This window comes from Elaeis guineensis, chromosome 4 (assembly GCF_000442705.2).
Source record: "Elaeis guineensis isolate ETL-2024a chromosome 4, EG11, whole genome shotgun sequence".
Classification (NCBI taxonomy): Eukaryota; Viridiplantae; Streptophyta; class Magnoliopsida; order Arecales; family Arecaceae; genus Elaeis; species Elaeis guineensis.
In genome coordinates, this window is record NC_025996.2 from 14,555,991 (window position 1) to 14,628,079 (window position 72,089).

General features: G+C 38.8%; 4 protein-coding genes across 5 annotated transcripts; 2 read left to right on the forward strand and 2 right to left on the reverse strand.

Moving 5' to 3' along the window:
• Positions 1–983: 983 nt before the first annotated feature.
• On the reverse strand, positions 984–20,797 carry LOC105043760 (protein mago nashi homolog). Of its 2 annotated transcripts, XR_012140651.1 has the most exons (7): positions 20,440–20,797; positions 19,758–19,934; positions 7,528–7,672; positions 3,636–3,917; positions 3,462–3,560; positions 3,246–3,372; positions 984–1,624 (listed from the first exon to the last, which is right to left on the reverse strand). XR_012140651.1 is itself a non-coding variant. In XM_010921449.4 (3 exons), the coding sequence occupies exons 1-3, from the start codon at positions 20,659–20,661 to the stop codon at positions 7,607–7,609; spliced, it is 465 nt and encodes a 154-aa protein (XP_010919751.1). In that variant the 5' UTR covers positions 20,662–20,797; the 3' UTR covers positions 7,331–7,606. The 2 variants fall into 2 exon arrangements, 1 of the variants encoding a protein (XP_010919751.1); XM_010921449.4 differs by lacking the exons at positions 984–1,624; positions 3,246–3,372; positions 3,462–3,560; positions 3,636–3,917 and having other exon boundaries at positions 7,331–7,672.
• Positions 20,798–22,713: 1,916 nt separating this feature from the next.
• LOC114914114 (putative glycerol-3-phosphate transporter 4) lies at positions 22,714–23,466 on the forward strand. The gene has a single exon (XM_073256021.1). The coding sequence runs from the start codon at positions 22,714–22,716 to the stop codon at positions 23,464–23,466; it is 753 nt and encodes a 250-aa protein (XP_073112122.1).
• A 24,143-nt stretch (positions 23,467–47,609) lies between these two features.
• On the forward strand, positions 47,610–48,674 carry LOC140856884 (uncharacterized). Its single transcript, XM_073255093.1, has one exon. It carries the CDS (start codon positions 47,710–47,712, stop codon positions 48,385–48,387), a length of 678 nt encoding a protein of 225 aa, XP_073111194.1. The 5' UTR covers positions 47,610–47,709; the 3' UTR covers positions 48,388–48,674.
• Positions 48,675–57,545: 8,871 nt separating this feature from the next.
• LOC105043759 (stellacyanin) lies at positions 57,546–59,317 on the reverse strand. Its single transcript, XM_010921447.4, has 2 exons — positions 59,095–59,317; positions 57,546–58,114 (listed from the first exon to the last, which is right to left on the reverse strand). The coding sequence occupies exons 1-2, from the start codon at positions 59,246–59,248 to the stop codon at positions 57,708–57,710; spliced, it is 561 nt and encodes a 186-aa protein (XP_010919749.1). The 5' UTR covers positions 59,249–59,317; the 3' UTR covers positions 57,546–57,707.
• Positions 59,318–72,089: the final 12,772 nt, after the last annotated feature.

The following is a 72,089-nucleotide window of genomic DNA, read 5'->3' on the forward strand; positions in this document are numbered from 1 at the left end:
CAAATCATACCCTGTATACTGTATTGGTGACCCCCGCATTCGTCACCGTCCACACAGCAGTCTTTGTTCTGGATCTAGAACTAAGATATACTGCCATTATTCACCCAAAAAAAAAAAAAAAGAAAATACTACGATGAAAGGACATTTCAGATCTTTTACAGTAAATTCATCAAATCAAGAGCATAAATAATTATTCTTATTATTATTTTTTTTGATAGAAAGCCATGAACAATAGTTGAGGCTTGCTTTCAGTGCACCAATTGCCATGGAGAGAACACACGTAATTGTGGTCTAGATGCTGTTGATGATGTCGGAAACAAATATCAATAAAATCAAAAAAAAAAAAAAAAAATGACCAAATAATCACGAATATAATTAGAAAAGAAACAATTTGTAAGTTAAAAAATTAGAAAATAGGAAAATATGTATACAAGGCATGTTAGGCACTATTCTAAGAGTGTTATTGTTTCTCTTATATGGGGTAGACAACTCCAATACTTTTCAAGGATAGTTGATCTTAGCTCAACTCAACTCTTTTCTGACACAGCACAAGCATGTGAAAGCTCGACCAGATCACCTCTTTCAATTATATACCTGAAATCAATATTAAGAAGCATGTAAAATATCGAAAAAAAAAAAGTAGCAATAAGTGCTGGAGAAAGCAGGAAAGTTAAAAAAAAAACAAAAGGAAAATGAGCCTTTTGATTTGTAGCACAAGAGATTGGTCCATGGCCGTTATTTAGACATGAGACATTGGTCCATGGCCGTTAGTTAGAGATGAGACAGATAGCAACTCTAGAGGCTAGTTATTAGCCCATAAAGGCCGCAAGATAGACCTCCAAAGAAGCATGGTCAAGTCTGCCCCTTCTACGCTTGCTGTCACAACTCGCTCATGCACAACAGATCGGTCGAGCCAAGTGCATGATTAGCAATCCAAAGGCTCACATATCCAGCTAAACGAGTTTTCACCAATTGGAGAAATATTAAATGCAACTCTTCATGGAACTAGTAAATGATTTACTGATAAAACTTATCCAAGAGAAATTTTAAAAGAATAAATAATTAAATATTATTTAACAAGTGCAACCCAGATATAGATCAACATGTCTCGAGTCATGGTATAGCGCTGGCAGTGCTACTGCATCGATCTGCGATGGGACTCCCCTAGAGATCCTGTGCGTATGCAACCACCATGATTGCTGACTTAATTGCTGCAACCAACCAATTTGGGTGCGGTCGGGGACGTGCCACCGAAATTCTGAATATCTTATAATTTTTTCGTCTGATTTCGCCCGATCTTGAATGGCCAAGCTTCGAACATGTTGACGCCGGGCGACATAATATCAGGCTCTATGATTTTATCCAGAAGACATGCGCCTCTCGAGGAAAAGGAGGCAACTGCAGGCCCCCCGTTGCAACTCAACTGGTTTGATTGAATTTTGACTCTTTAATGTCATTTGGATACACCAAAGTTGCTGTTTGAGTGCTTTTAAATCTTTGTCGACGTAATGATGAGAACGGTATCGATCAGAGTTACTTGCGTCAGACATTTGGAGAACTCCTACATCGAACCTCCTCCACTCCAAATGGAGTGCATTCGCTGGGCTATGACCAGTTATATGTTCTTTCTCAAAAAGAATAGGTAATTAGTATCTCAGCAGCTTAAGAAACTATAGTACTCGTGTACCTCACCTTAATGGAGAATAAAAATCGACCTTAACATTTTTTTTTTTAAGAAAGAACTGTTATTCATAAATATCCTGAAGTACAGTTTTAATATCCAGCATCAGATATTACAAGACATAAGATTTTATAAATCAAAGAACTCAACGATGGAGAAAAAATAACAAAAAAAAAAAAAAAAGGATCTCTGGTGTTACGACACTGAACAGACCTTAGTTGCTTGCACAAGGGAAAGAGCTTAATGTAATACGGGACAACTAATAGCTCGAACCTAGTTGAAGGTGGAAAGATGCGGAACCTTGCCCACCGCACCTTCCTGTGACTAACAACTTTGATCTCCTTAGTATTAGATGTGTATCTGAAATGGAACCAATATGCCCCTATTAGTTTCCCGCTTGCAACTGTCAAATGCCTCGTACGAAAGCGAATAAAAGCATAACGCATGAACCTAAGCAAAGCTGGTTGCGCAAAATTTCTTATGCATGTTTTTCCTTTTTTTTTTTTTTTTTTTTTTTCTGGAGTTCAGTCGATTGCACTATAAAAATCAAGATTGCAGGGCAGCATTTTGGATGGTTTTAAGATGTTTTCTGAAGCAGTAGTGATCCATGCTTAGATGTTTGATGTGTTACAGAGGGCTGTGTTTGGATGAACAGCTAGCAGACTAGGTCAGAAAAAAGGATGCCATAAAATTCTATGAGCAAAGTGAGTGCTATGCTTTATGAAAAAGTTGCTTCTATCGCATATTTACCCACGACTCTGATGGGACATGCCAATATCCAGGAGTAATTTACATAGATCAGTTCTGCTATCCAATGTAAATTTGTAAGTGGGTACCGCTCTCAAATGCGTTGTAGGCACTTAGCCTGCATCCTAAACGCTCAGCATTGGTGACATATTTTTTTTAACCACCCTTTCTCATTTTTCAATCATATTTGGAGTTAAAATCGGACCAGCATATTTATAACATATTCATTCTATATTTATTTTATCTGATAAATATAAATATAGATACAGATATTATTTAGACGTAAAAATTCATATCTATATTTATTTTTATCAGATACGTACATAATTTAGATATAAAAATATGATATAATTATAATATAATTTAAATAATTAAATTTTATGATTATAAAATAAAAATATTATTAATAAATGATAAATTTAATTAATAATATATTTATATGATTATATATTTTTTAAAAAAATTAATAAATATATATAAAATTATACTAAATTTAGATATTCGGATATAGATCGGATAGTTATTATGTATATTTATATTTATTTTTTATAAATAAATATAAATATAAATATAATATTAATAATTTTTAAATTTTTATTTATATTTAATTAATTTAGATAGAAATTAAATTTGGACAGATAATATTCATATCACTCTCCCCCACTCTGTTAGTCCTGCACTAAATTTAGGTGAAAAAGCCATTTTCATCCTCCATTCCCTTTCTTTTTTTTTGCTGGGCGGGGGATTAAATTGCCAGTGATAATGTTAGGGGAAAAGGAAGAAATTCTAGAGATTTGCTTTGGTGGGAAGAACTTACAGGGAAGACAATCTCGACACCGATACCCACGATAATTCTCCAAATAGGAGTCGCTGCAGTTTGCTTTCACATAAATGTACTCTAATGAATGGACACCCGGTGGCCGGCGCCCATTCTCTGGCACCATCTGTATGCCGTTGCATAAAAATTCAATATTTCCATCAACAAAAGAAACCGTACGAGAAGAAAAGATGCATTAGAAAAGCACCGCTCTACCAGTTTAATCTCCGCAATATCCCTAGTTTAAATGTCTGGCACCGGCCTTTCCTTCTCAGCTGCCTCCATTGCGATCTGGTTCAAAATCTACCCGCCAATCTACACTTTCATAGCAAAATTTTCTAACAGCGTAATTAATGAATGCGGAGCGAGAAAACTTCGGAAAGAATTTACCCCCATGATATCTCCAAGCTTGATTTTGGGCTGCCTCGGATGTTTCGTCTTTGTTTCGCCGTCGGCGAACTTGGACTCTTCCTCCGCTTCCTCCTCCACCTCCGTCTGTTTTTCTACGCTCTCTCCTTCCTCCACGGCCGCCCTCTTCCTCGGAGCTCGATTTCGCGAGCACCACCGCAGATTCCCTGCGCCAGTGAATCACAGGGAAGAGTGCTGGAGCCCTAGAGATGGAGAGACGGCTCGCAAGGGGAAGAGAGGAGAAGAGGGCGAGCGAGAGAGAATCTGCGGGTAGAAAGTGTTAAGAGGGACGAGAGGGTAGCAAGCAATCACATCAATAAAAATATATTTATTAATTATAAAAATATATTATAATAAAATATTAAATATATTTATTAATATATTAATAATTAATATATTCTATAAAAACATATTTATTCATCTTACAAATTATATTATACATATATTATTATTATAAAATTAATATTTTTATTTATACTTATGTTATTTTTTAATATGAATATTTATTTTAATTACAAAAATATGAAAATAAAAATAATGCATTAGGTATTTTTATTATATAAATATAAAGTATAATAAGATATTTATATTTTGATTTAAAATTATCATTGAATCATAATAATATAATCAATAATATATTACAATATAATATACATATCATAAATATAATATATAATATTAGATATATAATATTAATATAATATATTAATAATATATTGATATATTAATTTTTTTCGACTAAGAGATATTTTTTTCTTAAATTTAGTCTAATATCACTGTTTTAGGATGATCTTGGATTTCTAACCTTAAAAATATCTACCATATTACTGGATTGAATGGTGATTTGAAATGATTGAGGAGTGAAAGTGATTTGAGATCACTGTTATGCAGGATTATTATGATACAATCAAATACGTTGATATCATTATCTCTATCTATATCATCTTTGATTTGGGTGGACCATCTCATATCAAATGCCCCCTAAGAGGACGAGAATACAAGGGATAAAAGGAGGCCTGGTAGTCTACTATTTCTGAGAGTGAGACATTGAGATCCGTCAGATGGGTGATAGAGGGCGCACCTCGCCTCCATGGTGTCTTTTTTTTTTTGATACAAACGGACAATCACACTACTTTAGTACAAGTACAATCCAGAAAGTTAAATTCAAAATATTCATAAAGTATCGTGGGCACACATCTCCGTGGCACCATGACCAATTTTCGATGTGATCGGCAACAAACGGCGCTATCCAATTCACGGTGCTGTTCGTCTTCTGATAGACATGTCGAACAGCCATTGCAGAAAAGTAGCCAAGGAATTCCAGACATCATAGAGCAGCGGATGAGCTCCCACCCGCTTCTTCTCATCTCAATCCAGCCAATAACTATAGCAGAGTCATCCTCCATGAAAATGCTCTCCACATGCAGCTCCTGTCATCTACAGGAGATGCCCGTCCATGCTGCTTGGAGCTCCGCTCTTAGGATCGATGGATTAAATAGGTGTGAGCCCCCAACAACCAAAAATCTACTGTCTGAGCCCTGGATGATATAGTTCGCACCTCTTTGCCATCCCTAATACTGTCATTAAAATTGATCTTGACAAATCCTGAGGAAAAAGCTCTCAAGCGATGAAAAAAACTCTTCAGATCACTGCATACGCAACAAGAAATTTCAAAGGCTCAGGATGGCAAAGAACTGTCCAATACTATCAAACTGATAGTACTTTTCAACAAAGTAACAAACTTTCTCCAGCATCCGATGCGCAAACACAACCTTGACATCGAAGACTAAGGGTTTTTGGATAACTAGATCTAATAAGCAATATACGTCACCCTATCACCGACGGTCTAATCCTCTACCATGCATTAGCAGACCATGTTTAAAAAAGAGAAAAGCTAGGAGTCAGTCATAGCTCTCTGAGATTGTCCGTCTGCCATCTCCCAGATCAAGTATGACTGCTGAAAGATTTTTTTTTTTTCCTAACCACACGAGCCATCTTGATCTTGCAACCCCTCGCCACTCCACGTCTTCACCTGGTCGAAACTGAAGTTTCCAACTCCACATACTGCTTTGTCATTCTAACCCTCCTACCTGTGCCGAAACCCAGATTCTTAGACAGACCAAATCTAATGTTCAAAAAACCAGACTACTATAAAAAAGAAATGAAAGGAAAGGTCGACACCCTTCCGTATCAACCCCCTGCCTCTTGCTTTAGATGACTCGATGAGAAGTTTATAAGCAGCTGTATTGTTTCATTTTCTTTGCCAACGTAACCATGTAGCAAATAGGTGAAAATATAGCAACCAAAGTAGAGTTTTCATGGTTAGACTTAGATTGCTGAATATTCTTCCCCCACCCTCTTTTTTCTCCTCCAGTTAATGACCATGGGCGTGCATGTGATGAATCATTGGTGCAGGACGGACATCAAAACATCAGCGGGAATGGTTGTCATGCCACGAGCTTGATGCAGCTTTAATTGACTCAATAACGTGATATCTCAGCTTTAATCCAACTCAAAATCTTAGATTTGGATATGCTAAACATGCTCCATAAATTAACTATTAGCTCCGGCTTGGGTTTCCCGATCCGAACCAGAAACTTATCGGATAAGATGTCTCCACGACCTCTCAGCTAAAACAAGTCTCAAGCCAGTCCCCCATAAAACCAATCATAACTCAAAACTTGACTAAAATCCACCCATTTCTGCCTTCAAAATCATTAGATTGCACAAAAGACTTTGTTTTTGAGATTGGCCTTATCAACATAATATGGATTTTAGACTTTCAGCATGAAGATAGTCAGTCCTACCCCCTTACCACCATAAACTAAAAATTAAGCCTTACACTATATATTTTTCTAAACATTCCCATCCTTGCTCTCTTAAAAGTTCTCTTTGCCCATCCATTAGCAAGTTTCCAACCATTTGCTTAGCTGGTACAGTATCCAAAAGGATGAACCACTTCCCTATTAACTACATATAAACCACCTTGATAAACATTTGACGCTCCGCCTACAAATGAGTGTGCAAAGGTAGGTCCAAGAAACTGGATCAAATACTCGTTCATTACTCGTACAGAAAAAAATCTCGTTCTTGAATGAGAGGAGATTTTGGTTACTATAATCGTTACACCAAGTATTGCATCTTCTTTTTATTTTTTATGGAAACCCAACTTGCACGCAGTTTCAAAATTTGAACATACATCAAAGAAGCCAAAACCCAAGATAGCGTGGTTTACCATCATATCACCAACTTGCAGACTCTCCCAGCAGGAATTCTAACACCTTCGGAGTAGCAGCATACCATTATCTTTGCCTCCCACCATAATCACGCAAATGATACGGTAATCCATTTCCGGGCAGGGTAAGTTGCAGAATCTCGGATGGTATGCATTCGCAGGAGCAACTACCATACATCTCCTTTTCCACTTGTTCTCCCATGCTAAATAGATAGCTTCAAGCAACATCATCCGTCCACGGACGGGGCACCATATAGCTGAGACAATTGAACGTCCAAATAACCCATATACTAAGCTTCCACCACGACACAAACTAACTAGCACAATAAAGAGATAAATGAGTAATCAGCAAATCATTTATGACTGACTTTCACTCTCTTCACTGGCAAAAGAGAGGAGCTCCAAAACCACACTATCTACCGGCAAAGTCATCACATAAAAATGACCCAAAAGAACACTAGACAATGGATTGTTCATCACTCTGCAACAATCAGGCTTTACGGATATTACAGGACAAAGAAAGCATGCAGAGAAAAGGTTACAATAAGCCTTGCTGATTACATTTGAGCTAAATGAAACATATCATAAAATCAATCAACCAGAAAAACCCAATTCCAAAGGATGTCTGTGATTTGTTACCTCAGTAGACCAATCGTACACATCCTCGCACATGAAGCAGAGTTGACTACTAAAGATGCAAAAAATAACCCTCCAGAAATTAGGATTGGATGGGCTTAATCTTGAAGTGCAGTGAAATTAGAGAGAACACGAAGCATTTAAGATCCTGCAACCAAAATGGTACCAAATGAGCATGTCAGCAATCCACCAGAGAAAATTAACATCTAGGATGTTTGCACAACATAAAAGTTATCCATTGCATAGGACCATCAGACCTGCATGAACTAAAAGCCTCTTACTAAATAACAGTATGCTGTTTGATTCATGAATAAACCCTGAAAAAGTGCTGAATATGCAGACTTCTTCAGCTAACAACAAAAAGTTATTCTGACTTAACCCTCATAATTTTACGCTGATGAACAGGTATATAACAACTTCAGACCAAATAATACTCATCCTGTGAAGGAATTCAGAAAACTTGGGTCATTGGAAAAGGTTTATTACTCTCAGTTACTGAAAAATTTAGCCTTTAACCAATTATCACTGCCCACGCAACTAAACAGCATTCGCAACTACTCTACCATATTCCAGATTTTGCCACTAAACAGAAATTCAGACTTTAATCCTGAGAAAATGGGATGAAGAAGATATAGAAGAATACAGAGCAATAGAAGAAGTTTTTCTTATTCACAAACCAAATAGGGCCCCAACGAGTGACTAATTGGTTTCCAGTGTCCTTGAATATCAGACCATTATATCCTATTCATGCTGAGTAATTACAAAAGTAAACTTAATTCGAAACAACTAGGAACAGGAAAATAGATTGAATAGAGTAACTCAACCTTACAAAAGCAACGTTTTTAATGGATTTACTTCCTCATCAGGTTATTCTATGCAACAATAAGACAAACTAGCAGTTTTGGAACTTTAGCAACATTATGCATGGTAATAGGACCAATAGCATGTCAGCGACAAGCAACAAACAGAGAAAGCAACCCCGGCCCCCCAAAAAAAGGTAACTAAACAGGAATCATAATAACTTTGTACAGCACAAATGCATGATTCATCCATCTTTTATCCTGTATATTTTAAAGAAAAAAATCAGAAGCAAAATTAAAACAAGTAACGGCTTCCCTGTTTGTTTGATACTCTCAGGCTACCTGTTTGTTTGATACCCTCAGGCTATATAAGCTAACCACGGTTATTAACAAGCCCAGCAACCCAGCAGTGTACCTAACCAACTACTGAAACTGATAGTCCGAGAGATCTTAGTTGCACATATCTCGATCATTCTTGGACTGATCAGCTGAATGTATATCAATGGTACTTGTATTCCTGTTAACAAATTAACATTTTTAACATGCCCCCAAGATGTATGAGGTAAGCAGTTTCCATGACTACTCATTAAAAAATATAAGATACAGCTGGGTTGATTTTAATCTTGACACATAAAAACATGTATATATGCTGCATGCATGTAAATATGTATATAGACACGTACTGTTGTCATATTTCAAATGGTCAAGACTTATGAGCATCTTGGTTGTACATATTCAGAATGAGGTTCCAGACCCAAGGTCCCTAATTAATACTGATGATTACATATGTACCTAGTTTGATACTTCAATGAAAGAAGATGGACAGAAAAAGAAAAGATATATATATTCCTGAAAACAGCAGGCTAATTGTTGAGCAGAAATGGTCATGTTAGCTATTCTCCCCATCTTACCAATAAGATCTCAGGAACTAAGAGTTCAGTAATAGATTAAAATATATGCAATAAAATCACATAAAAGGTTTGGACAAAATGTGCATGCACGATGTTGTATATTAGGTTATACATGAGCTGATATTATAAAGAACAAATAGAGCTATACTGCATACTTTTCATTTAATATTTAATATAAAAGCGAATGAATGCAAATTCAAAGATGGGTCTGAAAAGATGCACAATGTTAATAGTAATCTACAATACCATAAATATTTCAAAACAAGAAAAGAAGCTTTGAGGCAGGGTTCGCCGTACCGGGCGTTCGTAATCACAATACCATAAATATTTCAAAACAAGAAAAGAAGCCTTTGAGGCAGGGTTCGCCGTACTGGGCCGAACCGCCTGGTACGAGACGTACCGAGCCGGACCGGTACTTTACCGGTCCGGTTCAGACCTTTTTTTCGAAATACTCTCCGAACCGCTCAGTTCGGTCTGGTTCGTATCCATACCGCCCAAAACCGGACGGTATGGATCGGTTTGGTCCGGTTCGGCGTGAACCGAACCATACCGACATGCCCACATGCATAAATGGGGAGGGGGGAGGGGGGTGGGGTCGGAGACCTTTTAAACTATTGAGCCTGTTAAGAGTTCTCTGAGAAGTCTCAGAGAACTCCCGAGGACCCGAAGCTTATGAAGGTCTCAACGAAACCGTTGAGACCTCCGAAAAATTAGAAAAAAAAAAAACTCCGTCAAATTGTAGGAGTGGTTCGAGGAGAGGCTGATCTTTGGCCGGAGGTAAGATAATATGTTATTTTCTTAGTAAATATTTTTTTTATTTTTGTTGTTAAAAATAGGATAAAATGAGAAAGAATGAAAATAAGAGAAAATAATGCCAAAATCTTGTGATTTTGGTATGATTTAATTATATGTGATAGATCTTTGGAAGATCTACACGATGACACCAAAATTATTAATTTTCGTTAATTATATATTTTTTAATATTTTTAAATATTTATTTATTTAAAAATAAAAAAATTAAATTTTAGGAAAAAAAATTAGAGTTTGAAATCATGTTTAGAATGATTCAAGCTACTTAAATCTAATTTCAAATTTTTTTAAATATTTGAAATAAAAAAATTATTTTTTTAATTATTTAAATTAAAAAATTAATTATAAAATAAAAAATATATAAAAATAGTGTTATATTTTAGTTAATTTAAAAATATTATTTGAAGCATATAACATATTTATTTTGAATTTATAAGTTTTAAAATAATTATTAAAATTATTTTAAAATTATATATAATTATTTTAATTATCGTTAAACTATTGTGTTTTGTTGTACTTGCATATATTTATAAGAAAAAAATTTAGAGCATGATGTTCGTTCACTTTAATTAATCAGCTATTTTATAGTATATATTTATTTATATAAAAATTATTAAAAAATTAAAAAATAAAAATCAGTGTTAGTTTTGAAATTGAGAATAATTTTAGAATGATTCAAAACAATTGAAATATTTGAATCTAACTTGAGATTTTTTGAAATTTTTTTTAAATATTTAAATATAAAAAATATTATCAAATAAAAAATATATGTAATTAGTGTTATATTACAGGTAATTCAAATAATTATATTTTGTTATATCTGCAGAAATGAGTAAGAAGAAAGATCCAGAGCGTGACATCGATTGAGATCATGACGAGATGCTCTCGGCTCGGCATCATTGGAGATACAAATGGTGCAACATAGAGTTCAAGGGAGGAGGGGTGACTAGGTTGAAGCAACATCTGGCTGGTGGTTATCTGATGTGTTCATGTATCAGAAATGTCCGCAAGAGGTCCGACAATTGATGAAAAAGCACTTTGCTGATTCGAAAGCAGCGAAGGAAAGGACAAAGCAAAAAAAGACCGAAGTAGACCGTCGAGCTGCAGAGCCACCTTCTTATCACTCTAGAGAGTCAGAGGAAGCTTTTGCTCCAGATGATGAGGCACAGATTGAGGCTGCCATTCAGGCGAGCTTGGTGGATCAGTACCAGCAGGAGGAGATGGCCGGATACAGAGAGCGATTCGGACCATCATACTACGAATCAGGATCTGGATCAGCGACTGGTAGGGAGAATTCGAGTTAAGGAGGACTACCTCAGTCAGAGAGCCTGGTGGTAGAGGGAGCAGAGCAGCATGTCTTCTTTGTTGGGAGCTTTTGACAATAGGAGAGATCCTCCAAGATATTCCAGCAGAGCCAGCATTCAGGATTTGGATCCACATACTTTGCCCAGCAAGGATTCAAAGCAGCAGAGAATTAATAGTATGCTGAAAAAAGATAAGAAGAAGAATATGTGTGAGCTATTGGATCATGATTTCATTTCAGCCATATTCCAGCAAATGCAGCAACCAATCCTTACTACCGATCTGCTATTTCAGCCATAGAGGCTGCCGCCAGGGTGTAGATCCTCCAGGACCTAAGGACATCTATGGTCAGTTTTTGACAGCAATAAGGAGGATCTGCAGAGATGGATTGCTTCTTACAAAAATAAATGGCCTACATACGTCTGACAGTGATGTGTGATGTTGGACAGGTCCTACTAGGCGGAGCATCATTAATTTTTTGACATACTGTGATGGAAAAATATTTTTTCACAAATCAATCGATGCTTAGATAAGATGCACGATGCCACATATATCCTTGATCTGATGGAGGAGTGATTGATTCAGTGGGTGAGCAGCATGTCGTGCAGGTATCACAGATAACGAACCACAATATAAGCCGCCGGAAAGTTGCTGATGGAGCAGCGACCGCAGATATACTGGACCCCATATGCTGCACATTGTATTGATCTTATATTGATGGATATCGGAAAGATTCGCAGGGTGCAGCAGGTAGTGAGATTGCCCAGACCATTACTAGATTCATCTACAACCACACATGGGTTCTTTCATTGATGCGGACGTATACTGAGGGGAGATCTTGCGACCGGATATCACACGGTTTGCTACCAACTACATAGCACTTGATAGTCTTCTTCAGAAGAAAACAGCCCTACGTCAGATGTTTGTCAGTGTCGAGTGGCAGAAAGCAGATATGCGAGGGCCGCACTGATGGAAGTCATGTGGAGAACTTGATGACGATCAGTCATTTTGGCAGCGGACTGAAAGATAGTGAAGGCTATCAAGCCTTTATATGAGGTGCTTCGCGCCGTGGACAGCGAGAGATACCCCCAGATGGGCTTCCTATATTATACGATGGAGAGGACAAAGAAACAGATCAGTGAGAATGATCCCAAGCATGCTCAAGAATTCATTAACATTATTAGCGCCGTTGGGACTATCAGATGGGCAGAGATTTGCATCTAGCTGATAAGTTTGGATTCAAGAATATTTTAAAATATTTTTTCGAAGCATGAAAATAAAATTGTGCTTAATCAGTCTTGAAATTTATTTCAGCTTATTACTTGAATCCGAGATTTCAGTATACTATTCCGGGATAGATATGGATAGCGAGCTTCTTGCTGCTCTTCGCAATGTCATATATAAGATGGTGTCCGATTCAAAAATGCATCGTTGTGTCTGCAAGAGTATGCTAGTTTAAAACAGATGTAATTATTCAACTGAATTCGATTGATATATTTATAAATAATAAATATATTTTGTTTCAGACGAAACAGTTTAGAGAGGGATCAGACAGTTTTGGAGTCCCATCAGCTGTGTAAGAAAAAGCAGATGAATCAGATAAATTGCATATCAATAATGAGCAATGTAGATTGATATGTAATTTTGCTTAATAATATCATCAAATTTGATATGTAATTTTGTTTTGTAGCTGAATGGTGGATTCATTTTGGAACGTCAGCAGAAAATTTGAGACATATGGCTGTCCGTATTCTTTCTCAGACGGTCTCTGCTAGTGGCTGTGAGCGTAAGTGATCCACTTTCGTCCTTATCCACAGCAAACAGAGAAATCGTCTGACACAAAAATACCTCGACAATCTTGTATATGTTCACTACAATCTGAGATTGAGGTAAAATGTATTCAGGAGAAATTCAGTTGAAGTACACTGATCCGATGCTGGATGATTATGCCGACGAGGATGACGATCCGATCATCGGATGGCTTGCAGGTCAGCAGCAGAACCAGAGCTTGATGAGCCAGGATCCCCTCCATGACCAGCCAGTGTGGTGGCGAGGGAGATCAGGGTGGATCCAGGACAATGGGTAGAAAAAAATATTTCACATAGGGTTCCAGCTGATCAATCACAGTTTAGGGACACAAGGGACTCATTCATCACATGACTCACTATCCGATACATCTTCCCAGAGATTCGAGCGACAGATGTATAGACGATCCTTCCGGCAGCCAGCAAGAAGGCATCCATCCTCCCAATCACAGGAAACTCAGTCACAGAGGGCACAAGGAGAAAAAGAAAAAACAGTTGTACGTGCACCACTCTCGAGAGTACAGGAGCTATCTGGTTCAGATACGGACACCAGGAGAGTGATGATGATACTGATAGTAGTAGCCATAGATCTGATGATCAGGGAAGAACTGGAGGACAAGAGACCACCGTTTATGAGACACAGCCACAGGGTGATATTCGATTCACCGGTGAGTCTCAGTTTATGCATGTCACACAGGATAGAGATCATGGTGGACGAGTCGGTAGAGATCGTGGGGAGCCGATTTCATATAAACGACGGGCTCCTAGAGGTCGTCCAGCACATGATGCAGCTGCAGACGATCTTGCACGTGGAGTAGGATCCATGGATGTATCTGGATCATCCTCGCATTATGGATCCTATTATCACAGCCACCTTATGATCCATATGCATATGGTGCATCCGAGGCATCATCTTTAGTGGTTACTACCTATGCAGCTGGAGCATCTTACGGATCAGATTTTACTACTGGTATATTTGGATGGACTCCTCCACAACCGTACCATCATCTCGAGGATACTTCTCAGAGTCAGAATTTTAGCAGAGATCTGAGATGTCTTACAATCCAGAGAGGATGCCTTATGAGATGATGAATATTCGAGAGTACGGTGCAGCTTGGCTAGAGGGTTGGACTGATGTCCCTTCAGACTATGTTGATGATCCAGACATCTACGAGCGTCACAGACACTCGACAAGAAATTAAATGCAGAGTACATCTTAAGTTCGTATATCAGTTATTGCGCTTTGTACTTAATATTTAGATACATTTTAATGCGTATTTTATATATTTTTTCTTTAGTTTTAAGATGACATAGTTGAAATATAATGTAAATAAATATATGTTTGAAATTTTGGATCAAGAGTCTTTGTACCGAATCTAACTCCAAATTGAACCCAAATATGTCAATAATATGCAATATAATGCATATTGAGATTGTATTTATCAATTATTAACTTTAAAAATCAAAAAAAAATTAAAATCGAAAAAAATAGTGTACTGGTACCGGACTGGTACGTCTAGGCGTACCGTATATCGGTACGGTATGGTACCGATACCGTACCGGTCCGGCACCGGCACGCCGTCCGGTACCGGTATAGCAAACCTTGCTTTGAGGTTTCCAATCTATTTATTATTAACATAAATTAACAGTTTTAACGGCAGAAAACAATGCTTGTGCTAAATTCTATAGTCGAAAGCATACAACCAGTGAAATGGATATTCAATTACATGCCCAATTGTAAATTTCAGCAGACTAGCATATTATTGGTGCTGACAACTTTTTACTTCAACGAATAGGCAAGAAACTGTAAAATATATATATATATTTATTTTTAAGCATTTTAGTGTCATAAATCAAGAGCAACAACAATAGATCTTCAATTTGTGTGGCTATCATTGATTTTGTATCCATTGACACTAATTACAATGACTTAGATGAAAGTGTGTAGTTCAACTCTTTAAGCATTTAGTGGAGTACAAGAAGTGTAAGTCCACAAACCTAAAAACAATGTCATCAAGATCAGCATCATGACATAAATCATAAAGAGGGTCAGAGGGGACCCTCTTCATGAATCATGTGGAAATAGCATTTAAACTCTCAAATCAAATAGATGGTACTCTAAGCGGGAATGGAGTAATGGGGAACCAACTAGGTGGAACATGCATAGACAACTCAAAATTAAGAAAACTCTATACAGATGGGACTAACATAACCATCAAGGATTAAGAGGGGGAACATTTACTTTAAGAAAGCAAGACCATAAAGTGGCCTTTGAAAGGACTAAATGGAAATTTCATAAAGTAGACCTTGAATATTTTGGCTAAGGCTCGATGATTATCATGATGGTTTAAGTCTTAAACTTCGATAATGTGACAAGTCACTTTCGTACTTTAAGCTCAGGCCTGTTACAGGCAATATGATGCTACTAAAAGATGCATGGCAATAACATTTGAAAACAAGAGAATGTTAAACAGCCAAAACATATGGACAGCTCCCATACTTGGATCAAATACACAGCAACTGATGAATTTTCTAAATATACAAGGATTTAACAGCATTTCCCAAGCCACAAAACAGATTGCATCACTACTAAGATCAATATGCCTGCATTTCATGCTTTAACTTCATTTTAAAAAAATTTCATGATGGCAGGTTTCATGAAAATCCAGATCACCCTATATATCACAAAATAAATCTAGAAAAAGATATTGAAGATGATCATATCTTTCTAAGTTTACAGCTTCAGATAGTTGCCAGAAAAGCTATGCAATGGTTAGACAGTATATCGAATCAATATTTAATATATATAACGGAAATTAAAACTAAGTAGCAAATGATATACCATGATTGGTTAATAAAGAAAAGGTTGAATGCCAGATCCTTCTTTTTTTTTTTTTAAGTGAGGAATGCTAGATCAGAACTATAGAGGAAAAGCTTTGGGCTCTGTTTAGTTAAAAAGAATGAAAGAAATGCACGATAAAAAACTAAGGAAGAAAAGAAAAGAAATGAAAACTAAATATAAGAAAAATAGATATTTCTCATCTTTTGATTAAAGTCGAAAAAAATCCAGAGAATGTTGCTGATTAAATGGTTAAAACATGATTGAGTCATCTTGAATCACTTGCTTTCTTGTCATTTCCTCTTGAAATCATTGGGATTCAGATAAGAAGAATCTTAGACTCATTAGAGAAAACTTTTGGCCTTAGATTTTTCTCCCTGATGCTCTGTTGAATTTTCTTTTTCCTACCAAGTGACAGCAAAAAAGATTTCTTTCAAACAAGCTTCCTTCTCTTTAATTTTCTTCTCAACCAAACAGAGCTTTAGAGATATGGATCTAATAATCAGTAGCCCATAAAACGGCATGCATAATGTGACTTAAGGAAATAGAAACAAAATAAGGTCCTGAGCATAAGTGGTGAGAAAGAGATGTACCATGTAGTAAGTTTCAAGGGTTCTCAAGATTAGTAGGCATATGGAATCAAAATCCAACCGATGAATTAAATCAGTACTTCTAGCAAGGTTGACCAAACATGCCTTGATGGCTAGAAATTCCATATTACGTTAATAAGTCTTTGCACTGATGGGTCAGCATGCAAGGGAATACAAAAGGTCCAAGCAAAGAAAATAAATGTCAGAAATGTAAATAATGGTGGATGTGCATTTGATAAAGCTATGAAGAACGAAAAATGGGTAAACTCAGCAAAGATATTAAAGTCATACTAAAGGACAAAGTGATTACCAATCAAGATAGCACAGGCATCGAAAGATCACGAAGGTTCCAATAAAAAGAGGTTGAAATTTTGTGTTAACATAGATACAAAGTCCACAGAATGATACCAGCTAAGGTGGACACTACAGTTTTGGTTGCACCAGGGAAGATGAAATATAGAAGCGAACCATCCATATATGCAGCAATATCCAAGGAGTAAGGATAATGCATCTATGCCAGCTAGTGCTATCATAACAGCTGCTTGAAATTACTTATCCAACTGCAGAGAATGTATGTAGAGAATATATGATTTGGACATAGACAGAGATTGATGACCATTATTCTTTTTTTCCTCCTAGGCAAAAAAGACAACTGAACTCAGGTGACATAATAGATCTTACATGACTTTCATTTATAATTACTTAAAGAAAAAAAAGTGAGAAAAAGAAGAAGAAGAAGAAAGATAATCTTAACCAAGCACTATCCTAATCAACCCTTTTACCACTGAAATATGCTATCATTCACATTCCGGTGCAATCTTTGTTGAACCATCACCCAGCACATATGCTTTTAACCTCCTAATGTTCGTAGACATATGACAATACTCTAAAGAAAACTGATTACCATTGTGAGGTCTGGCCCAACCACCCACCTAGCTGACCTGCCTGTTAAGGCAGTCACCAGATAAGATCGGAATAGAGGATTTATCCTCTGTTTTGTGCGATAGAACCCCCCCCCCCCTTCATGCTCTCTTCCTTTCCTCCCATCCCCCTTCCCTCCTTCCCTCATTTTCACTTCCATGTCTTTCTCTCTCCCCCACCCCCACGCTATCTCTCTTGCCCCATGTTTCCTCCTTCTTCTTCTTCCCTTTCTTCCTCTTTTTTTCTGATTTTTCTTCTTCTCCTCTTCCTGTGCTCATCGTCGTCACCATCTCCTCTTCCTCCTTAACTCAGCTAAGCCCTAAATCTATTTTTTCCTAATTCTTGCTGTAAATTTCCGTTTAAAAGAGGGATGATACCCTCCTTGTTGATGTGCTGCCAAATAGAGGATGGCATGACCGTCCTTTTCTTCACCAAGAGAAGAACAACTCTCTTCCCTTCTCCCTTTTGATAGTAGGCTTAGCCCTCTACGCACCCTCTTTCTCTTCTTCTCAAAAATGGATTGAAGCCTCTGTTATTCCCCTCTTACTCTCTACATCCTTCCATTGGATTGAGCCAAACTCATCTTAGACCGATGATTATCTTAATCAAAGATTAATCTTGAATTTATTCACTTCCCTAATTTGCTAACTTAGGTTTGATTTAACTATAGATAGGCAGCAACTTGAGGTCAGAGAGGATCGGTGTGGAGTCTCTCCCGAACTTAATAATTTAGGTAAAATCTAGTCCATTAATTTTTAAGGTAATTATGGATTATTATGATAGGGGTAGAGTGATAGGTTGGATCTTAGGAACTTAGAAAATTAGATGATAATCATGCAGATTAGAAAAGAAAGTGATTTCTAAATTTCATAGCACCATATGTTGATTTCGGGTCAACCGGATGTTCTAAGTGTGCGGCGAGTCAAGTTAGCATATTGGATTAATTTTGCTAGCTATTAGATGTAAGGATTTCTAACCACAACTACTTGCATAATCATGAATATTTTATGTCATATGTTGGGAATTATGTATATTTTATCTTTACATGTAAATGTTGATTACATCCAAATTTGATTTTCTAAGATGCTGAATTATGCTTAATTATGGCAAATGTATCAAATACATAATCTATATAATAATAATAACAATAGAATAAAAAGAAAAATAATTGAAAGATGTAATATCGGGGCATCCGAACTGGTCACATTTCAGTATGATCTCATCATGGGCACAAACGTAGTATCTTGGTATGACCTCACCATGAGCAGGAACGTGTACACTTATCAATATGGCCTCATCACAAGCAGGAACGTGGTACATTTGTAGTATAACCTCGCCATGGACAAGAACGTGGTACACTTATCAGTATGACCTTGCCATAGACAAGAACATGGTACTGAGTATGGCCAGTCATGGGCAGAAGCATGATCGTGAATAGTCCAAATGTCGGAAGATCAGATCCGATCCATATTAAACATAATACGATAAAATAATGAATGATGATAATAGCTTAATAACTATGCTAAAAGTGTAGTATCTTTTGAAATACAATTCTAATTGAATGGAATTGATGATTTGGTTATGTAAGATACGTTTATCATAGCTGCAGTTTGATAGAACATCATATATATTTGAATTACTTACTGTTGCAACTTGATGAAGATACTGATATCTTTGTTAGGATGGTTATATGAATGCTCGATCATTGATTGCTAAGAATTGAGCTATTGTTTTCTCAACAGATATATTTATCAATAACTTGATATCAGTTTTATGCTCGTGTGCATGCTTAGAAAATCCTTACTTAACTATTAATTCATATTGTCCTTTTCATTTCCTTTTCAGAGATACAAAACACCTAACTAAATGGGACTGAGTTGGAACAATTTGGTGAGGTGTAGTTATAGTTAAAGTTTTTATATCTAATATCGGATGTATCTGAATCATGTGTTTTGGATAACTTTAATTTCTAGTAAAGGTTACGGTGTGTTGTTTACATCTCGATATTAAATGTTCTGGTTTAGATTTATCAGGCCTTGTATATACTCTAGAATTACACTCCAGAGTAATATACGGCCGTATCACATGGCCAACCCAAGTTTGGGGTTTGAGGCATGACAACTATATGTTCGGAACATGTAGCATATAACATTAGTCTATGTTAAGAATATTACATACAACATGTGGCATAATGCGCGTGAAAAAAAGTAAAAAAGCCATATAACACAAGATTTTCTCTTCGTATGAACACAAACCTGGACAAGGTAATAGAAGATGCGAAGCCCTTCTGGATCTTTGCTGGACTGCACATCTACAAGAGATCCAATCTTAGACGTGGTGAAGGAGATATGCTCGTTTCCCATCACAATCTCCAGCTCCTGCCTCCCAACCCGGTCTGGCTCAGGCCAGTTGTTGTCATCTTCCTTCATTATCTGCATCCGAGCGCAAACCAAAGAGACTCTAAACCTCTAATTCCTCGATAAACAAATAAGCAAATGAAACCAATTTTCACAAAACCCAGCCAGGGGGAAAAGAAATTGAAATGCTAGCAGTCCAAGATTTCAAATCCAAAAGATCCTGCTAAAACCCTTGAATTGCGATACGTTATCGATAAGAGGAATCGAACAGTACCATTAAAAATGAAAATCCAGATTCCCAAATTGCATGAAACGGAGTATGCAAAAGTCTCGCGAAATCCCAGCACGAGAAAATCTAATCAATCAAGAAACCGATTCAGAACCAGGCAAAACCCTAAAATCCCGACCAAGAGTCCCCAAAACCTCGAACAGTACAAAATCTTTATCCTATAAGCAAAAGAAAAGCCGGAGTTTTTAAAAGAAACCGATCAAACCTAGGTCTGGCGAAACCCTGGAAGAAGGAAGGCGAAAGGAAGGGGAGGATAGGAGGAGAAAAAAGAGAGAGAGAGAGAAGATATACCTCGCTGTCTGCGATGATACGGCGGCACTCGCGGAGGACCGCGGGGGTGACGAAGACCTCTTTGCGGATCATGGTGTCGTTCTTGTAGTTGGAGTTGTTGGCATAACGGAGCTTGCCGTCGGGGCGGAACTCGAACTCCAGGAACTCGTGCCCGAACTTCCCCTTGTGCCCGACGTAGTATCGCAGGTAGAACTCGTCCTGCTCACCGCTGCTCCCCGCCATTTCCGACCTCCTTTCTCTCTCTTTCTCCCACCCTTGTCTCCTTCCTTCTCTCTCTTCTTTCGCGCTCCTACCGCTTGTCGTCTCTCCGGTACCGCGGCTTCCCTCCGGCAGGGCCACGGGCTCTTATTAGGGTGAGATAGGAAATTGGCTTTTAGCCGACCAAAAGTAAATATCAAGCTTACATAACACACGTGCCTAGCACGTGTTAATTAGGGAGGCTTGGGTTGGGTTAGGTCAAAGCACCGGTCTCACTTCTTATCAGAAGCATTTGGTAAATACCCGTAAGGGTATCCAATATGAGAGAACATAAATGTAAATGCATTAATGTGTAGGGTTTGCGGACCATGAGTCGTAAATGATATGATGTTCGGACAAAAGAAATATTTTTTTTTCAGATAATAGATAGATTAAATTAAACTAAATATGAATAAATATACCCAAAAAATTAAAAAATAAAATATTAGGAAAACCAAAACAAAGATCCATTTAAATTCTATAACATCGATTTGATATAATTAACCACATAAGATATCATTCAGTCATAGCTCAATATGATGCAAAACTCAGCCTTCTATTGCATGCTACAATCTGAAATAGAGATTATTATGGTGATGGCTTGTTAGATAAACACATTTGATCTTTCATATGTTGATTATATTTCAAAAAAAATAATTTCATGACAAAATATTTAAAGTTCTGCAAACATACTTAACTTTAAGGCTTTTTTGATTGTTTATGAAAATTGAGAAAAAACTTTATATATATTAGATACAAGAGATATATGAAAAGGTTTAGGCAATTCTTGTTGTTTGAGTATTTTTTTGCATCTAAAAAGTATACCAATGTAGTTATATAGATGATAGGTCCAGACTAAGTATTTCGGGTTACAATCCACTCATTTTAGATTTATTTTTGTCTTCTATTTGATCCATGGAAGATAGATATGATTTCTGAAAATACACCAAATGGTTGTTTTTTTTTTTTTTGGTGAATTAGTTGGTTTAGCGAGAAAGATTTTCTCTTACTCCATGGTGCTTCGATTAGTGAGTCTTGCGAATTTATAGTAGTATCCAACCTATTTCATGCATGTGAGGAAATATAGACATCGCATTTTCGATTAAAAACAAATGGGATTCTATTTTACCAGCACTCGTAAGCAGTAATGACAATACAAAGAATGATTGGCATATTGTTCATCCAAAATAGCGAACATGATGTTGAAAAAGGGAAAAAAAATTATTCTCACAATGGGCATAGCTCACTGGATAGAATTAACTTTTTTAGGATTCTTGTGACATGAGTACGTGACAAGAAAAAAATATTTGCACGGACTGCATTTTGGATGGTTGAGACTGAGTTTGTTCATGGTTTTGTTATTGTTTCACAAGTGCAGGCAAGTTTAGCTGCAAGCTTTCACCTTTTCTTCCGTTCCCAAAAAAAAAAAAAAAAAAAGAGAATAACTACAAATAACTATTGATTTCATCCACTTTAATTATCATCACTACCTCCATGTAGTTTCCTGATTGGATATTAGATTAGGCAACTCGGTTGATCATGACATCACTTGCAATCATATTAAGAATCCATTACAATAAACATAATTTTTTGATTCTGTATTAATAGGTGCTACTTAATCTAATCCATCTACCATCATATAGAAAAACACAATGCCAAACTAACACCGGTACTAACAAAATATCCTAAAACGATCAAGTACTATAAAAATCAGGTTTAGCGCCTGATTAAATTGTGTCAAAGGCCATGTAACCTGAAAGGCAGTGTCAATTTATAATTGTTTTAGAGAAAACGATCACTAATCTGCGAGACCTTACTTCATGACTCACTTAGACAAACAAGCAATTAATCTATTTTAGATAAGCCCAATCCATCCTACCATGTCCGACCCAGTGAACCACCGTGCAAAGCTTTGGTTTACAAAATCAAATCAATATATCTACCAATGGAGCAGATCTTTGATCCAGATTCGAACCAGTTTCGAGTCACCAGCTTTGGCACTGACGGTTCCGCGAGATCGACGTCGCCTTCCTCGGGATGTACGCCGCCGGCCACCTCGGCGACCGCCTCGACCTCCGTCTCTTCCTCCCCGCCGGCATGATCGGCAGCGGCGCGTCGGTCGGCCTATTCGGCATGGGCTACTTCTGGCACCTCCACGTCTTCGGCTTCTACGTCGCCATGCAGATGCTCGCCTGCCTCCTCCAGGCCACCGGCTGGCCTCCTGTCGTCGCCGTCGTTGGTAACTGGTTCGGCGAGCGGAAGAGAGGGATTATAATGGGAATTTGGAACGCCTACACCTCGGTCGGGAACATGGGCAGCTCGCTACTCGCCGCCAGTGTGCTCCAGTACGGGTGGGGTTGGTCCTTCATTCTTCCGGGGGCTTTGATTGCTCTCGCTGGGGTTCTGGTATTCCTGTTCCTGGCGGCATACCCGGAGGATCTCGGGTTTTCTAGCCCTCGGAAGAAGGCCCAAGTGGCGCGAGATGAGGAGGAGGGTCGAGTGCATGATGGAGGAAGTGAAGGGAGAAGGAGTGCTGTGGGGTTTGTGAAGGCTTGCTTGATCCCTGGAGTGATACCATTCGCACTCTGCCTCTTCTTCGCGAAACTCGTGGCCTATACGTTCTTGTACTGGCTGCCATTTTCCTTAGCCAGTCTGGTAATTGTTCCTATACCTCCCCTGTTTAGATTTCAGCACTGCTACAAAGTTAGTCTTTCTATCAAAGCTGCGATCTTGATTGAGATTCCGTATGCAATGATATGTTCAGTGCATGGGATTGACCAGAGCAGATAAAGTAATGCGGGTACTCAAGCAGCAAAAAAATAGGGGTATGGGCAGCTATTCTTCTCTATATAAGGGTGTTTAGTAAATGACAGGCATGTTCTAGGATTTGATCTGAATTGACTCCATGATCCAAAGTAAGAGGATAATAATTGGACTTGTGTAAGAAACTTTTTTTTTTTTTTTTGAGAAAGGATTTTCATGGTTCATGTCATGGAAGTTCATGTCAGGAGGATACCGGAGGGAGTGTGTTCAAAAGTAGCTTGGAGGTTGGAAGGCGAGGGGAGGTTCTGTGCTTCAATTTATAATTTTCTGCCATATATATAGCATACAAGATGTAAATTCGAGGAAGAGAGGTTATCAACTTGGTGAATTTCAAGTGTGGATCTGTTGTTCTTGTTGCGGCCAATCTCCCCATCGCCCGATCGTCGGGGTTGCGCACCTGCAAAAAAAGTCCTCACTGACCGAAGATGCCTCCGACGGAGATCCTCCGACGGTTAAGTCAAAGAAGAGACTAGGCAACAGTGGAACTCAGCGAGAGAGAGAGAAAGAGCTCAAGAGCTTAGAGATGTTTACCCACGCTTGAGAAAGCTTACCAAGACTGTTACTTTACTCTGTTTTATAGTAGAATGCGGTATGATCCCGCCATAAATGGTGCAGACAACTGGGGAGTTGTCAAATTGTCGGAAACTGTCAAATCGGCGTGGGTTGTCAGGTCATTAACCCATATCTTTAGCAGGACAACATCCCACGGCGGTCGTACGGCATATCTTTGGCAGGAGAACAGCCCATAGCGGTTGTACGATATTTGGACGGGCTGGCCGATTGTATATTGGTATTCGGCCGTCGGGTCGTCAGGTGGTGACTCGGAGACATCGTCGGCTGATCTGGTGCCTTGTAGAAGTCGGACGTCGACTGCCACCCCCGACAGTGAGTCGATGATGTGGGTTCGACCGCTCGACCGGTCGGGAACAGTATGGGTCTGTTCGGCCGGCAGACCTTCGGCCGGATATTGTCGGCAGCCATTGTTGGCAGTCATTGTCGGAGTCGTCCGTCGGTCCGGTGGGTAGAGTCGGGCGTCGGTCGGACCAGTTCGAGGATAAGTCGGCGTACGGGGGTCAGTCGGTATATCCCAACAGTTGTCCCCCCACTCCTGAGTCCGATGTCGTGTTGGCCTGCGTGAACACGTGGGCGACGGCTTCGGACGAAAGGAGTGGTTTTCCGTCATGTCTTGCCCCGACTCTAGCGATCGTACCAACGAACGATCCGATGTCAGTCGTCTCATTGGGAATGCAAACCGCCGTCTCTTTGGGAATGCGAACCGCCATCGGTTAATGAATTTCGAGATGCGATTTTTCCGCCACGTGTCACAGGGCTATTGGGCCAGAATCGTTCATGCGGATGGAGGTGACGTGGCTCGATCTAGAGCAAGTGCGTCGAACCGTTGGATCGAGGAAGGGTCCAGACGATGCCACGTGTCGACATCCGAAAAACCCTCGTTCGGCGTGCTTTCATCTCGACCATCGAAGGGCCTTATATATATGCGGCCACTTACATCCAAAACTTCACTTTTTGCTGTCCTGTTTCTGGCGTTGAGGCTCTGTCGAGTTGTCTCCCAGTTCCAGGTAGTCATTTTCATCCTCCTTCGAAAGCTCTTCTCGAAGTTTTTTCATTCTTGTCTCCTTACATCCTTTCTCCTTTGGCATTTTTTTTTTGTTCTCCTTTTTGGGGCTAGCGTTATGGCTAGAACCTCTCCTCGAGGAAGTTAGTCGGAGAATCCGACTGATGATTCCTGATTGACCCCGGAGGTGGAGACTTCTTCGCTTTCAGGGCCGAACGTCGAACGACTTAGGGAGCAGTACGGCATCCTAGAGCAGTTCGGGCTTTTCGCCCCGAGGCTGAGGGTCAAGTTAACAACCCGCCTCCGGACCAAGTGGCCTTTTATGTCGAGGACCTTTGGGCAGATCTTCGCTTTCCGATTCTGGAGTTCGTCCGGAACGTCTTGGATTATTACGGGCTTTGCCCGATGCAACGGCGCCGAACTCAGTCCGGTTGATAATCAGTTTTACTTTGTTGTGTCGGCTTTTGCCGACCTTTTCCCGCATCTCTCTCTTTCGGACGTTCTTCGTCCTTCGACCCCACCCAAAAGCCCGAGAGTGATGGTTCTTCAATCCTCAGAAGGGTCTTTCGTTCATTATCGGTCTTCCATCGTCGATCCACGGATGAAATAATCAATTTTTCTTTGCTTCTTCTTCGCTACCTTGGGGGTTCCCTTCTCGCTGGGACGACCCTCGGACTCAGCCGAATGAAAACAGTCGGGTGGAGGCTGGAGATCGAGAGGACTTTCACCGACTGAAGGATGTGTCGATGCTGAAGTAGAGGGAGCTCGTCACCGAGCAAGCTCTGTACGACGCCGGTCTGAGTTCGGTTCCCCGTTTAGGTACTGTTCGGTCTGTCAGTCATCTTTTGATTTTTTCATCCATCTTCGGACTTGTGCTAATTCTTTGTTGAAATTGCAGGCATGCCGCCGAGAGTGAGACTGACAGATGTCGATATTCGGCAACATACGACGATGAAGAGACCGATGTCCGGGGTCGGACCTTCGCGGCCCCCCAAGAGGCCTCAGATATCATCCCCGACCGGCATTGTGACGGCGACAGTGCAGCCCGACACCGAACGAACATCGAACTTCAAGCCGGTTATCGCCCTGTCGGTGTCGGTGGTGCCACCCGAGGCACCATCCGAGGAAGGGGCAGCAGAGGGGGTAGCCGAAGGAGTGTCGGCTCCCCCGCCTATGAAAGAGGTTCGGGTCGAAGCACGTGAGCCCGAACGACCTGCGGCGGCTCCCATCACACCCTCGGGAGGAACTCAGTCGAGTTTAAGTTTTTCGTCCCTCTCCGATCTTTGGGCCTGGGTGATCGATCGAGGGAAGGCTCCGATGGCGCTGGCGGACGACACAAGCTCGGCGGACCGCATCGCGTCGTCCGACGTTCGGGTTCTCGAAGGAGCGTCGGCCCTGGCCAGCCACAATTTGGCTAGGAGGTTGTGTCAGGAAACCATTCTCCCGACCGACTGGGAGCTTTTGAAGGGTCGGTCGGTGTCTGACATGCTTTCTTCCTTTTACCCGACCATGATCCAGGTGAGCTCTTCTTCTTTTTCTTTCCTCTTCATTGTTATTTTTATCATTTTATTTTTCTGACGACCGGCATTCTACTTGTAGCTGATCTACAGCATGTTCGAGCTGGAGGCCAGGTACCAGAGGTTCGGTGACATCCGAGCGGCCTGGAAGAATAGGGCCGAAACTGTCGAAGTTGAGAAGGCGACGCTGGTAGACCAGCTGAAGTTGTTGGTCGACCGTGAGGCTCGGCTCGAGGAGGAGATCTCCTGACTCACCAATGGCCTAGCCACCTCAGAGGCCGAACTTCAGTTGGCTCACGAGCAGGTCCAGCGCAAGACCCACTCCGTTCACCGGCTGTGGCGTGAGCGAGATGGTTGCGTCAGGGAGCTCAAGGCCGAGCGCGAATAGCTTCGGGTTAGCCTGGAGAACCTGACTAAGGCCGAGGAGAACTTGTCCTCTGCCCAAGCCGACGCCGACATAACGAAGGCGGAGTCGGCCAAGGAGGCACTGAGCCGGGCGGTGGAGGACTTCCATGGCCTGGACGAGTACCGGGAGGAGCTTCTCGAGAGTGGCTTCGCCTCCTATCGGATGGGGTACGAGGATGCCCGAGATGCGATTCAGAGTCTGCACCCGGAGCTCGACCTGAGCAGCGTCGTCCCTCCAGGGTCGGAAGACCAAGCCGCAGAGGAGGAGGCCGACCCACTGCCGACGGGACGAGTTGCCGAAGGTGAGGCGGCTCTAACCTCCGGTCCCTCCCCGACCCGAGCGGGCACGCCGGTTGCTCCCGAACTCTCCCCGGTGCAAGAAGTCGACTCCGACGAATAGTCGGAGTGTCTGCTCCGTCATCTTTGTATTCTTTCATTTTTGTTTTGTCTTTGATATTTGTAATCGGGCTTCGACCTCATTTTGTAATCAGACTTTGGTCCAATTTTGTAAGTCACTTCAACTAAATAAAATCAAAGACTTTTCAAACTTTTTCCCGCATGCGGTTCAAAGTGTTTGATTTATCGAGCCATCCCCGAGAGTATAGGTCGTAGCTCTGACATACCTCGTTAGGACGTTCGGTAGGATCCAGCGTAGCCGATCAAAGTAGTCAGTGGCGTGCGCCGTACTAAGGGCAGTGCAAGCTCCGATCGTAGGTCGGCATCCTGACTGTCGTACAGATTGCATAGGATCCGATGGTCGAGAGTCGTCCCGACTGTAGGTCAAGCGTGCATGTCGAGTCAGATGTCGGCCAACCTCCGAACGTAGCATGTCGACACGATCATTTCGTAGAGTTCGATAGTCGAGTAGCGTCCGACGTATCTGGATAGGATAACGACGACAAGTCGAATATCCGTTGTCTGGCCCTTGGTCGGGCGTGCACGTCAGGACGTATGATAAACGATGACAAGCCGAATATCCTTCGATCGATCGTGATCAAGTCGGTATGTCGCAAGTCGAATACCCATTGTTCAGACCTTGATCGGACGGGTACGTCACGGTGCATGATAAACGGTGGCAAGCCGAAAGTCGGCATGTCGCAAGTCGAATTGCGGTCGTCTTGGCATTTTACCCTTCTTAGTCGAAGCTAAGTTGGCAAGTTAGCCAGCCACGTTGGTCGAAGCCCTTTGCCTTCGGAAGTGGAGGCCGTCGGTTCGGCGATCGAGCCGTAGGCTCGGCATAGATTCATCGATCGAGACGTAGATTCGACGATCAGCGATCGAGCCGTAGATTCGGCGATCGGACCGTAGATTCGATGATCGGACCGTAGATTCGACGTAGATTCGATGATCGAGACGTAGATTCGGCGATCAAATCATGGATTCGACGATCGAGCCATCGGTTCGACGATCGAGCCATCGGTTCGACGATCGAGGTCTTTTGCCTTTAGAGACTGAGGCCGTCGTAGATATTCCGCTCATTCGATCTCTATCAAGATCTGCGCACGAGGAGCGGAGAGAGGGGTGCAAGAGTCATACCTGCGATGCGTCGGTCTCGGACTCCGTCGTTGGGGCGAGACCCGTCTATCGGTGGGCTTGCTGGGTTCAGCAGGAGCTCGATTTTTCTTCTGCTTCTCTTTTTGGCCCGTGCCCTCGATCAGGCACCGGTTGGAAGCTTCTTTGTCCGCGCGCATGTATTTATACGCGTGCTCCAGTAATTCGGCATACATCCGGGGGAGGGTCTTGTCCAAGGAATATGTGAATCGGGACCCCCTTAGCTCCCTCTTCATGGTCGAGATAGCCATATCTTTGTTGAGGTTCCGGACCTCAAGTGTGACCGTATTGAATCGAGATACAAAGTATCGGAGTGTCTCATTTTCTCCCTGCTTGAGGGAGAAAAGACTGTCCGAGGTTCGTGGCGGCTTCCGGTTGATGCTGAAATGGACCACGAAAGAATGCTCGAGCTGCGCGAAGGAGTGGATACCTCCTGAGCGGAGGTCGGAGTACCAGACTTTGACAGCTTTACGAAGCATGGCGGGGAAGCCGATGCAGAGGAGGGCATCGGTTGCCCCTTGAATTATCGTGAGAGCCTTGTAGCTCTCCAGATGGTCAACTGGATCGGTGGAGCCATCGTATGGCTCCACATGAGGTATCTTGAACCAACTAGGAATCGGTTCGTCGAGGATAAATCGAAAGAGAGGTTGGGTGGTTCGAAAGTTGACGTCGTTCGAAGACTTCTGACCATCCGTCTGGAGCTGAACAAGCCGACGGTCGATTTCTTCGAACTTGCGTTCATAGTCGTCTAACCGTCGGTATTGAGAAATCCCAGGGGTTGAACCTCCCGACGAATTTGAGAGTGAGGCGGACGGTGTAAGTGGCCGCTTCTCCTTCCTCGCTCGCTCCAGCTGGGAAAGAGAGGGATGTCGAGATCAGTGGGTGTCGTGCCGTGGCCGCCTCTCTCTTTCTCGGTGGGAGTGCTGAGACGGCTGCTCTTGAAGCGGAGACGGAAGTTGACGCGGACGTCGGCGGCTGCTTCTGGACGGCATAGGGTGCGCCGTCAGTTGTTCTGCCGACGGTTGCGGCAATTGAGCCGGATATTGTTGGAGGTCCATCAGAACGGTCATTGGCCGCACGATCGCCACGATCTGCGCCTTCGTGGTCACCACCGGGTGCGGAGAGCTGGGTTCCGCTATGGAGGACAAAGGAGGGACCTCTTTCCGGTGGGAAGAGTGCTTCACCGATCCGGTAGCTCTCGATCGCTGAGCCCTGATTTTCTCATCTCGAGAGATTTTTCAAGCTCTATGGATCTCACTGGCTTATCTCTGTCGAATACCGCTACCTGGCGCGCCAAATCTGTTGCGGCCAATCCCTCCGTCGCCCGATCGTCGGGGTCGCGCACCTGCAAGAAAAGTCCTCATTGATCGGAGATGCCTCCGGCAGAGACCCTTCGACGGTCAAGTAAGAGAGGAGACTAGGCAACAGTGAAACTCAGCGAGAGGGGGAGAGAGAGAGAGCTCAAGAGCTTAGAGGCGCTTACCCACGCTTGAGAAAGCTTACCAAGACTGTTGCCTTATCCCGTTTTATAGTAGAATGCGATATGGTCCCGTCATAAATGGTGCAGACAACTGGAGAGTTGTAAAATCGCCAGAGGCTGTCAAATCGGCGTGAGTTGTCAGGTCATTAATCCATATCCTTAGCAGAACAAAGCCCCATGGCGATTGTACGGCATGTCCTTGGCAGGAGAACAAACCATAGTGGTTGTATGGTATTTGGACGGGCTGGCCGACTGTATGTCGGTATTCAGTCGTCGGATCGTCGGGTAGTGACTCGGAGACACCGTCGGCTGATCTGGTGCCTTGTGGAAGTCGAACGTCGGCTGCCACCTTCGATAGTGAGTCGGTGATGTGGGTTCGGCCGTTCGATCGATCGGGAATAGTATGGGTCTGTTCGGTCGGTATACCTTCGGTCGGATATTGTCGGCAGCCATTGTTGGAGTCGTCCGTCGGTCCGGTGGGTAGAGTCGGGCGTCGGTCGGACTGATCCGAAGATAAGTCGGTGTATGAGAATTAGTCGGTATATTCCAACAGTTTTTAAAAAAGAACAAGGATCAATATTGAGAAAGTGTAAGGTTATGCATGACCGCACGACCATTGTGAGCAGTACTGAACGTCCACTTTATGTGGAAGGAGTAGAAGTTGATTCATATCAGAATATTGTTTGACTAACTGAAGCACTGTCTATGTCAAGTCATTGACAAATTTTTGGCTGTGGACACATGGTTGATGTAATTTTTTGATCTTGCATTGCAGCCATAGGGGGAGATTACATGTCAGTTAAGTCTGCAGGAAACCTTTCAACTCTTTTTGATGTGGGCGGAATCATCGGTGGGATCCTTGCCAGCTTCATATCTGACCAACTCAAAGCTAGGGCCAATGCAGCAACCATCTTCAGGTATCTGGCTATTCCTTCCCTTTATGCCTAGCAGAGATATGGGACAATTTCAAAGTTTGTGAGTGTTACACTGATGATGATTACTGGCTTATTTGTTCATGGGCCTTATGCTCTCATAACAGCTGCTGTTTCTGCCGACCTTGGAACCCATAGCTCACTTAAGGGAGATTCTCGAGCATTGGCAACTGTTACTGCCATCATAGATGGGACAGGGATCAGTTGGCGCAGCTCTAGGGCCACTTCTAACCGGGTTTCTATCAAGTAGTGGATGGGGTTCTGTTTTCAAGATGCTCATGTTCGGGCCGTTTTTTGCTGGCGCTCTTTTTGTCTATTCTAGTTAAAGCAGAAATCTTGCGGTTGGTCCGGTATTGGAGAAACACCAGATCTGACCATTCAAGACAGCATGGAACTGAAGGTAACGGGCCAACCCAAGATGTCATAATTAGCCTTCTGTTCTCCCATTACATCATGCAATCCTACATTGGCTTTTGGATTCTTTCCACTTAAGTTTCTCAAATTGGTGATGTCTCTCTGGGTTCTGTTGTCACACCACTTCTAGCAGGGGTCACTCAACAACGATGATGTTCTTCCAGATTAATCAATCAGATATAGAGTCAAACATCTAGATATTCATTCAAATTGAGAGGCAAAAAAGAAAAGATGCTACAGAAAGCAAAACAAAGAAAAAGGTATGGGAATCAAAGGAGTGCAAATGTCACCAGTTAGAGGGCAGATCTATTTATGCGATGCTGAACATTTTTTTTTTTGGGGGCCAGAGAAAACATGCCTTTTTGGTTTTAATTTCCCCTTAGGGAATACAAACTCTTTTTGTGCTATGGTCATGCTGTATCATATATGCATGACATGCCAAAAGTTATGGTGATTTTGATAGATTTCCTGCTTTACTTTATTTTGTATCTTTTTTTTTTTAACATATGAAACTATTTTATAGTGTATGAATTGGTGCTTTCCTCTTTGTTTTAATAACAATTCGCATCTGTGTCTTCTCTATTCGAGCTGAAAGTTAGACTTAATCTTACTCAAAATGAAAGAAAGTCAACAGGAAAAAAGAAGCATGCACAGTCAAGCACAATTGTTGATGATATCAAATAGATATTAGTGTTGCATTCTTTGAGTGTTCGGCCACTTGTTCAGAATTGACTTCTGCAGTGTGGTGGGGGGATAGGGGACAGGTGCTATAAATTTCACTGCTCAGAGATATATTTGTGTTAGGATTTGGAAATTGACTCTGTATCTGATTGCTCCATCTGACCCCTGTATTGTTCTCATCCCCCACAAGGCCAGTCCTACAATTATTGAGACAGAGACAGGTGCAAAATAGGACGATCAGATACGAGTCAAGCTAGCAGTGATCCGATACTTGCGTAATGTATTGCACATATAGTTTCTTCATCTTCACAAAGATGTTAAGCAGTTTATCATTTAGACTGTTGTTTCTTTGAGCAAAAACTTGAAATAGTTTTTGTGAGGCCTTGTTCCCTAAAAATGTGTATCTGCCATGTAGGGGAATGATGGCTCTTTAAAGTTTAAACCAATAACAAAGTGTCTATTTGGCATTGTAGTTGTTCTTGTGTTTTTCCCCCTCTATAAATTAGTGAACTACCACATGAAGATGTCGTTTGCACAAAAGCTTTTGCCATCCCTTGCTTTTAATTTCACAATTTTTAGGAAAAAAACAAATATTTGCTTCCAAGAGCTCTAAATATTTTACAAAGAACTAACAAAAATTAAAAAGGTTTTATCAAACAAGCTAGTTCATTGTTCTTCTTGGGTTTTTGAAAACAATAACATAAAAGACAAAACCAATACCAAATAGGCCCTAAATTAATCAGCATCATATCCCTTTTAATTTTTTCTTATTTATTCATTCTCTATGCTTCGGCTTCATAATTCTTAGATTGGAGTGATACCAGTTTGGAGTCTGGGACTGTGTGTTTGCTTCTATGGTATCTGAGCATCCTCTTGACTTCAGTTCATGCATATGATCAGACAACTGATGTCTTTACATCAGGTATAGTCTCCTAAGTACTCATCACTCGAATGATGGCTAAAGACTTGCACTGCTTGCTTTAGCAGTGCTAGGCTTGGTTTAGGTGCTTGCAAAACCAAATTCAGCACTAGAATACTGGTTATAACTCTAGCTGCTTTAGTTGGCACTGGTCCTGTATTGGTTTCTCATTCAAATCAATGTGACATGCCTTTTTTTTTTTTTTTGGTTAAGATGGATACTTAAATTCTAGGGTGTGTACCCCACATTTGTCAAATCAGCCTGCCTGCGTTGGAAACAATTTATAAGCTTTTGAGCAATCTTTCAAGGCTAATTTCTGAAACAATCAACCAACTTTTTGTGTTATTGATTTCAACTGAACGGCAACTAGTCTACCATTAGGTCCGTTAAAATCTTTGTTTAGCTTACTTAGTGTAATTTATCGAGCAAGGTTTGATTGTTGTCTAGCCTTGTATTAAGACTACCTAGAACTTTCATGTTAGGCTAAGTTCCATAGCTATTCGGTTAATGGACAGTGCCCTTACACTCTTTCTCTTAAGCCCATCTTAAGCCGTTGAGCAAGAGATATCTGAAATTCTGAACTAGGCTTAGACAAGTCAGGTTTCAAAAATTGAATAAAGAAACGTGGGAGAGGTATCATGTGTACTAATTTTTATAGTAATGAATATCCTGATATTAACCTGCCTTTTTTTCTCCTTTTATGATGGGACTCCCTGCAGGATACACCTCGACCGCTTTAGTTGATGTATATATTAATTTTACCGATGCTAATCGAGATACTTTGCTTGTGTTTTGCTATTCCTCTTGGTTATGTCTCTTTGGTTTGCTTATGCAACCCCTGCATTTTATTCCTGAGAGAGGGCTGACAGGGGCTGGGGTCGGGCACTAATACCACCATTTATATGTGTGACATTTTTTATCATTTATATGCGAGGTGCATGAAATGTGTCTTCATGATCTGGTAGCCAGTCACTTCTTTGCATTATCTGATAAAATGAGCATGTATTGTTCATCCAGGGAATGATGGTCCAGATGTTGTAGATAGGAGACACTACTTCCTTGTGGTGGTTGGAAATTGGTGCAGTACATAGGAGAGGTGGAGGGTTGATAGGAGTGGTGCTGTGAAGCTTAATTTTTTCGCTTTGAAGACCATAATCCTATGTGGCTGCTATTTTTGTGTTGGTCGAGAGATGGTGTTCCATGATCCATCATGTTGCATGGGTGAAGCTCATTGTCTTTTAAGATTTAATTTGATTGGTTACTAAAATCTCTACTTTTACCTAAAATAACTGTCCATGGGATTCATGCTTCTAGCTAGGATCACCCATCTCTATATTTTTAAGGTTTTTTTCATAATGTATCTTCAATTAATGCGATCACTTTGCACCTTTTCCTCTCCTATGATTGATGAGAGATAAGAGAAGTATAACAATCAGAAACGGGAGTGCATTTGTTATCTCACAATAAATCTATTAAAAATAGCTCAATCAAATATAAAATTATCATCAGGGTTATCCACTAAGCTCTAGTTTCTTTATGTCACATCAAAGAATTGGAGTTTATATTTTTGGAATATTTTCTTCTATTTGGTTACATGGTCAGTTTTCTGAAATTTCTTGAGAACAACGCTGAAATTTTTTATTTTCTTGAAAAATTCCAGCTTTTCATGTATTTGCTTCAATAGAAAAATCCATACATACTCAATTGCTTCCATGGACATGGTCCAAGTCTAAATTTTGACAACCCATCTCTTCTCTCTCTACTCTATTTTGAGCCATGGCTAATGAACCTTTATGTATCTAGGTATGTTTCTCCTGTAGTGGGACAAATAACTGCCACTAGTGTTGGAATTCAAAATTTGGTACATGCATGTATGTTTTAAAACTTTATTTTTTAAACATCACAATGGAGAATAAGATTAAAATAATTTTAATCTGAATTATACATACATAAAAACATAAAACCACGTAGATCTATTTCATATGTTAAAATTGATATATGCTGAAATTCAGATTATGATCAAATCACATGTCTGTTTCGCAATCTTTTTTTTCAAAACTGGATCTGAAAGAGACGAAGCTCTCTGTTAGCAGCACAAGTATCCGGTCTCTACGAGTATCCACTCGGGATCAGTCTGGAACAGCCCTCTATAATCTGAATTTTGATTCTCCAAAATTCAGTCTGGATCGCGATCAACACTTGATATTTTTCTTTGATCTTTTTCTTCTCCTCTTCTTTAGAGTTTTTTCTTGCTATGTGCTGCTATCAGATACTGAAAACCAGTAAGGAAGAGACACCTAAACTCCTTTGGGTATGAAACTCCTTGGGACATGCGTCCCAAGGAAGGGGTGTATAAAACACTCAAGAGAAGAGAAAGGGAGAGGAAGAGAGGGCGTGGGGAGAGCCTTTGGGTGTGAGGGGCTGCTGGTTTTGATGCTCTAGAAATCTTAGGGGAGATCCCTTTAAATAGATATAAGGATTGAATTCTATTCAATCTCATAATACAAATCTACTTGCATTAGGATTCCTATTAACTTAAGTTATCCAATTTACATTAGGAAGCTCATTAGGTGCCAACTATTGGAGCTCTTGCACCCATAATTAGACATCCTCTTTTGCACCCAAGAGACACCTCATATGAAAATCAAAGACCCTCTAATTAATGGACACGTCTAAATTGATCAAATCAAAGTGGTGTTCCATAATAACTATCAAGGAGATTCATAAGAGACTTGCACCCTTAATTTATATGATCCATAATCTTAGACACCCAATAATTGGAGTCTCATGAATCTTATTCATATAGGTTATTAGCAGATAATTAAGTTAGAATTATCTTATCAAATAAGTAATCCTAATGGAAAGAAGATTTGGATTCAACCATGTGCGAGTAAGGTTACCATAAACTCAATGGATTTCTCTAAACCCAATTGATACTTCATAAACTCAATTTCTTATTCTAGGCCTAATCTCTTTGTCGTGTGACCTCATGGTTCAATTCTATCTGATAGTGAGATATACAATAATCCTTATCATTATATCATTGAAACTCTTTTCAATGGGTTGGAACAATTTCACTCTAACTCAGCAAGAATTATCGATCCGGAACAATCCTAATGAGCTCTCACAATCCATCAGTGACACCTAGCAGTATGTAATGGCAATCCAGTATAATTGAAATGAACCTCTAAGTATAGTTAACGTATGATTTAGTTCCTTTATCGTGAGTCTCGATTAGATGGTAGGTCATGGATAAATCATCAAACCTCAACATCAGTCATATGATAGATTGATGAGCTCAAGTCCAGTTGTGACTTCTATGAAAACTCTTTTTCATCAATCATACTGTTGTGGCCACAGACTCTTGGACTTAGCATCTCAAATCTCATAGGACTACTCCTCTCTATCAAGGTCGATGGATCATATCTTGATGCGCACCCCACTCCTACAGTGGACCAACTATTGCCAACATCCACTACAAAAGCTCATTGAGATCCATATTTATGTGTTAATCAAACTCCAACAGCCTCACTGCGAATAGCAGTACCATCTCAAGTCAAAAGCTAAGTCACACAACTACAGCATCGAGATAATCATTGATAATTGAATAAAAATCTAAATGATCTTTCGTATAGTCACGCTCAGTGCCAGTTGTTCTCTAATAACTACCCACACTTATCACCCTGTGTCTCTACATAGTAGATTAGAGATCTATTTATCTCGAAGGAAGCGATTTGTGCATCAATCTATCCGGATCTATCATCGTCCTCATAATGATCCTATGACCGAAAGTCTTTAGAAATTAAATAGATGTTTCTAATTTTCAACACTTTGAGAATATGCATCGAAACTAATTCTATGGACGATTCAAGAACACATTACACTTGCATAAAAAAGAACTTGTTCTTTTTAGTGATCATATTAATATATTAAGTACAAAATTATACCCTAGATATATTATAATGTGTCAGCTATATTGACTTCTAGGATATATATCTAACAATCTCCCACTTGGACTAAAGTCAATTGGTCACAAATCTAAGTCCCATCTTTTCAAGATGGACTTCCATTTTTGGATTGGTTCAACTGCTTAGTCAGCGGATTTGTCATATTTTTCGCAGAGTCTACTCTTCGCACCTCGACATGAGGTAGTCGCGTATATCGGTGCTCTATGCGTTTGGACTTCTGATGAGATCTTGGCTCCTTAGTAAGGATTATGGTGCCATTGACTTTGCAGTACTGTGTCATAGCATGACATCCAGTTCTACAACTAATATTAAAACCAAAATATGTCCTACACATCTATAGCACACTCAGTCTCCATTGATCGATTACTCAGAATCTTTCTAGTAAATCAAACAAGAATATACCCTCAAATCGCAACTCAGAATCACCTCCAAAGATCAAGAATAGATCTTTAGTTCTTTTCAAGTACTTAAGGATGTTCTTCACAGCTATCCACTGCTCCTCATCTGGATTCGACTGATACCTGCTCGTGATACTCACAGTAAGGACAATATCAGATCGAGTAAATAGCATGGCATACGTTAGGCTTCCTATTGTTAAAGTATAAGGAATGCTACTCATGTGCTGAATCTCCTCAGATGTGGTTGGACACATTATCTTGGAGAGACGAATACCATACCTAAGAGGTAAAAGATCTCTCTTAGAATTTTTTATGCTGAACCTCTTCAGCATCTTCTCTATATACAGCTTTTGTGACAGGCCAAGCATTCGTTTAGATTTATCCCTATAAACCTTTATTTCAAGAATATAGAATGCTTCTCCTAGATCTTTTATGGAGAATTTTTTGGACAACCATCTTTTGACCGCGGTCAGCATGGGAATATCATTCTCAATAAAGAGAATATCATTCAATAGGTACAATACTTCCAATAGGTACAATACCTTCAAGTAGATTCACTAAAGTCCAGACTTGATTCGAGTGCATCGAGTCAATTTTTGATTTCATAGCATCTAACCATTTCTCGAGATTGATATCAGACATCACCTTGTTAAAGGTATTGGGATCATCATCATGACCCCTATCTCTCATAAGGAACATTTTCTTTACTTCCTCCGTAAGCATACCAATGTACCTTTTAGGAGGTCGGAAGATCCTGCTAGATCTACGAGGTGGCAGAGGAACATCAACTACTGGCTCATAGACTACGGGTTCCTGAGGATCTATAGTTCTAAACTCTTCAAAGATCTTCTCTTCGAATTCCACTAACCTCCCACTACCGTCATCCTGGATAAACTATTTTTTCAGGAACACGGCATTTCGACTCACAATCACATTATGGTCTTGTAGAAAGTAGAAGTAGTATCTCATGAATTCTTTTGGGTACCCTATAAAGTGAGCTATAATAGATCTATCCTCCAACTTTTTCGCCATCTGTCTCTTGACATAGGTCGGACATCTCCAAATCTTAAGATAATCCAAACTCGACTTCTTACCGAACAATATCTCATACGATGTGGTAGGAACAAACTTTGAAGGAATCCTATTCAATAAATGAATGGTAGTTAACAAGGCATGTCCCCAAAAAAAATAAGAGTAGATCAGTTAAGCTCATCATGGAGCTGACCATATCCAATAGGATCCTGTTCCTCTTTTTGGCTATCCCCTTGAGCTGAGGTGTTGCAGGAGGGGTCCACTGAGAGACTATGCCATTATCCTTAAGATATTTCAAAAATTTTTGACTAAAGTATTCATCTCCTCAATCCGATCGAAGAACTTTAACGGATTTATCTGTCTGTTTTTCTACTTCATGCCTGAATTCTTTGAATTTTTTAAAGATCTCAGACTTGTGTTTCATGATATACACATATCCATACCTAGACAGATCATCGGTAAAGGTAATGAAGTAGCTTGCACATCAAATATCTCACATACATCGATTGTACCAGGACAAGTAACTCTGTGGCCCTTTTCCCATGTCCTACAAATGGTAACTTGGCCATTTTTTCTCGAAGATATGATTCACAAGCTGGATACAACTCTGGATTAAAAGATCTAAGGATTCTATCCTTTTTCAGTCTGTTTATCCTGTTCTCTCCAATATGGTTAGTCTATGGTGCCATAAGTATTTCTGGTTAATCTCATCTTTGGATCTCTTTTGGCCTATGGCACTCACTATTTGCTCATTTAAGTTCACATTCGCATCAACATGTAAGTGCTAAAGACTGTCAATTAAAAGACCTCATGCAACTAATTTATTGCATAAATAAATAGAATAAAAGTCTTTATTGAAACTAATTTCAAAATCTTTCTGTGTTAGCACAGACATGAAAATTAAATTCCAATTAGTTACAGAAACATAATAACAGTCTTTTAAATCTAATCTAACATCAGACGATAATTGGAGAGAATAAGTGCCAACGGTCTCTGCAGCAACCTTTGCTCCATTATCGATCCGAAGAATCATGTCACCTTCTTTCAATCTTCTACTTTCTATCAGACCCTGCATAGAGGTGTATATATGAACACTCGAGTTAGAGTCTAATACCCAACTAGAAATAGAAGAAATCATGAGGTTAGATTCTATTACGAGCATACTTTCAAAAGGTTTATCACCTTTTTTGATCTTTAGGCTCTCCAGATATTTCGGATAGTTCCTCCTCCAGTGGCTTTCAGCATGATAGTGGAAACACTTTCTCTTTGCCTCAGTTGCCTTTGGACCATTCTTCTTTGACTTGCTTTCTCTCTTCTGCTTCTTTATGGATTTAATCTTCTTCCTTTCAGTAAACTTTCTCTTGGAAAAAAAAGTCCGCTCCACAGCAAAAATAATACCCCTTGAACTCTTCAAGGTACCCTCTATTGTGGCCAACATGTTAACAAGTTCGAGAATAGTGCAGTCAAGTTTGTTCATATGAAAATTCATAATGAATTGACTATATAAACTGGTAAAGGATTGAAGGATTAGATCCATCTGCAATTCTTTTTGCATATCCAGCTCGAGCTTTCCTAGCTCCTCAATATCCTTGATCACTATCATACAGTGCTCATGGATAGACTGTCCCTCGTACATCTTTAGGTTGAAGAGTCTCTTGGACACTTCAAAGCGTGCAGTACGGCTCTGCTCACCATACAACTCTTGTAGATGAGTGATCATCGCTGGATAGTGGGCATATGCTCGTGCTGACTTTGCAACTCATTTGACATATATGCCAGCATATAGCACTTGATCCGACTGTCTTCATCCGTCAACTTCTCAAAAGCAGCTCTTTGCTTAGTAGTAGGACGGTTTGACAACACAACGAGATCCTGATCGAGAATATGGCTTAACTTTTCTAAGGTCAGGACAATCCTGAGATTTTTAAGCCAGTCTTTAAAATTATTATCAATCAAACGATTGGTTTCAAGGATGTGAGCAAGAGGATTTGAGGTTGATATGATGGTTTAACTGTAAGAGTAGAGATTCAAGTTAGATTTTTATACTTAATATTTTAATTTACTTCTAGAGATTTTAAGATGCAAATAATAACTCTCACTAATTTTTCAGATCCCTCCACTTCTCTGGAAGGAAACGAAAATTCTAATGCGATAAAAGATTCCTAGTGGGTGCTGTGGTCCTACCGATGACATGTACCTCATCTAACAGTTATTGGTAGCATGCACACCGATGCGTAGGCGACTCTTTGTCCAGATACTTTACTAAGTATGTTGCAGCCACTTGATCTCTAAGTCATGTGGGCTCACCTAACAGTTATTGTCCACACTTCTTAGTTAAGCCCGACCCACCATTCACAAGCAGATGTAAGGTCGTCATTGGGTCCCTCACCTAACAGTTATTGGGCTCAACCCCATCCTTACTTTGGAGCAACTCCTTGCTAATAGAGTGTTTGTGTGTTCCTGATGCAACTAAACCACTGTGACCAGTCGAGAACAATCAACGTCAGTAACACGCCCGCACATCTATAATAGTGGAAGACCTACGGACTTAATATTTATGGAGAAGTTTGGATTTAGGTCTCATCTAATCAGTCATCATATGACCGATTTAACTGGCATGGGCTAAACCAGATTGCTAAGCAACCTAATTCAAGATCCAATCTTCCAAATTGACCAGGTAAGTGAAGATCGATGGGGATTCTCCGGTTGCTTTCCTAAGACATTAATAAATTGGTCAGGTCAGCTAACGAAATCAATTAAATAACTACATCTCATTAATTTACCTTAGACACCAATAGGTCGATTGATCATAATCGATTAGCTCAAGTGAATCGGGCTCAAATCAACGAGCCAAATTAGATACTTAGGTTAATCGATTCTACATATGAGACTCAATCGATTTGATCAATAACAATTGTATGATCATTAACTTAATTGATCTAATTAAATTCAATACTTGACTCGGTTTGATCAATTACTTAATCGAATTAGACCCATATGACTCAAATCAAAATTCTTAGATGTAATCCTATTATATAATCTAATTTTTATTTTTTTCATGATAAAAATCTTTATGCACAAACACAAATTTTAAATTCTAAAATCATATTTTAGATATAAATTCATTGCATGAAAGTAAGTTTTAGAACATAAAAATAATTTTTAGATTTTAGCATACAAATATATATCATATATATGCGTATAAAATCAGATCTAAACAAAATTTAGATCTTAGCATGATGTCATATATCTCATATACTAATCATGAATCAGATTAAAAGTAAATTTATGATCTAAAAATATAATCATATATCATATATATGTATCAAAATTTAGATCATATAAAAATTTTAGATTTTATGCATGCATCTATGTATCACATGAACATGAACTAGAACTCTTTCTAAACTAAAATTCAGATCTATGCATACAATTACATATCATCTATATGTTGTAATATTAAATCCAAAATCAAATTTCAGATTAGTTGATCCATCTATACATCTCATGTATCAAAGAAAAAATTGATTTTGAAATCTTTTCAAAAACATATATATCAAAATTCAGCAAATGAAAACCCATGGCTCTGATACCACTATTGGAATTCGGGGTTTGATGCATGCATGTGTATTTCAAAACTTTATTTTCTAAACATCACAACGAAGAATAAAATTAAAATAATTTTAATTTAAATTATGCATGCATAAAAACATAAAACCACATGGATCTATTTCATATGCTAAAATTGATATATGCTGAAATTCAGATTGTGATCAAATCACATACCTGTTTTGCAATCTCTTTCTTCAAAACTGGATCTGAAAGAGATGAGACTCTCTATTAGCCGTATAAATATCCGGCCTCTATGAGTATCCACTCAGGATTAGTCTGGAACAGTCCTCTATAATCTGAATTTTGATTCTCCAAAATTCAGCCTGCTGAATCTGAACGAAGCCTGGATCGCGATCAATATTTGATCTTTCTTCTTGATTTTCTTCTTCTCCTCTTCTCTAGAGTTTCTTCTTATTATATGCTACTATCAGATGCTAGAAACTAGCAAGAAAAAGGCACCCAAACTCCTTTGGGTATAGAACTCCTTGGGATGCGCGTCCCAAGGAAGGGGTGTATAGAATACCCAAGAGAAGAGAAAAAGAGAGGAAGAGAGGGTGTGGGGAGAGCCTTTGGGTGTGAGGGGCTGCTGGTTTTGATGCTCTAGGGACCTTAGGATAGGTCCCTTTAAATAGGCATAATGATTGAATCCTATTCGATCTCATAATACAAGTCTTATTTGTATTAGGATTTCTATTAACTTAAGTTATCCAACTTACATTAGGAAGTCCATTAGGCATCAACTATTGGAGTCCTTGCACCCATAATTAGACATCTTTTTTTGCACCCAAGAGACACTCCATATAAAATCCAAAGGCCCTCTAATTAATGGACACGTCCAAATTGATCAAATCAAAGTGGCGCCCCATAATAACTATCAAGGAGATTCATAAGGGACTTACACCTTTAATTTATATGATCCATAACCTTAAATACCCAATAATTGGAGTCTCATGAATCTTATTCATATAGGTTATTAGTAGATAATTAAGTTAGAATTATCTTATCAAATAAGTAATTCCAACGGAAAGAAGAATTGGGTCCAACTATGTGCTAAAAAGGTTACCATGAACCCAATGGGTTTTTCTAAACCCAATTGACACTTCATAAACTCAATTTCTTATTCCAGACCTAATCCCTTTGTTGTGTGACCTCATATATTCAATTCTATCTGGTAGTGAGATATACAATAATCTCTATCATTATATTATTGAAACTCTTTTTAATGGGTCAGAACAATTCTACTCTAACTCAGTAAGGATGGTCGATCCAGAATAATCCTAGTGAGCTCTCACAATCCATCAGTGACACCTAGCAGTATGTAGTGACAACCCAGTAGAACTGAAATGAACATCTAGGTGTAGTTAACATGTGATTTAGTCCCTCTATCATAAATTCCGACTAAATGGTAGGTCCTGGATAAATCGTCAAACCTCAACATTAGTCATATGATAGATTGATTAGTTTAAGTCTAGTTGTGACTTCTATAAAAATTCTTTTCTATCAATCACACTGCTGTGGCCACAGACTCTTGGACTTAGCTTCTCAAATCCCATAGAACTACTCCTCTCTATCAAGGTCGATAGATCCTATCTTGATGCGCACCTCACTCCTACAGTGGACCAACTGTCGCCAACATCTACTACAATAGCTCATTGAGATTCATGTTTATGTGTCAATCAAACTCCAGTAGCCTCACTGCGAGTAGCAGTGCCATCTCAAGTCAAAGGATCAGTCACACAATTACAGCATCGAGACAATCACTGATGATTGAATAGAAATCCAAGTGATCTTTCGTATGGTCATGCTCAGTACCAGTTGTTCTCTAACAACCATCCGCACTTGTCGCCCTGTGTCTCTACACAGTAGATTAGGGATCCATCTATCCCGAAGGAAGCGATTTGTGTGCCAGTCTATCCGGATCTATCATCGCCCTCATGATGATCCTATGACCGAGAGCTTTTAGAAATTAAATACATGTCTCTAATTCTCAACACTCTGAGAATATATATCGAAATTAATTTTATGGATGATTCAAAGACACATTATACTTGAATGAAAAAGAATTTATCTTTTTATTGATCATATCAATATATTAAGTATAAAATTGTATCCTAGATATATTATAATGTGTCAACTATATTGGTTTATAGGATATACATCTAACAACTAGAACAAAGGATGAGCAAAATGAAGTATTGCAGGTGGTTTAGGTTACACTGGGCTCAAATTTCTTCCAGCACGACTTGGATCCAACGCATATCTACCATTGTCCCAAAGTAAGAGAGGGTTCCCAATCTGAGCAGGTATCCATCTTATTAATGAGATGCATCGAGAGAAATAGATCTAATACATCCCTTTCAACTCTGTCCAATCCACCAAATGGAAGCTCGGATCTGAAGGTCCAAATCATAGACCCAGTACCAGTATAGTTGGGACATCAAGACTCTGCCATTTTAAAGGCACAGCCAAGAAGAGGTTGCTCGGCACCCAACAACAAGTCTCTCTTTCTCAAATCGCAATCTTTTTAACCATGGGATTCACAAGCCACCAAATAAGTTATCTGGGAAAAGTTTCTTGCAATCCCATGACATTTGTCTCCTGTGATTCCTTATTGCAAGGAACGATTGATTGGTTGGGAGACAACTGTTCTTAGAAAGGATAGCGTGGATTACACTTTGCCAGCTGGTCTAGAAGATTTGATGCTCAGAGTAGGTAAGAGGCGATCTTGTAAGATTTCGTTGAGTACTCCCTCTTAACACCCGGGTGGTGCAACTGTTTCATTGTTCCACTATTAAATGCTATGGGTGCTATATTGTACGTATCTTATCCTAAGTATTACTACTCAAATAGGCAACATTAGGACAGTGGGACATATGACAATGATCCTTAGTCTCGTAAAGAAAATGATTCCCAGACAATTAAACAGGGACTACTGTGACCTCATGGCCTTTACCCAGGTTTGCTTTTTTGCCTCTGCTGTTATCTTCTAGAGGAGCTATTTTCAAGAACGGTGAATAACTTGGGGTTGCACTCGTTGAAGTAATAACTAACTAGCTACATCTCATGAATGGTTCTGAACTCCCTTTTTGGTTTCTCTTTGCATATGGTATCATGAGAGATCCACTGAGTGCATGACAAAAAGATCCCGGCAAAATCCACTTTACATATTGGTTTTAAAAGTCATAAATGCAACCTGCATGTTAAAACAAAATTATGATTATATATCCTTCTGCTGAGCTCTAAGATCTTTTCTTACTGGAAGAAGAAGAAGAAGAAGAAGAAGAAAAAGGAAACATCCAAGTTGGATGGCTGAAGGGCTCCTTGGCTTATGCTATATTCTTGACCTCTAGAGCTGTGGAAGTGCAGTAATGCGCATTTCTGTATCCTGTCCTACGGGAAATGGATAGCTATGGGCTTCATATGACCAAATAGGGGGAGAAAAACAAAAGTAATATTCATTTAGACAAGTGGATCAGTGTCCTCTAAAAGACCCGTCATTGATCCTTAGAATCCGTGCCAACTTCCAAGCAACTTGTTCTCTATTGTGATTATGATAACAACCATGATTGAGAGAACAACATGATCTTATCAGCGCTCGAGTTCCAATCGGCTCGATCTTTATTTGCTGATACAGGGATACATGTAACTTATGCAATTTATCTGACCTTTACCACAAGTAATATTCCCTCATTTGTAAATATCTCCTAGACTGTTGTCTCCCGGATGAAACCGTGTTCTCATAGATTTTTCTCCATCTAATCCTAGTTAATTAATCCTAGCAACATGTTTCAAAATTAGATCAACTCGCAATGCACTGCATAAGTCCATTCTAATACAAACTAAGCATCTGACTTAAATACATCTTAATAGAGCAATTCTAATATGATCATTTTTTTTCTCAAAAGAATCATGCATTGCTTCAATATGGTTTAAAGCATTCTACAAAAACATGCAGGCAAAGTTTTGCAATGACATTAGCAGATGCTTATGGGATACAAATTGCAAATAATTATCATATCTGTCTCTTCAAGTATAAGAGACATAATTGCTAGAGGCTATCTTTAAGCTCCTGAGGCTCATATAAAACGCAACCTCCTATTACGTCATATTGTCAATCCTTTAGGAGCTTGAGTGATGTTGGTGGATGGGAAAAGGGAAGGTGGTAGGCCTATATCTTGCTTTTCTTCTAAAGAAAGGTCCCACCCTCCTATCTGCATCATTAATTAACATGTTATGTGTCCACGTTCTTCCACACAAATGTACATAAATAATTGAAACACAGCTAAAAAGGCGAAAGCCAAAATAACAGAAAGAAAGAAGCCATCACATATAGATCCCAGACTGTTCTCTACCGTTAGGTCTGCCTCTGTTTTCAAATCTTTTCCCCAAGTCATTTGAGAATAGCCAAGATGAGTTGTCTCCCCGTTGAAAAGAATGGCGTTGCGTTGAGTTGAAGCTGTCATACTTCTGGTCGGTGAGCTGACATGATGACAAGTTACTGGACAAACTTCGAACGACTAACCATCCTTCATTTTGGCTCAGATATACGTTTGCTTAATTATTTGATTAATGAGTTAGATGAACACTTAAACTCATCTTTAATTTATAATTAGCTCTTAATCTTGACTTACAACTTTAATTATTTTAGCAGGGTGAGTTTAACATAACTAGGATAGCCTCAATACGCTATTGCCTCCATCAAATGCAGTAGCTTTACTTTAAGAAGATTGGATGGTTGGTCCATGTCTCTTGAATTATAGAGCGTCGATTTTCAATTTTATATTTTTTAAATTTTAGTGGAGACACGTTAATGTGTCAACATCAATAAATGCAAAGCTACCACGATATAATAAGGATTGCAACATTGACAACTTGCACTTTAATCACATATAACCAATCTCACCCCTCTCATTTTTCTCAGTTACTACAATATAAATCAAGTCTATTGACAAATCAATCCCAGCTTATAATTTTAAGTGTTCATACTTTATAGTGCTTGCTATTTTGACATGTTAATTATCTACAGAGCATATTCTAACTCAAAAGAAAACAAAACAAAAAAAAAAACCCTATTTATAGAGCAAGGTTTCCATCATCCACCGTAACGTCTCCGTAATAAAACAGAAAACAACCACAACATCTTCTTCCAAGCCAGCATAATATTACAATGCTGTTACTTGATATTGTTCTAAACTTTACGTATAAAACTGGAAGCATAACAGCAAATCCCCGCTTCATGAAAAGAAAAGCCTCACGATGCGGAAAAGGGAATGTACTTTGAAGGCTATGCAGGTGACCTTTTCCGCTTTTCTCACTATTTGTGTGACTAATGATCCTGTTCTGTCCCAATACCGTCTAAGAAAAAAAAATAAAAATAAACTTCTAAACTCAATGTTTTTGTTAAAAAAATAAAAAAAAAAACTATATATTTACAGGAATTTTTTTTAAAAAATATTTATTTATTTATTTATTTTTCAACCAAGCCGATCCGATCAAAGAAAAGGGATGAGGTGCCACCACAAAAAACTTACAGCTATCACTGACTTCCCCACGTACGGTCCACAACTTTTTGCCTTGTTCTCTTTCTTCAGATCCGTAGATCTCTACACTCCACGCTATATATTACCAAACTCCTCCATTCTCCCACTCCATCCAACACACAACAAACGCTAGTTCTCCCTTCCTCTCCTCATTTGAGAGGAAGTGAAACAAAGGAGAGCCAGCCATGGCGTTCCATGCACCAACTGTAGCTCTAGCCATTTCCCTTGCCCTCCTCTCCACCTGCATTGCCCAACCACCGACCTCCTCCCCCCCCGCCACCACCCCGCCAGCACCCCCGACCCCCCCCGCCACCCCCGCCGCACCCCCTCCGACCACCACCTCTCCTCCACCAGCCGCCAACCCACCGCCCGCCGCCAATCCACCCCCCGCCGCCACTCCGCCGCCAGCCACCCCTCCACCCGTCGCCACCCCCCCGCCGGCCACCCCTCCACCCGTCGCCACTCCGCCGCCGGCCACCCCACCACCCGTCGCCACTCCGCCACCGGCCACCCCTCCACCCGTCGCCACTCCTCCGCCGGCCACCCCTCCTCCAGTCGCCACTCCACCTCCCGCCACCCCTCCACCGGCGGTGCCGCCGCCACCGGCTCCGGTGCCACCAGCATCGCCGCCCGCTGCCACGCCCGCTCTCTCCCCTCTGAAGGCAACCCCTGCACCGGCTCCCACCACCTCGGCACCGACTCCGTCGAAGATTCCGGCCCCCTTGGCTTCCCCTGGTCCAGCAGCATCGCTGACGCCGGCGGGGGAGCCAGTGTCGTCCACCACAGCTGATTCAGCGGCCGGTATGCATGGGGTCAGCATGGGAGCGCTTGCATTGGTTGGGGCTGTTGTGATGCTTCTTTAGAGAAACGTTGCAGCCTTGGATGGTCGTACCATTGATTTGGATTTGATCTTATATGCCTTTTTTTTTTTTTCCTTCTTTTTTTGAGGAAATTTGATCCTATATATAGATTGGGAATATTGTCATTGCTGTACTAGCCCTCATTTATATTTTTCTCTACTTTATTTGTCTTTCCTTTTGTTGCATTGGAGGAGATCATTTGAGAGGGGGACTGAGGACTGCTGCATATATTTTTGTATCATCACTTTGACTTAGACGAATAAGATGACGCGATTATTATTTGTGGATTGCGTGAGGCTGGACACTTAGTTTGATTAGTTTGTTACTAACTAAACGAGTTCAATCTTCTTGAAGAGAAGCTTGAGAGGAGGACTTCATGTGCTGCATCTTTTTTTCTAGAATATAACAAGAAGATTTTTTTTTTTGAAAAAAAAAAAAGAAATGGCATCAATCAGTCTCAAGATTATCCATGTCACATGCTAAACTTATGACATGTAACAACTTGAGCTTTGATATCATATTAACCATTCGATCTCTCAAAGTTTAAATTAGTAAGGAATAAATCAACAATATATATCAAATTTAATAAATCAACATCATCAACCACTTACCCAAAAAAATGAATAAGAAATCATGGTACAATATATGAAAGAGCCATGAGATCATATGAATCTATATACCAAAGTAGCCTTGAAGAGATACAATACCGATCTCATCACTTCAAAGCAGGATTAGAGAACGTTTTAGACTCCAAGGCGTTTTCTACATACCCAAGATATTTAGAGCGGTATCTTTTTTTTTTTTTTTTCACTCTTCAGTTTAGTCGTTACATGTTATGGCTGAAGATGCGGAGTAATGGAGAAGGTTCATGGAATTGATATGTTGTATCTGCACAAGCATCAATTATGGTAACCCAAATTAATCTATTATGACTCAATCCTCTAGAAACAAAAATGCTTCTTCTACCTTATCCTATAATTATTCTTGCCTACGTGCCAGTATGCAACAACAAAACGTTCTTTTAAACGAAATTGAACTCACAGGGAAACCAAATATGGGAAAAAACATGAATGCAATAATTGGAGTCACCAAAAAAAAAAAAAAAAAAACACTAACCGGCGCCACAAGCAGTTCATTTCCTGACAATTAAGTAGCAATGGAGTTTTACTCTGCAAATGACATGGTCAAGATACGTGAAATTCAGAGGAAGATGGGGAATAAATGTTGAATGCTATGATAAAAAATTCAAAACAAGAAGGATTTGTTGAAGGCTCAAAGGAGTTATAATTATATATGCAGTCCCTCAAGCGCATGTTGTGCGTGGACACGAGCATTGGCAGATGTATGCAGGTAAATGGGGAATAAATTGATCCCACAAAAAAATTAAAATATATTAGACCAATATATATATATATATATATATATTAGTAGAAAATTCAAAATTGATCCTACTAATTTATGAATTAATCACATATTCATGTAAAATTTTGAAAAAATAAAGATAAGAAAAATATATAAAAAGAATAATTATGACCTGCATCTTCTTTTTTTAATAACTCACATATTCTACCTCTCTTTCTTCTCCTTTTTCTTTTTTATTAATTACTTCCTTATTTATCTTTTAATATCCTATTCTAATCCCATCCATCCACCTCTTATATTTAAATTCGATATTAATTTATTTTTTATATCCTAGAAGGACTGACTACATCAAAAAATGAAAAGAATAATTATGGTCCATATCCTTTTCTTTAATGACTCATATATCCTATTTCTCTCTCATGCCATTTTGATCTCTTTCTCTCATTCTTTCTTTTTCTTTATTGATTACTTCTCTATTTATCTTTTAATATCCCATCCCAACCCCATAGTCCTCATTTGTCCATCCTTTATATTTAAACCTCACATCAATTTTTTTTTATATCCTAATCAATCCAAATGCAATACAAAATCTTATGTTCTTCCTGCCTCTCTTCTAACATAAATTAGATATATCTTTTTTAGTTTTTTTTTTATAACACTCTTTTAGTATTTTCTTCGTCTTCTCTATTTTTTCATTTATATCAAGTATATATGATTAGAATAATTTTTATTTAATCGTTATAATTTTAATATTTAATAATATTTAAATTTTGCTACGATGCTCTTTTATAATATTTTATTATAAAAAATACTTAAGATATTACATATTATCATTTTTATTATATATTTTTATTATATATTTAAAAATAATATATTATTATTACTTTTTCTTTTTTAGTTTTCTTGTGGTTCCATCACTTCTTTTATTATATTAACCTTAAAAATAAAATTTCTGAATCTACCGCTGGACTCAAGGATTGGCTTAGTGTTATAGACTCACAAGTCTAAAGGTTTAAATTGTTGGGAGGAGTAGGAGGAGTACCAGCCTAGGCTCATAACTTATGTGACAGCTCTTTCACCGGTCAAAATAGAATTATGACAATATCTCCCATCCAATGTTATGCTGTCCTTGTTGTATTAATTTGGCTCTTATTCAAGAGAGGAAATCCCATCTATAGTCCGGATCTTCTTCAACCTTGATGTTCCTAAGTGAGGAGTTTTCTCGTTCCTGACTTCTTTCGTGAGGGGTTCATATGATTAATAAAGATTGTGATGCAAAATGGATTTAAAATTTATGATTATTTGTCATAAATTGATAGCGTAAAAATTTAAGTTATTGAGAGGAGGATCGGTCTCGATTAATAAATTATATGGCATCTATTTTATTAATCAATATAAAATTATGATACTAGACTTTGTTCTTTGGATAACAACTAGGCAGCCTTAATATTAATCAATATTTGTATAATTATCAAAAATACGCGGCCACAAAACACTGTAAAAGAGTGATTTAAGGGACGGCTCCACTCTTATCCAAAAAAAAAAAAAGGCTCCACAAAATCATCTAGTCTAGCTGGCCAGCACTAGTTTGGTGGGAGGTAGGGTTCCAAATGATAAAAGTACGCCTTCTTTTTTCTCCCACTACAGTTTTCTTTCTGCCAGTCGGAGAGGGGATGCTGCAAGCCTTTTCCCCTTTTCCTTTTTTTTTTTTTGGTGGGAGGTCACTCTCAAAAGGCTTTATGGCTAAAAAGAGGCATGTCATCACGGGAACGAGCAAAGAAGGAGATCGATGGGAAAGCGACTGGCACGTGTGCAGGCCAACGTTCGGTACGTGTGTATGGACCGAACAGTGAATCAAATGGTACGTAGTACCCTCTTGCCAACTACCCGTATATAATTACCGTTGTACTGCATATATGATATAAACATTGTGTGTTGGAGTAGTCATGTCAGTAGGGATTATTTTGAGGTCATAAATGAAATTGGGCTTACGGAATCATACCGTTCTACTTGATGCAACTTGGATGATGAGTGCAAGTTAGGCTATGAACCAACAACAAATCTAATAAATCCCATCCTATTTGAATTTTAAACTTAAGCCAATTCTCAGATGGCTAAGTTTTGGGAGATAATTCAACTTGATCTGATCCAATATCACATATACATTTTTATTTGTTATTTTTTTTGGCAAGATAATAGAACCTATGGTTAATGTATCTATACCTTACATAAAAAGTTGCTCCTTTCATTTATAAATATTTACTTACAAGATACAAAAATATTATGCATTATTACTTCTATTTTATTATATAATTAATATTATACTATATAGACATATTATATACGATTTGAACATCAATACAATATTATTTCTCATTGGGACTTCTAAATATATTGTGGTTCTTATACGGTAAGAATTAACTTTGTTACCCTTTGGTTTACAACACTTAACATGGCAAGGCCAATTATGTCAATTGCTTTCAGGACCCAAGTTGCTAAGCGTTTAGTTGCCAACAATATATAATATTATTTTTTAATAAAATATAAATTTTATTAAAAGAGTTGGGGATGAAATTATGTTATAATTAGGGTATTGTGTAATGTGGACAAAATTCACACTTATACATATCAATTATTTAACTTAAAATGTATATATATGCAAAAGTTTATTGGAGTTGGATGGTTCAAGATCATTAATCAAGTTTTGACTAAATTTAGGCCAAGTCCTACAAGTAGGGTTGCCCGTAGTTCCAGAAGATCATTAAATGGGCTCTTTTTTTTTTTTGGTAAAAAAAAAAAAAAAATAGGAATGCAAATGGCTGGCCTTTTTTGAAAATTTTCAGATCCTCGGTCTGGACTCCACCCACCGTGCCTGGAGGAGGTGCACAGGCCCATTGCAAATCCAAGATCGAAGCTCGATTTACTCGTCCACATGTGATGTGATAAATGAGGGAGAAATCCCAATTTCGGTTTTGTTTTCTTTTTTGCCTTCCTATGGGTTCCTGATTCTTAGCTACTTTTTAAATGTCAACTTAAATGGCTGATATGTATATATACCTCCTGAAATTGAAGTAATTAGTTGTTAGTCTTTGTCCTCAGAACTCGTGGGTCCGTGGCACGTAGCTAACCCGGTTCATTCCATGCTTTCATGGAACATGGTTAGGCTACGCTAGGCTGGAAAAGTGAAAGTGGTTGGGCTTGGATGGGTTGTAAAAAAAAAAAAGGTCCGGATAGAAGTGCTTTTAGGAGGGCTGTTTAACTTGTTCCAACTATTATAAATTGTACTGAGATTATTATTCAAAAGAATAGTCAAATATAAATCTAAATTTTTGATCTATTTAATTCATAGATCAAATTTAAATTGATGGATAGTGTATTCGACCTAATTCGTATCTATCCAATCTTATTCGATTGCCAACCCGTATCATGCAACCCATTGTAGACCCTCTTTTTTATCAAAATAATTAAAAAAAAAATTCAACCGGCAAAAATCTATCATTACTTCATCTAAAATTTTATGAAGAAGCAAATTTTCTTCCCCATATTTCAAATAGAAGTTTTGTATATATTATTGTTGACAGGAACGTGAAAGCAAAGATCATAGCGGTATGGCTATTATGTTTGTACTCTTATAATAAAAGAGCTCTAATGGTGCATAATAATTAGTAAAGTTGTGAACAAGGAACCCTTGCAACATGATAATAACCAGGATTCGTTTAGTTCACAAAAATAGAGGGAGAAAAAATAATTTTTGAAAAGTGGAGAAGAATTTTCTTATTTGGTTGGAGTTTTAAAAAGAGAGAGAATAGAAAAAGCTCTTGAAGATATTTTTATATTTTATATAAAATAAAATTATGAGAGAGATGAATTTTGGGATTTTTCACAGGATAAAAATTGATAATTTTTTTTTTCCAAAAATATTCGAGATCTATGACAAAATTTTATAAAATATTAATAGATAGTTAAGAAAAATTCTAAATATAATATATATCAAGATCTTCTTTTTCTCCTTCTTGCAAAATTAATATACTATTATATTAATATTATCTAATATAAATATAATATTTATTCAATATAAATATTATAATATTTATAATATATTAATATTATTTTAATATTTATATAATATAATATTTTTATTAATACTAATATAGGATTTATATTAATATTAATAATATTTATATTAATATAAAATTATATTTATACCTACATCAATAAATTTATTATATTAAAATATTAATAATAAATTAATATACTACTAATCATATATAAGTATTATATTAATATAATAAATTATTATAATCTAATATTATATTATAATATAATAAATTATATTTATATTAATATAAATATAATATTATGATTTATATAAAGTTTGGAAGCAAAAAGATATGATCTTATATATATTAAGGTATAATAGGTGTTGCTATAAGATTTGGTCTGATACTGATGTGGTCGAGGTTAGACGCTGTTCAAGAGATAAGACGCTGAGGGAGGAATCTGCAAAAAGAATCCATTCTCATCGGGAGTTATCTAATAGGGATCTTTTGATACTTAAGTTAGTTAAAGCTTAAGAATAGTGGAGAAAAGAGAATGCGAGAACAAGATACGGAAGAGTTCTTTTAGACTGTGCTTACCTAGGTGTCCCCTCGTTATCTTTTTATATAGAGATGGTGTGACAAATTATTTTGTAGAAATCCACTAGGCTATTTGACCACGAATCCTTAGGCTAGTAGGCCAAAATCTATCAGACCGTTGAGGCAAGAAACTTGCCCACTAACCTAGGGTCAGATTATTAGTCATTGGTGTCAGATGCTGATCGTTCCTACATTTTGCTAGGATATTCCAAGGATCTCCCATATGGATAAAGTGCTCGCTATCTCGAGGTCAATGTTGGGTCGAGGTTCTGCTTGGATCGGCACCTAGGTGATTTGTCGAGCCACATTCATCGTTGTCGGTAGGATTTTGACCTCGAGATCGGAATCGTCGATCAGGCAGTTGTATGAGACCCGATGACATAAAGTCGCTTTGCTTTGGTCCTTGTATCTCCCTTCGATTTTCGAGGCCTCCTGTCATCGAACGGCGAACGCTTGATTGTGATATGAAAGGGAGATGTTGGATCGAGCGATGGATAACTTCCACAACAATAAGTATTAGATACTCAATCAAATATTAATCATTTTAGAATATGTCATTTTTTTATGATCAATCAGATATATTAAAATTATATTTTTAAAAAATAATTTTTCAGCAAATTATCATCTGAAAAATTAATTTTTGAGAAATTTTTTTTTTCCTACAAATCAAATGTATCCTAATCATAAAAGGAGGCAAGAAGTTGAGTGTGCCTGTGAAAAGCTTCTACGTTGGAGGAGCTTGAGGATAGAACCTTAGGGATTGTAGCGCTGGTCGGAGATATTCATTGGTTTCTGGTGACACTTGCTTTAAGCACCATACCACCCAAAATGTAACAAGACACCACTGACGAAGTACTTACCGCCTCTGGTGGTAAGAGGAACGGAGGTGTTTCAGGCGGTGCATGCGAGCAGAGCGTTGTGGTACAGGGTAATTTGGAATACTATCAAAGGCCAATGTGTTATAGCATTTTTTTGGAAAGGTAATACAGATTTGATTTTTCACCAAAAAAAAAAAAGAAAAAAGGCCAATGTATTCGCTTCCATGTACAAGAGCCTGGCAGTACATTATTTCATGAATTCCATAATTTATTAACGAAATTGGATGGAAAAAGGGACAACGTTGGTACTCCAGGCAATTTATGAAAAACTATGTAAATGTTAATGGTGTGAAATCCTATTTGTCATCCGAGGTTGGATCATCCTAGCCCCATCTTTTGTATCTCATTTCATTGATGAAAGAACTGAGGGTGGCTTGGCCAGCATTTTAATTTGATAAAAATCAGAGATTCTAGTTTCAATATTCATTTAGCCCACGCACATGACCATGGCTTAATGGTTAGACCCACGTAGACTTCTAGCCACTCTGATCTTTTCGAGAAAAGTTAGGAGAACACATTAAGGGGCTGTTTAGTTCTCAATCGGAATAGGAATTGAAATGTGAATCGAAATGGATTAGAATCAGAATCAAAATGGCCAAATCTCTCAAAATATTTGAATCATAATCGAAACCGAAATCGAAATTGAAATGAAAATTTGAATCCTCAAGGGAGAGTAGGGATTGAGTTTAGATAGATTAAGCCATTTTCATTCCGTCCTGGAGTCGGAATCGGAATGGGACTCCTCTCAATCAAATAGTTGGAATGGAGGTTATCCATTTTCATTCCGATTTCAGACCCCAACTTTCTCCAATCAAACACCCCCTAAGTATATTTGATCATGTTTTTTGTTTCCATTTCAAAAGTTTGTGGGCAAATCAAAAATTCAGCATAGGGATAGCAATTGTAGTTAACCCATCGAGCATCCAATCTGAATGGGATGGATTTTATCTGATTCGATCAAAATCTAAGATAGAAATACGTTTGAGAAAAAATATCTGAAACGGATTCTAGTCAGATATGGATAATGGTATGATTAATTTTGAATTCGATCCGATATAATCTTGATCTAATTTTTTTTTTAAAATTATATTATTTTTATAATATTTGTATGTTGAATTTCTTATCCGATCTAATCTAACCTGTCTTATCTATCTGGTCTAATTCGATCTACATCATTATTTGATCCGATCTGTGATGGATATGGGGCAGATATAAGTATAAAATTTTTAATTATAAGACAGACATGCATATTGGCCAACCTGTCTCATACTTGATGCATTCCATCCTTAGTTTGGCATGCAAACCATTTGGTCAAAGGGTCAAGATTTTAAATTTGACAAAATCACGAAGGACTGGCTTGGAGTTTCGAAATAATAACTAAATACAAAAAAAAAAAAATAATTAATGATAATATAAAATTATTTATATATTTATATAATTAGAATCCGTACAAGAACGGTCATACATTATGTGATTTATAGTTCATAGTTATTCCTTTTTAAGTAGTGGTGAGCAAATCTTGATTAATTTGATTCTCAAGGATAGTTTGAGAAATTCTTTGGTTAAAGCGAAAAAAAAAAAGAAAAAAAAAAGTGTACGTTCGAGAGCTGTTTAATAAGTCAGAGAAGATTGTCCATGCATGATCATTGGTGCCAAATATTCCCGGTGACTCATGGTGTGGCATGCAAACATGTTTGCCAAATTTATACCGGCCAGTTGATGGACCCGAGAAGAATACTTTAGAAGCTTTATTAAGTCTCGGTTAACCAAATCACCCAGAGGAGTCTTCCATGTTCCATACTTTATGATGGCTCGGGCATGGCTTCTTGTCAAAGAAATTAAGGTTTGGATGGGGAGGATAAGTTTTATTGTTTTCTCTGTCCTTTTGTGCGATCAAATGATGGAAGTTGGTGGATAATGGAGGAGGTTTTAAAAGGGTTGGTGTGGGGTTGTTGGATTTTGTCCGTAGGTAGGCAGGCAGTCAAGCAGCTCCTACGCCACTACCGATATCTTAAACTTTAAAGTTGAGCTAACAGGGGTGGTTAGCAGCGAGCATAGAACTGTGATGCCACCGTTCAGAACCCAAGGGTTGATATGGTCCCTGAAAGACCAAACCAGTCCAAATTTACCAACCACTTCGACCCAATTAGCTTGACCCAAAAATTAAAAAAAAAAAAAAAAAAGCTTTGGCGTGACGCACCAAGCAATTGACACCTTGCTTCGAGATTCTTCACTATTAAGGGTTCAGCAAGTGTACAGCCTAATACTTTCCAAATGCCTCATATAATAAATAACAAGAACCATAAATCTTATTATGTTACACAACCACTCTAACAGCAAAAATCACATAACAAACCAAAGTAGCCCCAACTGGGCCATCCACCATGAAACAGTAATGGAACGGACCAAAGCCCAGTAAATCTCTGACTCAAGCACTGCCTCTCCCCTAGCCCAAAAGTACACGGCCCAGAACTAGCAACAACCCAAGGAACAGAGCATTCCCAGCATAGAAGCCACTGCCCGTTGCTCCATTGATTTTGGTGGTCGAAGGGGTTGATGGGGTCTTGGAGGAAGGCTGAGAACCACTAGAAGGAGTGGACGGTGTCGAGGTAGATGGAGTGGATCCTTCGGGTGTGGATGGGGTGGTGCTGGAGCCCGCGACGGTAACGGCTAGCTTCATTCCACCGGTGCAGTGGCCGGGGGTTCCGCAGATGAAGTATCGGCTGCCGGCCTTGGAGAGAGTGATCTTGGTGTTCTGGTCGTTGTAGGTTTGAATGGAATTGCTGGCAGAGCAGGCCTTATAGTCGGATTCACTCACCTCGTCCACGCTATGAAGGAAGCCATACTGAAACACTGTAGTACAAATTGAAGAGCCTTGTCAATATTCCTCAGCATTCGGACATCTAATTAATCTACCACTAACGCATTTGGGAATTCTGGGACACACATGGATTCACTTGGGAATTTCGCAAAGTTATTAATGAATCAAGTCTCTTGATATAGCTTTGAGACTCATCTGATCTGTGGAACGCTAATTTTGAATAGAAAATGTTGTGGAGACCTTTTTTTTGGCCTATAAAAATTTATCATGTACCGGACCTCAATAATTTCGGTTCTACAAGAGCCATTAATCATTTTTCGGCCAAAAATTTCTAATACGTAAACATTATTGTTCAGGAACACTATTCCGGCCACACTGTTGGGGCTGGTTGGCCGACCAATCTTCATGATTTGTCTCCAAGTCAAGGGGAAACAAGTAGTAATTTTGAAGGAGATCTACCGAATCCTTTTAACAAAGAGAAAAAAAATATAGTGCCACATGTTCCGATAAACATTTAAGATGCGTTTATAGTGAGAAATCGTGAGCTGATCAGTGTAAGACCTAGGCATGCACATCACATTTTTCTAAGAAATCACAGCATCCTATCATGTTCCAATAAGAAGTAATTAAGCTCCATTAGGAAGCATATACCGTTTGTCAAAATGACATGCAGCTTATTGTCATAATTTGTTTCCTCACTACTGAAAAACTAGGGAAATCGTAAACAGGTCTTATAGTTGAACAGAACCATTGGCAGAAAACGTTAAAATATACAAACAATGAATTGCAAACCACCAGCGGAATCAAAAATAAACCTGCACACTTACTATCCAGAGAGAGAGAGATTTTAAGAGCAAAAAGCTTAAAGCACCTGCCACAACATTACTCCTAACAGAGCATTTTAGTTATAAGCCCCAGGCAAACTGGCTAACCTCTATGTAGGCTCTTGAAACACGAGAAGAGGAAGAATATGAATACTAATTTATAAGATTTTGGTGAAGATGGGTCTTACAAAGGGTGTCGCCGACCTTGAAGGTCTTGTCTGAAACCCAGGTGCTATAATCTACACCACTTGTCCAACCCTGCGAGTCCCCTACCGTGTACTGGGTGGCATAGACCGGAACAGCAGCTATGAGAAGAACCAAGAGAGCTGTTACACCAGCCATGATCCGCGCAACACTCTGGACAACCTTCTAGCTCTTGTTGAACAGCTGAAGGCAATGGTCTGGAGAAAAGATGCGAGACTTATGCCAGGTTAAATAGCAGTCATGCCCCACTAAACTAAACCCACTTTTGTTTGTTTTGGGTGGGTCCGATTATCATGTCGTTGGGTCAGTCACATTTCACCACCAGCTCCCCGTCTTTGGTGTACCTACTGATTTGAAAAATTTGCTTCTTTCAGCTCCACCTAATAATACACAGCACTTTATGCTGTCAGAATTATTTCCCATGGAGTTATTAGTATGTGGTGGACCAGTGATCTGGTATGATGAAGCGGATAGAATGGTCATAGCTAAGCTAAGGCATTTGATAAAGTGCTTCCTTGTGATAGTGGTGTGCCATTAGGTGCGGTGGAGATGCATATGAAAATGATGGCCTGAATGATGAGACGAGCCTAAAATTTGACTTCTATGTGAGTCCAACTTGTCATGAGTCATCATTGTTGGGATTTGTTAAGAGTAGGAAAAGGAGAGAGAGCTTCATAGATTCTAAGATCAGGGCATCTGTTGGTAGTAGCGTCTAGGCGTCCACCTTAAAATTTTTATTTGAAGCAAAAGTAATTATGGCATCAAGAGTTACCCGAAAAGAACGGAGTCTATTGCTTGCCTTGGAGGTTATCGGATCATATCTGGTGTCTCTCTTCACGGCAGGTGAGCTTGACGGGTAGCCAAGTAGGAGATCCTTTTGTAAGCAGTCTGAGTTATGGTTTCAGCGATACCTACTTCGAAGGAGATCGATGCTCTCCAGCTAGCATGATTCTGTTGCCGGTTGCAGGTCTGCTTCAAAGAATCAACCCCATTGTTCACGTAAAGTGACTGAAGATAATTCTAGTTTAACCAAAATGCTAATTGTGGCTAATGAAATCCAGAACTACTAACTGGGAAGAATGCAAGAAACAAGAAATATATAATTGATAAAGTTGTTAAAGTTTCCATGAGTTGTTGAGAGTGCCTCACAGACCTAATTAGAATTTAGTGTCAGATATTGAGAGAATACTGTTTTCGAATTTCACCTTGTTGATTGCCTAAAGCCTTGAAGCTGACTGGCTTGATTAGCGCTCCCTACTATCAGACACCTGACGTGCATTGGATAAAAACTGTAATATGAATTGAGCTATGACCTACGAGGTGGAAAGTTTTTAGTCGGAACTCGAGGGTATTTCTCAAACTATTGAATACGAAGTTCTTGCATGTGGTATTCCTTTAGGGCCGAATTGATAAAATGCTGTTTACTTTGTGGTCCCCTCCTGGACCGCCAAGGACGAGTACAGTGGGAGCTAGCGGTTGGCTTTGATAATGTGACAGAATACAGCGAGTCATGGGCCGGATGGGCGGAGGGAGGTGGTAGTGTGAAAGGGACATGCAGTGGAGTGCCGGGGGGAGATTGGATCCGAAAGGGATCAGGGATTGAAGGGCATTATCATTCTCTAAGGATCGGGAGTTAAGAAGAAATTTGCTTGTGGATTTGATGCTATAAAACTGGTCTACACAAGTTAAAAAAATTCATACAAAAAATTTTTATAGTCGATTGATCATGGAAGAAATTATAATCAGATGGTCGTCTACCACATGCATATATTGGACATCAATAAAAAAAAAAGAACAGTTATCTAAACTGTTCGAATATCCTAGGATTTATTCATTCATTTTTTCTTAGTATTTTAATACGTGCGTGCAATCACCCATCTTTTGATGGATATTTTTTAAGTACGTCCGGCTATAATTTCTTTCATGATCGTTCCGACTATAAAAATTTTATTCAAAATCGATCGTTATATTCCTCCTTATAAAATCTCTTCCTCTCTCTCTCTCTCTTTTTATTTTTTTAATTAAAAAATATCTCGTTCTCAATACAAGAAGCCCGAGTTTAATCTTGCGAAGGTTTCGATTCAGCGTTTGGGAGATACTCTTCCTTTTATTTCTTTTACTGGGCATAAAAGTAAGAATTAATTGGTCTCCCTTTTTTCTTTGGAATTTATGTTAGAGGGGAAAAAAAAATGCCGCAACAGCTAGTTTGAGGGCTTTCATCTGATAAAATAATTTAGAAGTTTTTGCAGTGGCATTCTTGGATCATACTTAGACCATCACTAGACCAGACAAAGAAAGAATCTTCTCAATTTTACAAAGCAAAGGCGATGTAAGCCTCCCTTAAAACTTAAAAATTAAAGGTCAAAAGTGTCCCTTCCTGCATGCATCGCTTTCTAGGTTACCGGCCACATGATGCTTCTTTAAAAGCATGGACAGTTTCATTGATGGGTTATGCAACCCGCCTAATCAATTGCCATAGTGTTTATTTGGCTATTAGTATGAAACAAATTGAAATCTGGGCTCCAATTTGTGCCAGTTCGTTATTTCATTTACACGAAACCATTACAAGTGTTAACGTGATTTAAATTTTGAATACTTTTTATGGACTCGAATTATAATCCGATCCAAAAAATTCGCACTGCGATCTGAATGAATTTTTTGAGAGGTCAGTGGTGGGTTCAAACATGGATTACGGATCAGTATAAATATTGTACTTTCTACCAATCTCGACAGTCTTGTGTAAGAGATTTGAAAAATCAAATTGCGGCTAAAATTTAAAAATTCTGAGTGATTGTATCTCTCTTTTTATCATAATAAAATTTTTCTCTCATGTCTTGTCTGTGGACGTAGGATTCTCAGTCGAACCACGTAAATTCTGTGTCCGTTTTTCATCTCTTCTCTATTTTGTGTGATTGTACGAATCTGTATGCATCTTATTTTTGTGCTTGCTGTAACAACAAGTAATTTTGTAACTTATAAAATATTTTGCAATCATCCCGGCGAGGGACACGTAGAAGAACATGCATGGCTAACATTATCTTATTGCCTCCATCAACCAACATGGGTTAGTTAGCACCATGCAACTAACTCTGCATGCATAAAGTATACCAATGGAGTAGTACTCTATTAGAAAGTAATTGTTAGGCATCGAAAGAAAGAAAATAGTAGGGTTTGTTGGACCAAACTGCCACAAAAAGACCAATGCTCATTTTTACAGTAAAGAGTGTCACCTCATTCATTCTTTATTACTTTGATTCAATTGCAGTGTTTTGTTAGTCATGGTCACCTATTTCAAACGAATCTACCAACTTGGATACAAAACTAACTTATGTCTTGTATTTTCACTCATCTGGCTTAAATTTAGAAATATTATTGAGATGCATGGTCAAACTAGCTCCATAAAAAAATTTCCTATCTATCTCACTTGGATTTGGTTGAAAAGGAAGCATACAATTTAAATTTTTGACTGGATTTGTTCGGTGATGTGCTTCTTTCAAGGAGTTGTTTACCACATAAAAAACTGTAGATCTACTAATATATAGCAGCCAAAAATTGGTAAATGCATTCGCTAAACTAAACAGATAGACTGTAACCAAGTCACCATGATCATATCTCCTTTCACCCAAACCTCAGTGAACTCCAGTTTACTGAGATCCAAGAATTACCCATTTTGACAATAGAGTTTTTGCAAAGCCAGAACTGGCATTTAATATTCCTACAGACTAATCAAGAGTCCATTATTATGCTTGCTTTGATGATGGAACCATTCATGATTAGATAATTAAATACAAGAATAAGATTCATATATATGCGCTCATTAATACAGACATACTATAATGAGACGAATGAGCATATCATTAAAAAAATTGACTTCAGATCACACAGGTATATGAGTCAAATATTTGCAAGGTGAAAATTGTATTCATATTAAAGAGGTAGAAAACATGAACCTTTGTTATGGGAGAAGGAAGGCAATGATATTTAATTTTTACAAAACAAAAAAAAAGGGGAAGGTAAATATACCTCTAAAAAGCAACCTAGGAATGTTCATCAGAACAAACATTATCAAACATCCACGGCCATTCTTTTGGCTGCTAGTGATGATAATCTAGCCTCTGTTGTCAAGAACTTGACAAACATTAAGAAAACTTGATATGAATGTGCTACTGACATGAACCATGGGGATATTAATGTCATCTTGTTCTTCTTCTATTTCTTCTACGACATTCGGAACAGTCTGAACATGTGTAGTAAGTTTTGATCGTGCTCTCCTTGTTTGTTTGGAGCTTGCTAAGTGGAACATTAAGGTCCTCCATGAGTATTTGGCGCACTTTATGGTTCTCCTCCATCAACTCCTCAATGACTTGTTGATGTTTGAGTAACTGATTGCAAAAGAAAGCTGGATGTATTGAGGTTGCACTAATAAGCCCGCATGGAAAGATGAAAATGACTCTTCAATGAATCATAATAACCATCATCAGTTTTATTAGCATAAGCTCCTCTTTACAAAACTAAAAGAAATTAAACCTACTTTCACAACTAAGGACAACACTTAAATAACTTCATCTGCAAGGGAATTTTAATCTCGAGTGAGACAATGGATTGGTTATCTCACAATATGAACCAGACTTGCAAGACTGAATAAAGAGCTGTGAGAAGTCAAATGTCTTGAGCAAACAAAGGATTTCTTCTGAAACAGATTTTGCGATGGCAAAGTAGCCAGATGTATTTGAAACTGGGACTCAGAAGCATCTTATTCAGTTTAATTACCAGTAGCTGTCTACTAATAACTATAAGGAAAACCATAATTATAAAAAACTTACAATTCGTAGCACGTTATTCTCCGATCGTAGATTCCCAGCCTACAAAAGAACATTGGTCAGATTATGTTGCACCCACGAAAAAGATTAATTACATTTATCTCCAGAATTACCAGTGATAATTCATCCAAAAAATGCCAATTGCAAGAAATACAGGACAAATTATGAGGTTCTTATGCAGCATGGGTACTTTGCAAATTTGGATAGATCAACTAAATTACCGTACAGCAGCTAAAAGTTATCTCAAAGGCAAAGAAAAATAAGTGTCTCCTCAGTTTAATGTAGTTGTTGTGGATGTGTATCTCGACCTTGGCTTTTGCATCCTCGGCACTACCGAGCTATGAAAGATGATGACTATTAGATTGTGGGCATGACCTATTGATTTAGTCGTAGTCTAATTCTGGTTTACCTCATCTTCGAACGACCTACTACAACTCATACATGGACGATCTATCATAGCTCATATATGGCGATCAATTTCAGATAACTTGAGTTTAAACTCGAACAATCTACCATAGCTCATACGCGAACGACCTACCATAGCTCATACACGGCCAATCAATTTCAGACAACTTGAGCTTAAACATATGTTCCACAGACTCCAGAACCTCGACTCCGGAGGATCTATTATAGCTCATCCGTAGCTGAGCTATATTCTCCATCGATAGATCCGTCTCTTCTTCTAAATTGAAAAAGTCCAGATAGAATGAAATTTCTTCATGATCGTATCTCCCGTAAAAAAAAATATTTTATCCGAATCAACCTGTGCGACAAATCCGAAAATTATCAGGATTTCGAGGCGGATACGACTTCAACTCTTTCTCTATAAATAAAGACTGGGACCCTCGAGGTACACAATTGACTTCTTGCTCTCTCTTCTCATGGTTCTCCATTTTCTGACTTAAGCATCGGAGGATCTTCATTGGAGAATGCCCCTGGTGAGGACTTCTTTGCAGGTGTCCAGACGAAGCTCCAGTGGCGATTTTCACCTCGGCCTCATTCACCTCGGCGACTGACCTCAGGCTAGAAGATTGATAGCAACATTTGACGCTAGAAGAAGGATCCTCACTAGTTTCGAGGTCCTATTTCGAGAGGAAAGAACTCACCACCAGCCATTATGAGGATGCGTAGGGGTGCATTAAACGCATTGCAATGCTACAACGATTGGCAGGCCAACAATATCCAGCTGATGAATGCACCACTACCATCAATTCAGGAGAATCCTCTACCGACAGCACCAGCGATCTCTCAGGATTAATACAATAGCCTCGTCCAGTAGGTACAAGGGCTTTCGGCTATAGTGCGAAGCATGCAACAGAACAGCAAACCACGCCCTGCTCCTAAAAAGGTCCACAAATTCATGAGCGATTAAAATCATGGCCGAAGTAAAACCTAAAACCAAAGTCGAGGTGAAACCTAAGGCTAAGGCTAAGGTAAAGATCAAGACCGAGACCGAGCTACCAAACATAAAGCCGAGGTAAATATCGAGCCTAAGTGAAGATCGAGATCAAGGTCGAGCAACCAAGCATAAGGTCAAGGTGAATACTGAACCGAGATTAAGATCAGGATCAAGATCGAGCTACTAGTATAAAGCTGAGGTAAATACTGAGCCTAAGTGAAGATCAAGATCAAGGCCGAGCTACCGAGCATAAGGCCGAGGTGAATATCGAGCTGAGGTTAAGATCAGAATTAAGACCGAGCTATCAAACCAAAAATTGAGGTGAAGATCAAAATCGAGGTCGAGCTTTCAAAGGCCAACCTCTAGAAGGCCAAGCTTTCAAAAAGTCAAGCTCTTGAAGGTCGAACCTCCAGAAGATCGAGCTTCCAAAAAGCTGAGCTCCCAATGGCCGACCTCCAGAAGGCCGAGCTTTCAAAAAGTCAAGCTTCCAAAAAGCCAAGCTTCTGAAAGCCGAACGATCTATGAAAGATGATGACTATTAGATTATGGGCATGACCTATTGATTTAGTCGCAGCCTAATTCTGGTTCACCTCGTCTTCAGACGACCTACTATAACTCATACATGGACGATCTATCATAGCTCATATATGACCGATCAATTTCAGATAACTTGAGTTTAAACTCGAACGATCTACCATAGTTCATACGCGGACGACCTACCATAGCTCATACACGGTCGATCAATTTCAGAAAACTTGAGCTTAAACACATGCTCCACAGACTCCAGAACCTCGACTCCAGAGGATCTATTATAGCTCATCCGTAGCTGAGCTATATTCTCCATCGACAGATCCGTCTCTTCTTCTAAATTGAAAAAGTCCATATAGAATGAAATTCCTTCACGATTGAATCTCCTATAAAAAAAAATATTTTATCCGAATCAATCTGTGCGATAAATCCAAAAATTATCAGGATTTTGAGATGGATACAACTCCAACTCTTTCTCTATAAATAAAAACTCTGAGACTCTCAAGGCACGCAATCGACTCTTTGTTCTCTCTTCTTATGATTTTCTATTTCTTGGCTTAAGCATCGGAGGATCTTCATTGGAGAATGCCCCTGGTGAAGACTTCTTTGCAGGTGTCCAGATGAAGCTCCAGTGGCAATTTTCACCTCGACCACATTCACCTCGACGACTGACCTCAGGCTAGGAGATCAGTAGCAACATTTGATGCTAGAAGAAGGATCCTCGATTAGTTTCGAGGTCCTATTTCGAGGGGAAAGAGCTCACCACCAGCCATTATGAGGATGCGAAGGGGTACATTAAACGCAACGCAATGCTCCAACGGTCGGCAAGCCAACAACATCCAGCTGATGAATGCACCATTGCCATCGATCCAAGAGAATCCTCTACAGACAGCACCAGCGATCTCTCAGGATTAATACAATAGCCTCGTCCAGCAGGTGCAAGGGCTTTCGACTGCAGTAAGAAGCATGCAACAGAACAGCAAACCATGCCCTGCTCCTAAAAAGGTCCACAGGTTCATGAGTGCTTGAAATCGTGGCTGAAGTAAAACCTAAAACCAAAGTCGAGGTGAAACCCAAGGCTAAGGCTGAGATAAAGATTAAGACCGAAATTGAGCTACCAAACATAAAGTAGAGGTAAATACCGAGCCTAAGTAAAGATCAAGATCAAGGTCGAGCAACCAAGCATAAGGTCGAGGTGAATACTGAGCCGAGATTAAGATCAAGATCAAAATCGAGCTATCAGCATAAAGCTGAGGTAAATATCGAGCCTAAGTGAAGATCAAGATCAAGATCAAGCTATTGAGCATAAGGCTGAGGTGAATACCGAGCTGAGGTTAAGATCAGGACAAAGGCCGAGCTATCAAGCCAAAAGCTGAGGTGAAGATCAAAATCAAGGTCGAGCTCTCAAAGGCCGACCTCTAGAAGGCCAAGCTTCCAAAAAGTTGAGCTCTCGAAGACTGAACCTCCAGAAGATCGAGTTTTCAAAAAGCTGAGCTCGCAAAGGCCAACCTCCAGAAGGCCGAGCTTCCAAAAAGTCAAGCTTTCGAAAGCCGAACCTTTAGAAGATCGAGCTTCCAAAAAGTCGAGTTCTCAAAACCCAACCTCCAAAAGGCCGAGCTTCTAAAAGATCGAGTTCTCAAAGGCCGACCTCTAAAAGATCGAGCTTCCAAAAGATCAAGCTTTCAAAAAAGTCGAGCTCTCAAAGCCGACCTCCAGAATGCAGAGATTCCAAAAAGTCGAGCTCCCAAAGACCGATCTCCACAATGTCGAGCTTGCAAAAGATCGACTTCTCATAGGCCAACCTCCAAAAGGCTGAGCTTTCAAAAGCCAACCTCCAATGTCCAACATCCTGAAGGCAAGCTTCTGGAAGCCAAGGTGAAAAGATTAACTTGAGAATACCAACCTGAGAGGGCCGACTAAGAGGCAAATTAACTGAAAGAGGATAATACAACTCTAATCATCTATTTTTTTTATTATCATTTCAAAATTTGACCTAATTTAGGAATTAGAGGGCCTGACCAAAGCCAAACCAGTGAGTTCTTTCACTCTCTATATGCAGATCTCAATGCCTTTCTGAGATTCTCCAATGCACGCTTCTCATCCAACGATAAGCCAAACGAAATGGATCTCCATGCATTTCTCTAGCACATGATCCTCATCCATGGATGAGTTGAGTAGAATGCATCTCCAACATTATCCAACATACGTTTGTTACCCACGGATGAGCTGAGCGAAATGCATCGTCATGCAATTCTCCAATGTACACTCATCCACGGATGAGCTGATCGAAATATATCTTTATGTGATTCTCCAAACACATGCTCCTGCATCACGGTCGAAGATCGAAATGTGTTCTCCATGTGATTCTCCATACGGTTCTTCAAACATGTGCTCCTCGACCACGATCGAGGATCGGAACATGTTCTCCATATAATTTTTCAAACATGCACTCCTAAGCCATGATCGAGGATCGAAACGTGCTCTCCATATGATTCTCCAAACACAGGCCCTTGATCATGATCGAGGATTGAAACATGTTCTCCATGTGGTTCTCCAAATACATGCTCCTCGACTACGATTGAGGATCAGAATATGTTCTCCATATGGTTCTCTATGCGATTCTCCAAACACGTGCTCTCTGACCATGGTCGAGGATCAGAATGTGTTCTTCATGTAGTTCTCTAAATATGCACTCTTCTGTTGGAAAATATGTTCTAAAGTCAATCGTTAGACAATTGTATTTATCTTGTAAACTGTATATAAATTTTTATTAATAAAAGTTATTTAGCATTTTCATTACAAATTGACCATCTTTGAACTCCTGTATTGTAATGAAGTCCTTAGGACTATATATATTAATCGATAAAAGAAGATTTATTGTTAAGTCTTTAAAATTATTCGTGACCAAATAATATGCTATTATTAGGATGATAGCAGTATCAAGTGTAGGACATTGTGTGCCATATGAGTTAGTTATTCTCTTAACCAAGGAGTGTGGAGACACTGTTATAGCATGCAGATGAAATATAGGAGTACATTCATATCGAATATGATCATGTGCTGAGCACTCTGCTATCAAGGATAGCTTATGAAGGATATGGGTATAAGTGTCCCTCCGACCTGAGACCACCATGATGACTTGTAAGCAACTCATTGTACTTTAGTACCAGACTATCTGAGTTTCTAACTTAATGATGGAAGGATACTAGATACAGTCAAATACCTATCAAGTCGATGTGTGAGTCAAGATGGAATTGACTCCTCTGAATTGGTAGGAGATATGCATCAGTGTATTTCAATTTAGCAAAATCTTGACCAGGATAATTCATGAGATAGATTTGAAAGGTTGAAATACAATGTGGTCGACTTAATTAGGATTGACAGTTAAATCCTAAGTCACTTTGAGTATTTGGATCAAAAGGATGAATTATACAGTAACCATACACCGGTAGGTTCTAGAAAGTTGCTTTGTAATACTTCGACCCATCTGGTCATCGGATCATCATTGCTAGATAGTTATATCAATTGGTATAAAAAGTTGTTCCTATACTACCGACTTAAATTCGAATCTATGAGGTCATACGCATTAGAAGATTTGATCAGATCTGATGGCTGAAGAGTCCAATTGGATTGTGACTCTGGTGAAGAGTCCTACTTGGACTAGGACTCTATGGGAGAGTCCCACTGGGACTAGGACTCTACCATTTATAAAGTATTAATTAGTAATTAGATTACTAATTGATTTAATTTGATTGAGTAAAGAGTTTTAGAATAAGTCTAATTGAATTAGATTCAGTTCGACTCAGATTGGGATTGATATGATCAAACCCGATTACAAGAAAAATTTGATCCTGATCGATCAGGATTTGGACTCGGTTAATTTCTAATTGGATTATAAATTTGATAAGATATTTAAATTTTTAATTGGATTTGGTTCATTTCTATCAGTGGTTTCAATCCAAATTTAATTTGGATTAGAATTGAATTAGAAATAAAGAGTCCAAGTCAGACTAAGACTCTATCCTTATTTTTTGCATCACATCTGGATCCATGCTAATTTCTCTATGCCTAATTGGATTGGGTTATGATTTTTGACGTCATGAGAGAGGATCCAATAAGGTGGTCGGCTATAGCTGATGAATCATAATATTATCTCTTTTCTAATTCGAATACGATCCGAATTAGAGATAAGATGCATACTAGAAAAGAGATTTTTTGTATATGGTATATTATTGGAGTCATATTATTTTTTTTTTTTTTTTTTGAAGAATCTTTTGGCATGTGAAACTCTAGATTTCTTTTCTATATCCTAATAATTTTTTTAAAATTTTTGGGGATGTCAAAAAGGGGTTTTGATGTTAATTCATGGAATCCTTTCTTGGAAAGTCCTAATTCATAGTCTATAAAAAGGGGACCCCTCTCTTCGACGTCTCATGATCAATTTCTTTGTAGATTTTTTTTTATTTTCAGAGCCTCTTATCCTCCTCCTCTCTTCCTTCTCCAGATCTTCTATCATGTTGGAGTGTCCAAGATGTTTGTAGAAGAAGAAAGAGTCAGCTATTGAAGTTGTTCGCATACTAGTATCTCCGAGCCCCTGATCTGTGCCAGTCTTCGCGTGGATTTTTCTGTAGAGGTCAAATGACTTTGTGTGGCTGCGAGTGACCTGAGGAATACCCTCTCCAATCGTTGGATCAGAGGAGATCAAGATCAAAAATTATTTGGTAATGATCTCTAACTTATTTTGATTCCTATGGTAGATCTAATAGTTAGATCTAGAATTTCAGCATCGATGAGATCGATGTGATTTTTATTTTCAGATCTAAAGCATATATTTTTCATATCAAAGATCCTGATGTGGTAGTCTAAGATTAGATTTTATATATGTGATTATAATTAAATTATTTAATCTATTATTTCTATTGTATAAAATTTTTAATTGCATATACTGCACTACCGCAAATTTTTTTCAACTAGTATCAGATTCAGGTTATTTTGATATGAATTAATATGACTTTAGATCTAATTTTTTATTATTAGATCTAATTATTTATAATTTAGATTAGATCTAAATTAGTTTATTTTCAGATCTGATTATTATTTATTTAGTTAGATGTTTTGAGTAACAAAGTACTCAGATTGGATAATCACCAGGCCGTTCGATCATACGAGCAAGTAGAGTTTCATGACCCTCTCCTCTCATTCAATGGGATGCTCTTCATAGCGTGTAGGGGTGCCACTGTGAGATCCCATGAAGAAGAAAGTGAAAAGAGAAAACTTACTTTCTTGCAAAACTCTAGATCTTAAAATCTTAGGTGTTGTTGTATGTAATGCAAGTTGCGAAAATAGTTAGTTACATCTAATTTTGTTTAGTCAAAATTATTTTGAGCTACAATCATAAAAAATTTAGATTTGATCCAAAAGATTTTATGACTTGATGTAAAAAATTTACATAAAAAATTATTTTCAAAACCTTAACCATGTTGATGTAAAACTTAATTGAGAATTAAGTATCAAACTCATTGGATCTAGAATTGTGATTTAGATCTAATGACATTGCATAAAACATGGGGCATGGGTTAGCTCAAATCATGTCTTTCTCTTTAATTGGATTAGATCTAAGATTAGAATCAAAGAATTGATTGACCATGTAAAAAAATTGATTAAGTCTAACCAAATATTAAATTAAATTAATCAAAATTTCTCTAGTATAATAGTTGTAGATGGTCAAGTTCATGTCTTTGATTAGACCAAATGGACCTTGATTGTGGCTTAGTGGTTGAACCCGAACCATTAGGTTGGTCAAATCGAAACTAATTAACCAATTGATGTTTAAGGTAAGTTTGCATTTCGATCAGTGGTTTTTAATTAGGAGCGACTTATCTGGCCATTTCGATGATGTATAAGGCAAGCTTAGCAGACCCTCCCATCAATCTCACTTACCGGGCCAATTTGATGAACTAGATTTTGATTAGATCACTAAGTGATTCGAGTTAGCCCATGCCATTAAGGTTGATCAGTGTGACTGATCTAGATGCCAGTTCCATCAGTATGACCTAACCCGATTCAGTGATTTGGTGAAGTCAGTGAGAGGATTATAGTCTACTGATTGATCTTTTCTTTTCTTCTCTCTTCTCTAAATCGATTAAATTCTCTAAATTATTATGTCCTTAAAATAAGCTAGTTATGATGATAACTAGATCATAGCCTCCCATTAAGCTGAGTGATAGTGGAT

What these genes read in the sequence shown, in the direction of transcription:
- LOC105043760 (XM_010921449.4), bottom strand. Translation starts at nt 20,661, where the DNA reads ATGGCGGGGAGCAGCGGTGAGCAGGACGAGTTCTACCTGCGATACTAC. An exon ending in GTATCATCGCAGACAGCGAG is followed by an intron (nt 19,935 to 20,439) that starts GTATATCTTCTC and finishes GCTCGGATGCAG; the next exon opens with ATAATGAAGGAAGATGACAA. An exon ending in TCTTCTATTACCTTGTCCAG is followed by an intron (nt 7,673 to 19,757) that starts GTTTGTGTTCAT and finishes TTTTGGTTGCAG; the next exon opens with GATCTTAAATGCTTCGTGTT.
- LOC114914114 (XM_073256021.1), top strand. Translation starts at nt 22,714, where the DNA reads ATGTACGCCGCCGGCCACCTCGGCGACCGCCTCGACCTCCGTCTCTTC.
- LOC140856884 (XM_073255093.1), top strand. Translation starts at nt 47,710, where the DNA reads ATGGCGTTCCATGCACCAACTGTAGCTCTAGCCATTTCCCTTGCCCTC.
- LOC105043759 (XM_010921447.4), bottom strand. Translation starts at nt 59,248, where the DNA reads ATGGCTGGTGTAACAGCTCTCTTGGTTCTTCTCATAGCTGCTGTTCCG. An exon ending in CAAGGTCGGCGACACCCTTT is followed by an intron (nt 58,115 to 59,094) that starts GTAAGACCCATC and finishes TTTGTACTACAG; the next exon opens with TGTTTCAGTATGGCTTCCTT.